Below are 53989 nucleotides of genomic sequence, written 5' to 3' on the forward strand. Positions count from 1 at the left end.
TCCATGTTTTTAATCTTACCCTTTCAGTTAACATTATTGACACGTGTTTTCACTGCCATCATTCTAAAGGGCAGCAGAAAAGCAGAAGTACCAAGGTTTATGTAAATGATCTTTTATCACTGAAGCTGTAGGTTGTCCAAAACTCCTTGCCATTAAAAACAATGTTATAATACAATACTGTTCACACAACATTTTTGTAAGCAGGGTCTTTTCCTGAGGAGGGTTTCCAGAAGTAGGGTTACTGGGTCTCAGTATGGATCTACTACCTGCAGACTGTAAACTTTTGTGGGGAGAAACATTTACAATTACACAGATCAGGAATGAACGACAAATCTACAGGCACAGCACCTGATCCTCCAAGTGCGTAACAGAGAACGTTTCTGGAGACCCTCCCTACTACATAGCAGGCACTGTGCTAGAAGGGCTTGGTGGAACATTATTCAAATTCCTATTACACGAACAAGTGTATGCCCAGGCCTGATTTATATGCTAGTGATATGTAATTTCACCTATCATCAAGTCTATTTGGGAGTCTGTGGAAGAACCAAAATATGGCAGTCGTGGGTCGTACAATCTAGTTATTCTTGGTGTTTACAGGGAAGGGTAGTATCACCTTGAATCTTTGTTACAAACTGTGAGCTTTTACATTTATAATACATTGAAGACAGCCCAGTGTTACTGTACGAAGACAAGTATCATGCAGAAACACCCTGATGTTATGCTTGGTAATACGCAGTTATTTCAGGGCGACTGCTGTGTCTGGCCGCCATGTGGATGTTTTGAGAGCTGATGTCAATCTATTGTTTATGTCCATTCCCTGGGAGGGGATGCATTTTTACCTCAGATTGAAGTATGCTTCTGCAAGCGCAAAGGCAACTGTCTAGTAGCCGGAGGGTGAGTCAACAGCTGTGAGGCCACCCACGCGTTAAGGACACAGCTCTCAGCTGTCTCTCCATTCGGAGCCCCAGTTGGTCCTGACCCCATACAAATTTGGTGTTCTCGCTTTGATGTTTATGAACCGATTGCATTTAAATGCAGGATAATGATTCAGGGGTTAGAGAAACTGTTATTTATACAAATGTGGTTAACACCTCATCATTTTAAACTGGCTGTGCTAATAATGCTCATTGTGCTCTTTGTTTTCGGGTTTTTTTGCCCAAATCTGCAATCTGAATTTGCTCTGGCAGGATGTGGCTGTGTGCTGGAATAGACTGGAGCTGCTGGGTGACTCCAGAGGGCTGTGACTGAAGGCACTTCTTCAGGGAACCCCCTAGCGTACGTGGTGGTGTCTGGTGTCTGTGGGTCTGGCAGTTCTCCAGCTGTCCTTGTTCACGTATCATAAATCTGTTCTTTTAGGGAATCGATAAGATTTAAAGTTGGATGTATTCCTTCTGAAAACTATAGATGATTACACTAAAAAAACGAAATGCTATTTGTTATTAACAGTGGCCTCATATTTAAGGACAATAGCTACCCGAGGAAATAATGTAATTACAAAGCAACTTAATTTATCTTCTCCAAAATACAAATAGTGAAAAAAGAAATAGACAATGACTTAATCAATAAAATTACACCAATATTTGTATACGCTTATATGGTATCCATAAAAGTTTATCAGAAGAACTCAAAGACATGATTTCAAAGCTTACTGATTCACTATCAGACTAAATATATGTTAATTTTACTCTCTTCATAGTTAGATAGACCACCACTAGCTACGTGCAGCTTTTAAAATTTAAAGTATTTAAAATTAAATAAAATTTAAAACTCTGTTCCTTTGTATCACTAGCCACACTGGAAATATTCGGTAGCCACTTGTGCTAGTGGAGATAGAACGTATCCAGCAACACAGACAATCGTATTGGACAATATTGACTTGGACACTGAAATTATAAGGAATTAGCTCAGTCCTACAACACACATCCTTGCTTACATCCTTGTTGTAAATGCTGCCTACAAAGAGCATTTGACAGACAGCTCAATACATACCCCTGCAATTGGAGGGGCCAGGGGAAAGGGGGAACAAGGTGAGCAGTGGACTAGTTATTCTTGACAAAAGAAAACATGTTCTGTAACTGTCTCTGAGGACACCTCTTCTGAGCACAATAGGTTCATCACACATCTAGATAAAAAGCCTGTAACTGTAACTCCCTAAAATTATGCTTAGTAGTAGCCTGGATGAAAAATATTCATGTGGTTCTCTAAGCTAGAAAGCACTCTTCAGAAAATCTAAAATTATTTAAGAAGCATTAGAAGATACCTTCCATCTATAAAATTCTGATTAGAGTTATTACAACATAGTATTTTGTTAAACATCAATCATGGTTGTAAATGTCTTTCATGGACTTCAAAGACCATCCTACTTCCAAATTTGTTCACAGGTCCTGTTGATTAATACATTTATCAAGCTTCAGAGAAGTTCACCCAGTGAAGAAGTTCACCAGGCCTACCTTGGCTGCAATAGTCACTAAGATTCATCTAGCCAGCTGGCCAAAATTCAGACTTCTGTTTCCTCGCTCCTGCAAATATCCGCAGGGCTTAACGGTCTACCTATGACTAACATACCAAATGGAGACAAACATCACATTAATCCTAAGAGATGCATTTAAGGAAAGAGCAGAATGAATTCTGCTTCCTTCGCTTAACTTTCTCATTTTAATTAAAGTCAAGAAGCAATGGTAAAGTTATTCCACATCTAAGTTAAAAATGCACAACTTGCTATTTTACATACTGCTATAGACTCTGTGTCTTCCCAAATTCATCTATTAATGCCCTAATCCCCAATGTAATGGTATTTGCAAGTAGAGCCCTTTGGAAGGTAATTAGGTCACAGGGGTGGAGCCCTTATGAAGGGGATTAGTGCCCTTATAAAAGTGACTGAGAAAAGATGATCTCTCTCCTCCCTGAGCAAGAACTCAGCTGTCTGCAAACCAGAAAGAGGGCTCTCACCAGACATCAAAACTGCTGGCACTCAGTTGAGACACTTATCATCCTATAGAACTATGAAAAAAGTCTGTTGTTTTAGCCACCCACTCTATGATATTCTGGTATGGCAACCTAGGCTAAGGCAGACAGACACAGATACATACACACTCTTCTTAAGAAATTACAAAGGTTGAAAAATATATCCACTAATTTTTCAAATGTTTATTATTTTTTAAAAACATTTATTTATTTGAGAGGGAAATGGAGAGAGAGTCTCCCAAGCAAGCCCTGCACTGAACGTGGAGCCCAAGGCAGGGCTCGATCTCATGACACCGAGAAACCAAGAGTCGGACACTCAACCAACTGTGCCATGAGGCACCCCTCATATGTTTATTTAAAAGTGAAATTCATGTTGCACATACATAGCAACATACTAAACACAATAATGGTACTCTAAAGTCATGAAAAAGCCCAAAGAAATAAAACTCTCATCCCATTTCACTTAGGACTCTTTTCAGCACATATATTCATAAAAATCTAAGATAAAAACAACAAAAAGGAAGTAAAGCTAAACAGGGAGCAAAAAAAATTATCCAAAGTTTGCAAAAGTATTGCCTCATTTATTTGACCTCTTCCTTTCTCTGCGACAGAAATACTTACGCTCTGTGGAGGTTTCCTTTACAGGCATTTTAGGCCTTACAATTTCTTTAACTTCTCAGCAATGCAATTTATATCTACAGTTTGCTTACGTTTCTGTTCACATTCCAACCTTGGGAAGTCTCTGCTATTATACGTTTAACTAGGACATCTTCAGGCATCTGTGGACTGTAACCAGATGGCTTTGTAATGAAATACTGTACTCTCACCACCTGAAGACCAGCACAGGTGGCAGAATTAGTTGGTGGTCACTGAATATTAGGTCTATTCATATATGCAAAACACGGTAATCAAAAGAGCCCTAAGATTTCCCAGAATATAAACATTCCCTTTCCACTCCCTTGTAAAACACACAAAATATTTTAAAGAACTTGGGACTTACCCTCTAATAACATTTCTGGAACCTCCTCCCGGGTCATTTTCAGCCCTGAATACTGAAGGTGAGCCTTCGGACCATTCCAACGGGCTTCCACGGTACGCTTTTCAATGCACAAAATAATATTTGATCTATGTAGAATTCTAAGTAACTTGAAAATAAATCCAGTACTCCGACTCCAAGCTAAAGTGCTAAACTACTAGGATGATTCTAAGTGTTTTCAGCCTAAAACACGTATTAATTTTGAATCTGAGAGCTCAATGCCTAAAAACAATTAATAACCAACAATAAACTATGCTAAATATTGACAACATTCCCACAGCCATCTAAATATCCACATAAGGGGATAAGATAATAGCTAGTTACTGGTTACCTGGTAACTATTTTCCATAGTCTTTCTAAACAAATAAAAATTATCTTTTTATTATTACAGTACTCTAACTAGTTAACAAAAATAAAATCCAAATATTGTTATATCAAGAAAAAGCAGGGAAGATCTAGAAATGTGGTTCTTTTTCTCTTCCCTAGTTAACTCAAAGACAATGTAGGAAGATGGAACAGATGCAGATCTATCTGGTTGACGTGAAAAGAATTTAAATGTTGTAGGTAAAATACTTAGGGTAGAGGTGCCAGAGCTAGAATATTTAAAACATTCATCTCAAGATAAATATTTCATTTCTAAAATAATAGGCTCATCCTTGGATTTATATTAAAATGTGATGGTATTTTGCTTATATATTGCATAGCTAAGATGCAACAATACTAAAACATACAAAATATCCCATTTTTATGACAGAAATTATTTCACGAACTTTGAATATGCTTTATAGCGTTCTAACATAAGTGATTTTTTTTTATATTGGCAAATCACCTTTATTTTAGAATAAATAATTTCTGAAAGAAGAATATCTGCCTATGTTCTCTTCCTTATTTTCTGTTAAAAAATCTTGCCCAATTTTTTTAAATTAAAAACTATGTGAGTTTATGTTTCAAAAATATTTTAGTAAATAAAAAGTTACCTACTCATTTCTATCATCCAAATGTACTATTCGGAAGAATTTTTGCAAAGCTTTAATATGACCCAGAATAAGATTAAGAGCAAGAAAGAAATATAATTTTTAATTCTGGGGAGAAAAAATTTTTAACTGCTGCAAAGAATTTTCTTTTTCAAAATCATGTATGTGTTAAGTGATAATGAAATATTCACCTGCGTTAAGTTATATCATGATAGTTAGCACTGTTAGTATTTGGAGGAATATTGGTTCGCATTTATTTATGTTACCTGGCAAAATGGTAGTTCTATAATTTAATAAAACACTTAAGTTCAGAAGTTGGGATAAATACAAAAATGCATCACTTGATATCTTAAGTGTACACCTTCCTTTATGAGAACAAGTACCAGGCCATGGACTCATTTAACCTTGGATAGGTAATACCTGTAACACTCAAATGGGCTTTACAATACAAACATCTCCTCTCCAGTGTAAGTTCGAGGGGAGGACGCAAGTATGTGTAGATGAGCAGTAGAAGGGAACTGCTTTTATGATGCGAAGATGGGAAAAGGAATGGATCCCTTTTTTAAAAGGAACAGATCAGTTATTAAACAATTCCTTTATAAACTTTAGATCTTAGACTCAGTCTCAGAGAAATTTTGGAATTATATTCAACAGTCTTACTTTCTTTTGGTTTAACATCTAGATACGAAGCCACCTAATTTAATCGTCTTTATGGGAGCGACAAGGAACCAAGTCTCCAAACAGAGGGAGCATTCCGACAAGACCACCTGCAGCCTAACTCTCCCATTTCCCTGGTCAGTCAAACCAAGCAGGAGAATTTAAGCTAATTCAAGGGTCAGGGAAAAGCTGGGGGAGGGGGCGAGTCTAAAACACGTCAAATATACTTTCTAAGAAATTATGCCTCACTGCATAAGTTAAACATGAGAATTTCCACCTCAGTAAATCTCTCATACAAAAATAACCTAACACTTATGTATGTTTTAGCATATAAAAGGACATAATAGAAAAGTAGAGATTTGGTGTGTTTCTTAAATCCTACATAGCACAAGTTCTAAAAATGAAATCATCATGCTGAATCAGAAATACTATCATGTTAAATTACACTACACAGGTTTCTCAATGGCTCACCAAACAAATACCATAAATTTCCCTCATGAAAGCACAAACACACAGAACCAGTAAAGTTGGAAAGCTGAAAAATATTAACTTCAGGGAGTTCATTTTAATTATGAAAAGCACTGCATTTCTAGAAACTGCTGATACTGGAACAAAATACCAATATCCATGACCAATACGTAAACTTATAATGAATGATCTGGGCAAAATGTGCATCTCGCTAGTTAAGCAGAAATACTCCTTTTTACATGTCTGAGAAACAAAACTTAAAATCATACAAGGTTTGAAAAAGTTAATTTAACAAAATTTTCACGAAAAAAGAAAACACCCAAGTTGGTAATAGTAAAAGTCTTTTGGCTTTCTTACAAATGATAGCTTCACAGCCGCGTAACTCTGAGAGCACAGAGCATTTCGCTAGGAAAAATACAGTGACCGTATGCTGTGTTTCCTCTACAGTCTTATGTATCCGAGTCGCTCCCAGACCCTGGCTCACTGGTTATCCGCATCATCACTCTCTTTGTCCCAGTCTTTCATGGATGCTCCCATCATGAAATCATCACGTAAGATTGTCCATCCAGGGCCCTCTTCTGACTTCACTTCAGTCTGAGGACAATTACAGAAACAAAATATCAAAAGGCAATTTAATCATAAGGAAATAAAAAAGCCCAAGCTACAAAACTAACTTATCAACACTTAGTTTCAGAACAGGAATGAAAACAAGACAAATTATAGTTAATTTATACACTGTGATATAAGCACAAATATGTAACAGAGCTATACGTTAATAAACTATTTTTAACCCCATAAAAATCATGGAAGCAAAAAAACCTTTTACTGGCAGGGGGAGAGAATATAGTAAAATCTAGGTTTGCTATCAATTTTTAAAATCTGGCAATCGAAACAGACTTAAATATTATTTAATGTTTATGGATGATTTATTAGAAAAATTCTGGCAAACTATTTTAAAACAAATAGAAATTTATCAAAGGCTTATCATACAAAATAAAAGAGAGAAAAGGAGACTAACTTGGTACTGTGTTAGGTTTTTATAGATGTTATCTCATTTAACATTTGATAAAAATGTGAACCAAATGTTCTTTATTCAGGTTATGATCTCACTGCCTGACCTAATCATGTAGTCAAAAGACTAATCACACGCTAAAATGATAAATAACTGAAGCAGGCAATAAACATAATAGGTAGTCAATTTTGCTTATTTATAGGATTTACATAAAACTATGACAGCCTAAGTACAACCCTGAATTTCATGGTACAACAGCACCACCTTGTGGTATTAATTAAGTAATACAACATACGCGACCTCAAGTTCTGGGATTTCTTTCCTTCATTCCACAAATGTGCTTCAAGCACTGTTCTTAGTGTTGGAAACACATCCATGAACGAAACAAAGTCCCTGTCTTCTGGGATCTAACAGTCTACACCTTTCTATTTAAACCATTCATAAAATAAACGTTGGAAAAAACTCCCTAAGTATGCAAGAACCCATGATATTTGGCTAGAAAATAGTGTTATCTTTACGAGAGCTATTAAACATAGAAAAAGCAATTTTTAAGAGAAAACGTATTAAAGACATTTCCTGGGTTACAAGAGATTACTTATCTAATTCTGCTGAAGCTACCTTTTCTTTTAAAAAACACAGCCTCAAAACAGCCATTCCATTTAGGAAAAAAAGGACACTATTACAAAACAGGAAAAATATCCTATTGGATTTACCCCTGTCTTCCTGGGATCAAAAAATCAAGCAAAGTTTGTACCTAAATGTAAAGACTAGAGAGTATACAAATTGAGCAAAGATTTCAGAATTGTCCTAAGTCAAACAGCATGCTCTGTGCTTTAATTTAACCAGCACAGAGAAAGAAAAAATATCGGTGTTTTTAGAAACCAACAGTAAAACAACTGCAAAGCTTCTCATGCCCACACTGATATGGGAGTGAGCAAGTAAGAAAGGAATGTGTAACTCTCCTCACAGAGCATGCTCACACCTTCCCATCCCTCATTTCTACAGTTCCAAACCTACCTTCCTAAAACTATTCTTGCTTCTGTTAGATTTAGTTTCCTAACTGGATAAAAGGCTATTTTTTTTTTTTAATTCAGCTCAAGTTTTCTTTGCCAACCTCCTCACCTTAAGTAAGAGAAAAAGCTATTTCCTTGAAGAGAACCACTTAGATGCAACCACAATCAAAACACCTCTCCCGCCATATTAATCATTCAAAATTTTCAAGTAAATTCTAAAAAGCGCCTGACTCCTGGTAGAGCCACATGCAAGTTACTGACTAGTAAAGACTTAACCCTGACACTGACGTTCGTGTTTACACAAGAGCAGGCACGATCTCTGTGGCAAGCTTCCACGTGCAGAGTTACACCCAACGCGCTGTCGACAGGCCCCCAACCAGCAGAAGGCAGACCTCTCGTAAGTGAGCTCAGTGCAGACTGTCTGTACGTGAGAGCGCCTCCTGACAGCCCACTTCGGCAGGACTGCGGGTTACTCCTCTACTAGGCAGCAGCATAAAAGCTGTTAGCACCCGAAAGAAAAGGAAGGAAGGAAGAAGAGTAGATCAGGGACAAGCCTTAAAACAGGTAGTTCAGAAAGAAAGAAAGAAAGAACCATAGTGGACCAACGGAAAGAACTTTTTAATTAAAATGTTGAAAGCAACTGCCCAGCATGCTTGTCTCGAAAGACAATTATGTAAACATGTATTTCAGGCAAAGAGAATAATCACGGTAAACTCAAAGCATCTCTCAACGGTCCAATGCGAAGAGTAACAATGAAGTAAAGCTTTGCTGGGGGACTTTGGTGGTACTGTTTTTGTTTTTTTCAGCAATTGATTGTCTATATCAATAATTTTCCAAGTGTGGTCCCCAGACAGGCAGCACTAGCACCAGTATCGCTTGTTAGAAAATGAAAATCTCAGGCCCCATTCCAGACCTCCTGAATCAGAAACACTGGGGGCTGGAGTCTGGCAGCCTCTTCTCGTAAGTCATCCAGTGCTTCTGACACTGGCTACAGTCTGAGAACCACCAGTCTATAAAAGAACAAATATGTCTTAGTTTCATTCTCTGCTACAAGACCTAGTACGTGTTATGGCTGAGAGAGAAAAGATTTTAGATTCTGGAAATCCAATGTGAGGACACCTCACTAGATGTTTTCTAAGTCGCCATCATCCAAGCTCTCACATTACAGTGCTATTTTTATACTGTGAGGCAAAAACATGGACAAAAACAAAACAATAGAAAACTTAGTACAAACAAGTATGGGTTAATGTATTTTAAAAAGCAGGTATTTTTTATAATATTTGTCCTGATGGCAGTGCAAGAAACACTCTGTTTTCAAGGCAACAGGATGACCCTTTACTTTCTATGCCTACACTTGCTAAAGTAATACACAGCCAAGAAAAAAGGCGGGGGTGGGGGGACGTCCACGTAAGGTGGCAGCTTGAACATACACAACTAGTCCTGCTCAACTGCAAGGCTCACTAAAACAACAGAAAAGTGCCTTGTTATTTTAAAGACATAATTCACAAGGAAAAGATCCTGAGAGACAACAGTAACAGCGTGGAAGTGAGATGGACCAGAAGACTGTCTTGTCAAAGCCAAGAAAGCGCACTCCTAAGACTGTAACTGTCAAGACATGACAAACCCAATTTACACGGCCGAATCTTCAAGAAACCGACCAACCAACCAACCAACCAAAGCCCCAGGAACTAGCATTTGCTGTGTACTTTGGGAATTGAGGGCAGGAATGGAAGGATCAAAATAAAGAGAACTGGGAGAACCTTATGTTGAGAAGCCTTGGGTGGAAGACTGAAGCTTTAACCTCCGGAGAGGTAACGGGCTAAGCGCCGATGAAGGCACAGGTGCAGTACCAGAAACAGAGGATTAAGTTATACCCCCTGCTCCCCGACAGTGAGTCTCAAACCTCTTCTCACTTTGGGCTCCCAAGAATACTGGGAGGCAGATCTTTCCCTTCGGGCAGGAAATCAGGAACACCCTAGAGAAAATCTGGCCAGTCGCTAATAAATAGCCCACGGAGAGAACACCACACGGAGGCTCCTGTCACACGCACAACATCCGCACGCTCACAACTTCATTGCCTCTTTGGGATTATTTGTTCTAAATCATGAACAGATGACTAAGGACTATCAGAAAGGAAAGAGAGGATAACAAACACAAACATTTAGAAAGCAGCTTGTAGGAAAACAGAACTGTTCAAAGAGAAGAAAATTTAGGGGAAAATACCATTAATATACTCGAAGAGTTAGGAGATGATAGTGTATCCACACAAGTGGATGCTATTTAAAAAGAAACTTTAAGAGAATAACAAGGAGCTTGAAATTAAAAACATGATGGCAGAAATAAAACATCAATACAAGGGTGAGAAGCTAAAGCGGTGAAAATCAGCCAGAAAATAGAGTAAAAAGAAACAAGTGATGGAAAATAGAAGTCATGTAACTGGAAGACCAGTCCAGGAGGTTCAACATTAAAATAACAATTATACAGAGAGAATACAAATATGGAGGGGAGGAAAACCAACGAAATACTTCAAGAAAATTTCCCAAAAGGACACACACTTCCAGAATAAAAAGGGCCCTCTGAATGTCCAAAACTCAAAAGAAAAACCGAGCCACATCAAGGACATTGTGTACAATTTCAGAATAATTAGGTACTGAAAGAATATCCTGTAAGCTTTCCGAAAGAGAACAAACAAGTCCATACTTAGAGATGATCGGAATTAAAACAGATACAGATTTTCCTATAAGCAGCCCTATAAGCAAGAAAGCACAAGACACATTCTTTCAAAATGCTGAAGAAATAATTCCCAACTTAAAATGCAATACTCAGATACACTGTTATTCAAGTATGAGGAGAGAACAGAGGTACTTTCAGACTTATAAGGTACCCAAAAGTTTACTTCTAATTAAGCCTATCTCAGGAAACTACTGAGAACATCCTCCACAAAAACAGAAGAGTAAACCAAGAAGACAAAGACACAGGATAGAAGAAGCAGGCAGTCCAACAGAGGAAAGAGAAGGGAAGTTCCAGAGTGAGAGTAAATGGTAACTGAGCATCGGGCACACAGACATCCTAGAACATGGCATGATACCTTAACCTGACAAAAACACTGAAGATATGCTTCTCCAAGGCAGTGGGAGTAAACCAAGGAAGAAGAAATGTGATCCAGTAAATATGAAATCCAATCCGGAAGAAATTCCAAGGATGGCAAAAAAGATAAGTCCCAGGATGACAACTGTGAAGCAGCCCAAGGGGACAAGCAGCCCGGAAAAAGGAGAATGGGGCAGTCTAGGAGAGAACAGCTCAAAAGTACATCACCTGAGGTACTTTGATTTTGAAAAACTACATAAACTAAGGAAGTTTGAAAAGCAAGGCGATTATTGACTTAAGGAAACCTTAAGAAAAAACAAACAGAAAGGAAACAAGTTAAGAATACAGAGAGGCATAAATGCCAATATAAGGAGCTAAAGGAGTAACAAGTGGTTGTCCTGGGGTAGGAGCCACAGAGAGTAGGCAGAATATGGCAGAAAACTATAATAATCCTTTTGGCAAAATGCAACCTCTTAAACCACATGGATAAGTAAAAATTAATTTAAATGGGGAGAAACAGGACCAAGTAATGAGAAAACAAACTATTCCTTGATTATTTCCACAAATTCTAAGTTTTGCAAGCCTCCTCTAAGATCTTCCCAAAAAATCTCCCCCAAGACACTCTTTCCGTTTTACTAACTATGATTCTGTTTCCCTTTCCAACTTATTGAAACAAAAAAAATGTTAAAAACATGAATTATGCTATGAAGTTATGTGCCAGTTTACATAATACTGCCTTATTTCTAATTCTCTTAAAATTCCTAGCCAGAAAGCAGCTATCTTCCTCATCTTATAGAAGAAACTAAGGCTCAAAGAAGTGAAGGAACTTGAACTCAAGTTCAGTTAATAAATGGCTGAGTCAACACTCAAGCGCAAATCCATGATTCCAAAGTCTAAGTTCTTTCTGTAATACTATACTGCTCTAAAACTTTGTAAGAACACTATTATTACTAAATCGCCTGTTATAACCTATAAATTATACAGTACAATGAGTACTAAAATACACTGAAAATGACTGAATATGTTTAAGATAATTTCTATAAAAGTCAGAACTTGTGGGGGACACGTGGATGGCTCAGTTGGTTAAGCATCTGCCTTCAGCTCAGGTCATGAATCTAGGGTCCGGGGCTCCCAAATCAGGCTCCCTGCTCACCTGCTTCATCCTGTCCCTCTGCTCCTGCTCCCTCTCACTCTCTCAAATAAATAAACAAAACCTTCAAAAATAAAGTCAGAACTTGGGAAAATTATATTGCACAACAGATTTACATAATATCAATTTACTGTATCTTTTCCATAAAGATGATTTATCATTAGGTATAAAAATTTTCTGAATACTTGGACCATCCACAAAGAAAAGGTCGATCAGAGATTAATAAGAAGGTGGCTGAGGGAAATTCCAAATGTGTCATTCACTGGAAACACTTGCCTAGGGTGATTCCTAAACAGATTTTGTTACATGTTAAGACATCATGAGAATTAGGGTTTTTTGTTTTGTTTGTAAAATGGAGGTAGTGGTAATCTGATGCATTACTTTTATAAAAGGAATGAAAACCAACAGAGTTCTGGATCTGAATCACAGCTGACTGTTGATTACCACACTGAAAATCAGAAAGCTCAGAGGTCCAGGTCTTCAAAAAAAATGAAAGATACTTCCCTTAACCTTGGTATAGATATACTACAAGATACAGGTAACCACACTACCCAGGTTAGGCACAGATAGGTGCTCTCATCAGGCGGAAGTGGTAGGAACGTTCAGCACAATCAAAACCGAGCAGGTTGTGCAGCCCTGCTGCAAAGCAGTAGGAACTCAGTGACCTCCAGCAACCTGCACAGTAACTCTCTGGGCCTACAGCAACCGAAAAGTAAAACTGATTAAATGCAAAAGCTTAATGAAAACCACATGATACAAGGAAACAAAATAGTCCCTACCCTCACTGGCCTGCTTTTATACAAATATTTAATCAAGATCATACAGAAGCAGTCTGTGTCAATTTTGAAGATGAAGACAACCCTTAAAAATGTTAATCAGCTTCCATTTCAAGGTTCAAACATACGCTGGCAGCTACTGAGAAGAAAACTGAAAACAGAGGTTTGGAATTATTCATTAGTCTAATACCAAATAATTAAGAGTTTAACCTCATTTCAATTCTGAAGGGGAAAATTAAAGTCAAATCCTAAAACAATAAACAGTATAATCACATCTATATTTAGCAATGAGCAATAGTTGTGATTTCATTGCTTTCCCTGAGAATGTTCAGTTTCCATTTTAATTTAGTTTCACCTAAATTAGAAAAGGTTCTTAACACATGGGTTAAATTCACCTTAATACCTTTATTGTTGCAAATTTTTTATAAAGCTATTTATAATTGTAGTTAGTAATCTCCCCTCCAGCTGATTAAAGCCTATCTGAAAGTTCTGCCAGAGAAATGAAGGATATATGGGAAATCCCGTTTTAAGAAGATTTATTCTGGTAGAAATCAACAGAAATGAAACACAGCCCCATATTTTTAGAATCTGAATAAGAACACCTATGGCTTTCTCATAATGCCAGACAATAAAGCATCCCACTAATCATAAAGGTTATTTATTTATTTATCTGAAAGAGAAAGCAGAGACAGAGAACACATGGGGTGCGGGAGGGGAGAGAAGATGCCTCTCTTCACTTTTCTGTAACTCTGAGTTTTTATTTTTATTTCTTTTTTAAAGATTTTATTTATTCATTTCAGAGCAAGCAAGAGAGAGTACAAGCAGGGGGTGGACGGGCAGAGGGAGAAGCAGGCTCCTCTCTTGGCAGGGAGCCCGATGCAGGACTCGATCCCTGAGCCGAAGTTAGATGCTTAACCAAATGAGCCACCCAGGCACCCCAAGGATTGAAAATTTAATCAGAAAGTGTTGAAATTTTCAAACTGGAATGTACAAGAGTTCTAGTGAGAACATACAGATTCAAGGTTATATGGAAGATCCTGTAATCAGTACAAACTCAACTTTCCTCTGATTCTCAAATCAGGGAATAAAATAAATAAAATATTAAAATAAATAAAATAAAATATTAAAAATCATTTTTATTTTTAATTTTTATTAATTTTAATATTTTATTTATTTATTTGACAGAGCAAGAGAGCACAAGCAAGCAGAGCAGCAGAGGGAGAGGGAGAAGCAGGCTCCCCACTGAGCAAGGAGCCCGATGCAGGGCTCAATCCCAGGACCCTGGGATCATGACCTGAGCTGAAGGCAGTCGCTTAACCAACCAAGCCACCCAGACGCCCTGATTCCCAAAGAATTCTTAATAAGCAATTCCTAATTGTTTTGATCAATCTGTGCCTTCTTCATTTCTTCACACACTTGTTTTAGTTCGTTGTAACTGTTTTACTTGGACAGCATTCTAGGCATTAAGCCCATTTGGGCTTTGTTTTTGTTAACTATTGTATAGTTTCCAGATTCTTGTACAGTTTACAAACTTAAATGGGTAACCTGTAAGATCCAAACAAGCAAGAAAAGTATTCAGTAGGCTATCCAAGGAAAAAAGACCAAGATGCTGAAATTATGTTACCTTTGGATGTAGTCCAAGCTCACGTTAAACGTAGACAGTTCTCTAAGAAAACCTAATTCCATGTAGCTTTCCGAGAATTCAGGCTTAATACTCCTAAAACTCTTCGGTGTTTTTTCCCCCATCTGCTGCACTATTTTTTTAATTTTAATTTCAACGCTGCCCTGGATTTTACCATGTACTCAATACATGCGATTGCTCAACGTGGTTCTCTCTGGCGGCTTCCATTCTAACTTGCTCTCTATATATTTAAATACACAGTTAAGTTTGAGGAAACATTTAAGCAACCCAGATGTTCCTCAGTGTTTATAATCTCTTAAGAACTCTTAATAAGTTAAAGTTGACTGAACTGCCTAAAAGACAAATGTAACACCTCAAGAAGCCTTTTGACAAAAGTGCTCTATTATTTTTAGACTCAATTAGGAACTTGAAACATTGAGAATACACTCTGCCAGTCAGACGCTTAAAGCATATCATTCTTCTTTTATCAACCTCGTTATATAGTATATAGATGAGAATTCAGACTTATAAACAACTTACTAGAGCTGTGAATCATCTAGAAAACAGACACTAATTTTTAATATCATAAATTTGTTAAAAAGCTTAAGTGAGAAAACATATGTAAAAGTTCTCTGTGAAACTATGAAATGTTACATAAACAAAACTTCTATCTAGTAAAAATATGCATGCTATTAGTCTACCTACGAAAATCAACAAAAAGATTTAAAAATAAATAGACTGTCCTCACTAGAGATCCCTGGAAAAAGGGTGAATCCAGCTCTGGGCCACAGAAAGTACAAGGTTAAGCCTGAGAGCTTGTGTCCCAGAAAGCAAGAAAGTACTTGAAGAAAAATGAGATCATGTCAAAAGGGCATAAGAAACTAGTTTGCATTGGTTCCTGTCCTCACATTTGCGAACTTAAGCGTTAAAAAAAAAGCATAACAAGGGATGCCTGGGTGGGTCAGTTGGTTAAGCCACTGCCTTCAGCTCAGGTCATGATCCCAGGATCCTGGGACCAAGTCCCACATCAGGCTCCTTGCTGAGCCTCTGCCTCTCTGCCTGCCACTCTGCCTGCTTTTGCGCGCTCACATGCTCTCTCTCTCTGTCTCCCTCTCTCTGATAAATAAATAAATAAAATCTTAAAAAAAAAAAAAAAGGCATAATGATTCTAAAATACCGAACAACTAGACATTCCTACATCCACGAAATTAAACAAAGACAAAAACAAAAAGGTGGGGGCGAGGGAGGAAGGTTAATTTGCCAGCACTGGAGATGACTGCTAAGTCAACTCCTTACTCTGAAAAGCGGTCATTAAAGGGAAAGTTACATTAACCCTGTGTTTTGGAACTTAAATTTAACCCTAGAAAAATAAATAGAAAATGAATGAGAAAAGCATCAGTTTGCAAATTCCAATAACTGTAACTGTTTTGGACAAGAATCATCAATTGATGCTAATGGGCAAAAGACAGATGGGGAAAAGTATATTTGCTCCTTTCAAATTATTCATCCCAGAAATTACTTTCTAACTGTAGAGGAGAAAACGCACCTTTAATAAAGAAACATTTATTACCACTTTCACCATATGAAAAACCCTCATCACTAATATGGGACTTTCTGATAATGTGTCTCCTGAAGTGAGAGCATACTATAGATACAGTGTCTAAGTATTACACCTATGAAACAGTTTATGCCACAAAAAAGTTTAACCTAAATCCTAACCTTGAGTCATAACCTTCCACTTACAGTGAAAGGGCACAGAGGAGCACGTTCATAGACATGACGAAACAATCAGACAGATTCAGAACTGGACTCATTCTTCAAGACAACTGGTTTAGTTATAAATGATCTTCTGAGCCGTAGGATATGTGAATTTTATCTCAATAAAGCTGTTTTAAAAAAAGAATTCCCAGGACAGTATGGGTATTAGCACCTTCAAATAATCACCCCCCAAAAAAACAAAAACTAGATGGAGATGAAGACAGGCAGACAACTCTATAAGACAAGCACAAGGACAAGTGTCAACAATTATCAAACCTAGGTGACAGAAACACTGGTCTTTCATACTTTCTCCGTTTGAAAATTCCCATAAAGTAACCGGGGTAAAAACAAGGATTCTAAAATTTCTATTAGGCAAGCAATGACTACATACAGGATGCATCTGATACCCAATAAATTTTAATTAAGTCCTTGATAAAAGAACAGAAAATCAATTCTAACAGTGAACTTATAAAGAATTCCTTAAATGAGTTCAATGAGTTTGTTTCATGATTCTGAAATGCTCTACTACAATAATATTTTATCTTAACAGTTTTGAGAAATGAGATTTTAAAATCCATCAGTCTCCACACGCTGCTACACCTCCAATGAAGGGGCTGCGAGACCCAGGCAGGCTCAGACTGCAAGCCCTCTCTCTCATCATTCTCCTTCCAGCCTCAGGGGGTGACACTGAGGCTCATTAGCCAGCCCCACTTCTTCTAGCTCATCTAGGTGAGAAAAGGGAGACCCAGTTTTCAGTTCTGCTTTTAATGAAGGACCTCAGAACTTTTTTTTTTTTTTTTTTGGACCTCAGAACTTTTTAAGGAGCAGGCACAAATGGCTGATTTTGGAGCAATGTGGACTGGGTTTTAATCCAGATTCCATCAATTACTATCAATGTGACCTGGGGCAAGTCACTTAATATTTCTGATTTGGGGTTTCTTACCTCAAAAATGAGAATTCTAGGGATGCCTGGGTGGCTCAGTTGCTAAGCATCTGCCTTCAGCTCGGGTCATGATCTCAGGGTCCTGGGATCAAGTCCCACATCAGGCTCCTTGCTCAATGGGGAGTCTTCTTCTCCCTCTCCCACTCCCCCTACTTGTGTTCCCTCTCTCGCTGTGTCTCCTCTATCTGGCAAATAAATAAAATCTTAAAAAAAAAATGAGAATTCTAGTACTTCTTAAAATGTAACTATATAAAAACACCTCTCAAAGTACCTGGCACAAAGCAAACAGTACCAAGGCCCTTCCTAGTCCTTCTACCACCATTCCCACTTCCTAATGCCCTGAATCATCACATATATGCACAGAATCCCCAACTAGGGATATCTGGAATCTTCTAATGATGTTTCTACACACTAGTCACAAAGATGAGTACATTCAAATACTATAGTATGAAAGCAACCATTTAGAAACCAAACTCTCCTTCGTAAGTAAAATCTTTAAAGTAACAGAGTGTAAGTATAGCTTAAAATGGGGAAGAGAAAGTGGGCAATCTCCAGGTCCCCAAAACCTAGGTTTATTATTATTTAACAATTTGCTTCAATAGACTAGAGGCACCTAAAATGAGAATTTTCCAAATCTAAACATAATTTTTATTAAATTATTGGATATTTTTTGGATTATCCAGTAATTCATAAAGAGTAACAAGGTTCTTTCCAAATTGGTTTCCAACTTTCATCTTTGACTACTATCTGTTAAGAAAAATAAGAACTAGGTGCGCCTGGGTGGCTCAGTGGGTTAAAGCCTCTGCCTTCGGCTCAGGTCATGATCCCGGGGTCCTGGGATCGAGCCCCGCATCGGGCTCTCTGCTCTGCGGGGAGCCTGCTTCCTCCTCTCTCTCTGCCTGCCTCTCTGCCTACTTGTGATCTCTGTCTGTCAAATAAATAAATAAAATCTTTAAAAAAAAATAAGAAAAATAAGAACTAAATATAAGGAACACAAAATGAAAGTACCTGCAAACATTTACATAGCACTGTGCCAAGCACTGTTCTAAGGACTCTAACTATACTAACTCCCTTGAGTCTTAGAGTTATCTCTATGAGGTGGTTATTGCTACCAGAATGATTATCTGAAACACTTAAGGAACTTGAGGCATCGTGTGGGTACGTAACCCATATGCAGTACATGGCAGAACAAGCGTTTTGACCCAGGCCATCTGGTTCCAGGCCGTGACCTCTGCTACTGTAGAATATCTCACACATCCCCCATCAACATTCTCATCTGCCTACAGCTCAAGCAAAAAACACCAACCAACTCATATTTGTGATTTTCAGCAAGAAACAATAAAATATTCTCTTGATTTGTGCAAATGCACCATCTAAGTGTAAGCATGTAGCATAAGACTGACCTTGCACAGGACAATTATTTTTAAAAAAAAGAAAAAAAAAGCCTGAACCTCACTGATGAGAATCCTATACACACATCCACTTCAGCAACTTCAAATAGAACATTTCTTCAAATAGGGCCAGGAGACACATGGCACCATCAGTAACTTTTATTTCAACAGTAACTAAAGATTTCTACAGAAGCCCCGTGATTAGTTCTTACACTTCCCCCATACCCGTATTTCCCCCATGTCAAAATGCTGCATGCACCACGTTCCAAACATAAGTTTGCTTTGATTACAACTGCTGTCCAAATCCAAAACCACGCGACATTAAAGCTAAACAGCCTATTTTAAAAGGAGTTGAGAAACGGGCTTTAAGCTGTTCCCATCAACAGCAGTGTGTACAATCATGCTCATTCTCATTTCAAACTTTGGAGTCTCTCTTTTGTCTAAACTCCAATCTATTGAGGCATTTTCAGTAAACAAACATTAAGCTGAATTATTTACAAAGTTAGAATTCCACACATTCCAGCCAGAGCTGCTTTTATGTGAGAGTAAAACACTGCTGCCGGGCAGCGCAGGGCAATTTAAGGACAGTGTCGTTCTCTACCCGCCTTGCCTGCCTTCCATTTCCCCAACACCAGTTAAAACCTAAATCCTGAAACCTGCCGGGGACCACCTAGGGAGCTGCGTGCAGAGTCCCTCCACTGTTTCGGGAGCAGGAACTCAGTAGGTCTCTGAACCCTACAGAATGCACAGTTTTCACAGGACAGAGCAGTGCAAAGCTAGGTTTAGTTACTAACATGCCAAAGAAGCCAGGTATTTCAAAAGTATTCCCACCACTAAATACCCAGCTATGGAGGAACTGTGATGGCCATTACTGTGTCCGAGAAACAAAGCCCCTAACTTACCTCTATGTTTGATATTTCAAGTGCTCATTATCACAAAAATCGGGGGTAGGGGGGAATATATACATACATATACACACACACACCCCCCTTTCTGCTCCAGCAACTTTTTCCCCTGGGGATTTTTCACTGAAATTTGTTGTCCAGCAATCACTAAAAAAATTACTTTCTAACAGAAACTAACTAACATTTTCCCTTACTACAAAATTATTATCATGGCTTCATTATAACCAAAGGTGAATGTGATACATGGCAATTTCAAATAAATGAAAACCATGCAAGTCTGTAATTCAAGAGTTTGAATAACATACAGTCAAAGCCTTCCTAACAGCAGCCAATATATACTCTTTTGAGATTCAGATTTAAAATGCATCATATGCATCATATTTCCTTCAGTCCCACCTTTAAGGAAATAGACACTTAAATTCCAAGAAGTTTGACTGGATTTAGTCAACTTTCAATAAAAGAGCAAAAGAACAACCACAACTTTGGAAAGTAAGGAAAAAAATAACGGCTCTACATTATTAAAATCTTGATTACTCAACATACCGGGAAAACATATCACTAGATTGGTACGTGTTCTGAACGGGGTAAGGAAAGAGCTATTCCTGAGGGATGAAAGTGAAATTTTTTGAGACCCTTTCTTACACAAAATATGAACTGTTGTTGCTTCCTTAAACACAGTGTTCTAAATACTATTTAATCTTTTTAAAAACCACTCAGGGTCAACGTCACGGAATCCGGCAATGTGCCTTCTTACATGCTGGTGCGTAGCTGGTATGGGCCTTCCATTTATTTGGTTTAGGAGTGGAGTGGAATTTACAGGTTCTGGATTATAGGATTCTCTCCAAATAACTGACAATTAATTTTTTAAACCTAGAAACATTTAATTATGTGAAAAACTCTCTAAAATACATGATGCATCTTCCCTGACGAGGTAAACAGGTAAATTGTTTTAGGGCCCCACAGAGACATTCAGGACTCCTGAGTGTCTGCAGCAAGGGCCTCGAATACACTCTTCCCTCCTGGTCACCCTCCCCTCTGTGTCCCGTCTCCTCCACTGACCAAGTGCCTCGCCCCACACCTGCTGTTTTTAACCCACTCCTTACTGTCATTCTCATTTCTGATTACAACTTCATCTCAGAAAAGTCTTCCTCTCTTGGGGGGAGGGAGGTGAAACAGGGGGTGGGGGTTCAGCAGTGCATTTGTAATGGGCACTGGGTGATGCAGAGACGTGCTGAATCACTACACTGTACACCCGAAGCTGATATCATACTTTACGTACACTATACTGGGATATAAAATAAAATAAGCCTTCATCCCCCAAACATGTTCCATCTTCTAAAGTTCAATTTTGTGAAAGCTGTCACCATTTCTGAATCTCCGAAGCTGTAAACCTCACAGTCATCACAATTCCCCTTCTCCTGAACCCTCTGAATTATGTTAGTTCCAAATCAAATCAATCTATACCTTAAAACTACCTCTCCAACCTGGTTCTTTTCCATCAATCCCCACCCACCACATCTTAGATCAGGTTTTCCCCTCTTGCTTATGGCAACAGCCTCCCACTAGTTGGTCTTCTGACATAGTCTTTCCATCCTTCAGCATTCTTTTCCTTAAAAATAACCAAATCTGATCAGGTCACTTACCTGATGAAAAATTACAACTGGCTCTCAAATGCCCAAGAAATAATGTCCAAACGCCTTACCAGAAGACCGAAGACTTAAAAATGTGATCCCAACCTACTTCTCCTCAGGTTCCCTTTTCCCAGCCTCCCACCAATCAGCAAACACCCGATATCCCAACCACTATAAAAGAAGGACCAGGAAAGGAAATTACAAAGGATGTGAAAAATTGAGAACTGGTAGGCTTTGTTCCCCTGTAGTAGTAGCACAATTACTGCCCGTCACTTTTCCTTGGATTACCACTAGTGAAAATGTCTACTCACTATGACCCCATTCTCTGACATTTATTTCATTTCTTTTAAATGTTTTCAAAGATTCTGTTTCAAATGGGCTAGTTTCAACAGCACTGAACACTCGTTCTAATTTATGACTTTCTTCATGAAATTCTTTAGCCTGAAGGTAAATATTTCAACAGAAATGCCACTCACTGGTGCTTCCTTTCCTGTTAGCATCAGAATTCACATTATAAAATGAAAATGCTTCTTTAGATACTCAAAGCAACTTTACCCAAAGACTGGGTTAGTCCAGCGAAGGAACTAGTACCTTCACTATGTTTGCTTCATGACTTTTTAAAACTAAAGCTAAGTGTCTCATACTCTCCTCAAGCACATTCCTCTTGAGAGTCGTGTTTTCGATGAACATCCTCCCATCATTTTTCCAACTTCGCTACCTTCTCCTCTCATAAGCAACATACTATCTGTACTACCTGGAACATTTGCTCAAACAATTTTCAAGTGGTTTCTCTTCTAGTTTCCACATGAAATATTTAGTGGACTGAGTCATTCCCAAGAACCAAACCTCTGCTGAACTTAACATTTAGTACTTTACCCAAAATTTCTACTTCTTTGGTTAAGAATCACTCTTTTCTTAGGCTTTCTCACTTCAAGCCTTTGATATGGCCCTATTTCACAAAGATACACATTAAAAAAAAAAAGTTAACTAAGTCTCTAATACTGATTTGACAAGATTTATTGTGACATGGCATGTCAGTGACTCGAGAAAACGGGCATTACTGAGAAGGAGATATTGGACAGTGAACTCACAAATAAGTGACTTACTTCCGCACATAAGTTTTGCAATATAAGGAATTTAAAAGAAAAAAATGTTAAATTTGTGAATGACGGATGTGTAATGTGTACATTTATTAAAGTGATGTACATCACTGTACAACTGACCTGATTTCCCATGATGAAAGAGATGTGCAACTGCTATTAAGAAAAAAAAAAAAAGTTAACCCTTACTTATGTAACAAAAGAAACAGCTCATTTTTTGATAGACAAAAATACTTAGAATACTACTTCCCCTAAGTTCTAGTGAGGGCTTTTTGATTTACAGACATTAGCTATTATCTCTTCTGATATGAGCCCATCAGGTACTTTTTTGCTTTTGTTTTACTTTGCATTATGTGGGTTCAGCTCCAAGAAATAAAGTATAGTAATTAATGATTCAAATGTAATTTAATGTATCAGTCTGACATCTTTTAAAATACCTACATCTTTTCAAAATCTCTTGCCTTAAAAATGATGTTTAAAAAGCGATTATACCTTTTTGGCCTCTAACGCTGGCTTTCCCAACTACTTTACGCCAGAGATCATGATTGCATACAATGAAATTAAGACAAAATACGTAAGAAAAGTACTAAGGGCAACAAGATTATCCAAGTCAGCAGAATCAGATTAAAAATACTCTGATAAACAGCTAATGATGTGAAAGGCAGTCTTTGGAACATATAAAAATTTTGCTCCAATCCAGGCACCAAAAGCCTTTGAAGATTATGGTTTTTAAGCGGAGGAAGCAGACTTTGAATAGCTGAAGTTGTAGCTCACAAAAATAGTAAATATAGAAATGTAAAATGAAATAAATCAAATGTAGATATGTAGGGCACAATATATATGACCCTAAAAACAAGACTTAGGAAATCACAGCTACGCAATGTGTAAAGGCATGATTTAGTAATTCTGCTTATCAGATTAAAAATAAATCAACACAGGGGCACCTGGGTGGCTCGGTGGGTTAAGCCTCTGCCTTCGGCTCAGGTCATGATCCCAGGGTCCTGGGATCGAGCCCCGCATCAGGCTCTCTGCTCAGCGGGGAGCCTGCTTCCCCCTCTCTCTCTGCCTGCCTCTCTACCTACTTGCAATCTCTGTCAAATAATAAATTAAATCTTTAAAAAAAAAAAAAATAAATAAATCAACACATTAGACAAATTTTCAAAAGATTATACACTCTCTTTTCTTCATTTTCTAAGAAACAATGTTAACCACAGATATGCCAGAACATGAATCTAAGTATCTAAAGATCCTTAAAGGATAGAGATGATCACAAAGCTGGTTTCCAAGATGATGCAAACACAGACAAATACAGGAGGGACGTATATCTCCTGTCAGTGGACATTTTCCTCTTCATAAGGCTAAAATTTTAGAAAAATGTTTACAAACAAGTAATTTTTAAATAATCCACTTTAAAACATTAAAAATGTCCACTTTCAAATATTTAAAGATTTATTGCTTGTGAAATACTTTATAATTAATTTAAGGCTCCCAATAATTCCATTAAAGCAACAGGAAGTTACAGTAAGATTAACCTTTTTGCTTTTAAAATAAAAAGTCAGTCTTCCAATTAAATAGCAGACATACATTTATCTCTAATTCTTATGGAAAGCCCACTATAAAAAGTATAAAAAGTTAGAAACAAACAAGGAAATAAATGAAAACTGGTTAGAGCTGTGATAACCAGTTAGAGAGAAGGAAAGCTAATGCTTAGGTGAGAGACTGGATCCGTGCTCAGGAACCGGAGGCAAGAGGGGAGGCAGACGTGAGCGGTGTGATAAAAATACAAGATTTCTGACAGTCTGTGTAAGAAGCAGAGTTTTCATTTCCCTTTCTGACTTATGGAGGCAGGTGACCGACCCTACCATGGACACGTAAATTAGTCTCTGAAGACATTAAACCCGAAAAGGCTTAAACCCAAGAACACTGATTAATATAAAGAGACGGCAGCGAAGAAGCCTACGTACTGACGCTGTTTGACTTGGGGCCACATCGCCCCAACCTCTGCCTCTGGGGTTACTTTGCCTCTTCCACTTCTGTCTGTCAAATCTCCTGTGCATCTCCTGTAAGGATACTTAACACGGGACTTAGAACTCACCCAGATAATCCGGGATACTCTCTTCACCTCAAGATCCTTAAGTTAATTATATCTGCAAAGACCCCTCCTCTAAATAAGGTACATTTTACAGGTTCTAGGAATTAAAACACAGACTTATCATTTTAGGGGCCACTGTCCCATCTACTACACATAATTCAGCCAACACATCAATTAAAAATTGAAGATATCCTACACCCTTTTCCAGAAAGCTACCGGTAAATGTGACCTTATCAAAATGAGAGTGAAAGCCAAGAGAAAATAAGACAGTCCTAGAAACAGAGGCCACTGCAAAGGAAAGAAGCAAAGGGAATTCCCTGGGCAGTGATAAAGCAAACTCCAGTGCACACCAGGGTAAAGAACAACCAGTCTAGATTATAGCAAGACGAACATGGAGGAAATAGGACTGAGAAGGGTTTTTTTTTTTTTTTTTTAAAAAAGAGGCAACTGTTACCTCTAGGAAAATAAAACCGTAAGGAAGCTAAGTTGAAGAATAAACCATTATCGTACCTACTTTGTTCAGGAGTAAATGATGTTCACATTGAATACTGATCTAGCTAAAAGCGTTAATATGCTACATCAGAAGGACACCGTATGGGAGGTATGGCAGCAAAGGAAAGAATGACAATTCTTTGTCCTCCATAAAAGGTATCTAATATTGACAAAAAAAATAGTCTAAATATTATTTAAGATACAGAGGTCAATACCACAACCAAGATCTAAGAATTGAAAATGGTTACCTTGGAAGGGAGCAAAGCAAGGGGCCAAGAGGGATGGGGAAGAGCACTGGCAATTTTTTTTAGTTACAGGTTCCCTTTTGAAACTGTGTTCCTATTGCTTTGAAAATAAAATTCATTTATCGCCAAGAAAGGGAAAGGTTCTCAGAAAAGGGTCTTGTTCAGGATCATAACATAGCTAAGAAACATCTATCAAAATGCCTTAAAACTTCTTGTATCCACAGGAGTATGGAAATTCTTAAAAAGGGGCTCTTAAAAATAAATTTCCAAGTTCTGAGTGTTCCCAGGAATAAAAAAACAAAAACAAAAACCAGACACAACCAAAAGCACTATGAATGTATGTTCATATAATGGATCCAACTTCTAGTTTATATTATTACAATCCTATCCAGCTTTCTTAATATAAAAGTACTGGCTCTTTTTTGTCTTTGAACATAAGACATTAATGTCACAACTACAAATAACAGGTAGAACAGGGTAAAGGAGATGAAGACATAGGAAGGTATTTCCAGACGGCTATCCTGATAGGAATCCACAGTTTACACGTGGATGAACTCTAATAGTAAAGATTTCATAGTATTAGGAATACAAGATACAAAAGCTGTGTTCTGACCCTTTAACCCCAGGAAAGGGACAATAAGAATTTCCCCAAAGCTCTTCTCCCCGATTGAGGAGGGAAGGGGCATGGAAAAGGTGCAATAGCAAGGGTGCTAGGAAGAGGTAAAATACAAGAAAAAAAGAAAATGTGATTTTCTACTTAACTAATATCCCTCTTTATCCATTTCATTAATCTATGTCTCATTTCTGAATCATGCTTCCGCACACGACTCCCACCTTTCCCTTCCCTCCTTCTCTTCGATGGCTCCAAAGTCCACCCATTCCAAATAACCTACATAGGTTTACTGATCAATGTCCTAAATGAGTATGACAGTTACATCAAATCCCCCCACCAAACAGGGCACCCACTTAATTCACCTCTGACTGTACCTCATGTAGCTAATGATAATGTGCAGTCTAGACATACTAATTTAGAATTTTTAAATTTTATTTACTTGAAGTCATCCATCTGAACTGTAAGATTTTAAAAGATAGGAGGATAGCACCAGGTACAACTAGGCAAGCATTTTTGATATTAGTAACTGACTCAATCACAAATACTATAGTACTTTAATATTATTCAGATGCAAAACCAAATCCAATAAAAAAAAGTAAGTCTGGTGGTTTTTCCATACATATGAAACCAAAGTGAAAGCAACATTTTTAAAAGAAATGTGCCAAGATATTGTTAATATGGGATAAGAAGCTCTAGAAACAAATTACTTTTAGAGCAAACCCACTTTAATTTGACAGTGAAGTAGGAAAAAAAAAAGAAGTCAAAGGAAAATGTAAATGGTAAGAAAAAAAAGGCAACAATGGCACTGGAAAGAACCCTTCATGTATTTTCATAACTCATGAAAAAAATAATACCAAAGCAAAAACAAATGCCTCTATTAAAAGTCGTTCTGAAATGAACAGAAAAAAGAAAAATGGTAAGTCTGTCTTTCTCCATCTTCCTATTAACTCTCTCACGCAATGCTGCTGCATCGTTTTCTAACTTTCAGAGGAAAATGTCCCTTGTGAGAACACAGCAGGTTAGATTTTTTTTAACTAAAAAGTAATCATCCCCAAACACAGTATTCATGTGTTTATAATTAAATCTGACACGTTAAAACAGCAGCACCAGTGAGCATCAGTATTATGTAAATATTAAAAAATAATTTGCAGGGGCTCCTGGGTGGCTCAGTCGGTTAAGCATCTGCCTTTGGCTCAGGCCATGATCCCAGGGATCAAGCCCCGCATCGGGCTCCCTGCTTAGCTCGTTTCTCCCTCTCCTCCTTGCTGGTGCTCCCTCTAGCTATCTCTGTCACCATCTCTGTCTCTCTCTTTCTCAAATAAAATCTTTGAAAAAAAATTAAATAAATAAATAAATAAATAAATAAAACCAATTTGGGTCCTTTAATATGCGAGAGAGACAGAGTTAAAGAGCTTAGAAAACTTTTGTCAAATTTAGGCAAAACTGGCAACTTAAAGAACTTGAAAAGTACCTCAGCTCTAGGTTAGCATGAAATTCCTATATGCTCTTCTTCCCAGAGTTTCAACTGGCAAACCAAAGACAAAACACTTACAATGGAGACTCCCGATTGAAGCACTTTTTGTTGGCAATAGAAATTAAGCCATCAAACACACCAGTACTTTAATTAAAAAACAAAACAAAACAGAACAGCCCTTCTGCGAGTAAAGCAGATTTCAGAACCTTTCACCTGGTACCTACTGGGGTCCACAGGTCAACAGGGCTGGAGAAGCAAAGTTATCATGCCAAAGATCGTGAACAGTATTTATACTCTTCATCCTCCAACTAGTCAAACATCACCAAGCAGCCTCAGTGCAAAGACGACCTTCCACTGTGTTCCCCAAAGCTCTGAACCTTCCTATTTTAGAAGTTAAATGCCATCACAATTACCTCTGTGGGCGAAGTTGCAAAGTGAAGCTGTATCCCTCACTCAGGCTTCTATTCTCCAAAATGCACAAGAAACAGGATTTCAGGTAGGAGAGACCTGGTATCTCTCATAGACTGACCTGAATCCACTGGTCCCTGAGTTCTAAGAGCAGCGGTATGTACGTCACCTCTAACTGGCAACTTCCATACTGAATAAATTATCATCAAACTTAAGAATACTAACTTTTAAATTTTAACTAAATTTTAAATTTGCTTTTTCACCCCAAAACTTTATTTTAAGAACTAAAAGTCTGATGCACTGAGTCCTATATAAATGCTTTACCTGTTTGGCTTTCAAGTTCTTCCCAGTCGAAGTTTTCTCACTTGTACTTGCATCCATCCCTCTCAGAACACTGATGAAATCTTTCTTGGAAACAGTCGATATCAACTTAGCACGTTTTCTAATAGAACTTCCAGCTTCTTTAACCTTTTCATCAACGTTTTTTTGGTGTTTCTGAACAGCGTTAAATAACTGTACCACACCCCTACAGAACATAAAACGAACAGAATAACATAGTTAAGTCACAGTTACACTAGAATACAAACTGTGAGGATAAGAACAATGTGTTTTTACTGCTTAGGAAAGAGGCAAGCATTTAATAGGCATTCAAATGAAAAGAGCTGAATCTAAAAAATGAACATACATTTCAATGAAATAATACAAATTTCTGAATAGAAAATAAATATATATGGACTGATGTGATTTTTCTTTTCAGTTTCCATCTTTCTAAATCAACTTGTGTACAATTATAACTAAAAATTACTTCTAATGCAAGTATCTATCCCTCAAAATATAGTATTACATAATAATTACATCACGAAGTAATGGAGAGAGAACAGCCTCTATAGTTAGCTGTCTCACCACCTGACACTACAAATAGGTTTTCCAGATTTCAATTTCATCTATAAATGGAAAAAATAATACTCAAGTAGCTTAAAGAGAATTCAGTTATATTATCTGCAACTCTTATGATAAAAAACTAATTTTTAAAAATTTTATTTATTTATTTATTTATTTAAGAGAGAGGGAGAGCACGCACACATGCAGGGGGAACAGCAGACAGAGGGAGAAGCAGGCTCCCCACTGAGCAGGGAGCCTGATGTGGGATGCCATCCCAGGACTCTGGGATCACGATCGAAGCCAGAGGCAGACGCTTAACCAAGTGAGCCACCTAGGCACCCTGATACAAAACTAATTTTAAAGTCCTATTTTAAAATGAAATACTTATTTAAATACTTTTAAATAAGTTTAAACTTATTTTAAACTTTATAGTTAAGTTCATTCCAAGAAGGATTCTGAAGACCAAGACCTGTAGTGTCCATTACAGTAGCCATGAGCCACATGGAGCTGGTGAGCCATGCAATGAGGCTGGCTTGTCCAAACTGCAATATGCTCCAGGCTTAAAATATGACTGAATTTTTAAGACTTAATACGAAAAAAGAGAATTTTAATATCTCACTGAAAACTTTTACATTGATTACATGATAAAATAAAAAATAATCTGAATATTCTGGGTCAATAAAATACATTAGTACTATTTATTTATTTATTTATTTATTTATTTTTACGGTATTCAATGGGGCTACAAAAAAGTTTTACATTATGTATGTGGCTCCCATTATAATTCTACCGGACAATACTGATTCAAACCATTACCATCCTTTCGAGTTCCACAATTTTGTCACCAGGAGAGGCACTCTGTCATGGACCCGGAGTATACCCAAGCGTTCCTGCTAGGTTTTTCAAGGATGTGAGGCCCTGACTGTTCTTTACACCGGGCATTTCTGAGAGTTGAGTTTGTAGGGTGCAACCTTGAGAGATGAGGTAACGTCTCCCCCCAGACAAAGAGCAGGCTTGTTACCATTCACCATACAAGCAGTGGATTCCCAAGTCGAGTGTTCTTCTGTAACATAACCCACTGCACGCTCATGCATCCTCACAGGGCACCTGTGTTACCAAGGAGGGACAAAGGGAACCAGTGGAAATGTGATGCTCTGGCTACTGCTCTGCCAAGAGTAATAAAGTCCTTTGTCTCTGACCCAAAAGTCTCTTGTCTTCTGGCAGTATCCAGGAGACTAACAGGTTAGCTTATTAGCTTGTAAGGAGGGTAAAATTCCATACCCTTCAGAGCAGGGCTGGGGCCAAAGTGAGGAAAGGGAGGTGCATGTTATTAATTTAATTCCCAGAGAAATCCTGCAGGGTAGATGTAATATTCTACTGTTTTTATAGGTAAATAAAATGAGGTAAAAATTAGGTAGCATGCCCAAGGACACAGGTAATAAGTCAGTGCTGGGATTTGAACCTAGCAGTCTGGCTCTATCTATGTCACTCTAGAACACCTATGTGGATTAAAAAATGACTCAACAATATAGGTAACTAGAAAATCAAAAATAATTCCACTAAGTAGAACTACTATATTTTTCAAGTAGCAGCTCAAATGTTCTCTCCTCTGTGAAATCTTCCCCAACTTCCCTGACAATCTCCTGCTGTAAGTTCCCAACACACAGGACATGCCTCTAGTCTCAAAGAGACTGTAATTCCTATGAGTAGGCAAGGGCCACCTGGCAGCCACCAGATTCTATTTATCTTTGGACATGGAGGACATCAATAAATGTTTGGTGCCAATGATAAAAGAAAATGCAGAGTGAAAGGACAGCATAAAGCTATTGTAATACATAATTGGTTATGCCCTAAGTATAATGTAAGATAACAAAAATAATCACCGATAGCCATAAATTCAGATAACCATCGTAAGAGAAATGCATGTCTAATTGCACTGTTCTCCTGACTACAGAAACAGTATGATTTGCAATAGGTTCAGACCAAATATACACTGAGGATGTTATATGCTTGCCTCATGAGACCTGTAAAATCTTTCGTTGAATTCAGGATTAAATAGGCAGGTTTTGATATAAATCACTTGGCTGAGAAGGCAGAGCTTAAGGACCAGGTCGAGTCAGAAATGGATCATTATCAAAGCTTTCATATACTTACTTTTCAAAGGGCAGAACAGTCTTACCTTGTTGCAATTCTCTGAAGATTTCTCTCTGTTTCTTTGTCTTTGACAACATCTGGCTTTACTCTGCACATCATTTCCCATTCCCGCTTCTTATCAAGCTGTGTTATAAATATTGTTATGTGAAAGAATATTAGGCATTTTTGAAAGTGCAGCATACTTTGATATGATACTCTGTGAAAGGACAAAGGTAATAAATCATTCTGGCTTAGTGTGTCACAGGAACTGAAAAAACCCCACACTTTTAGGGGTTCAGCTCAGGGGGCCTGTGGTTAGCACTCAGCATGTCATGTGAGAAGCACAAAGTGAGTTTCTGTCAGGCTCTCTGACAGCAGGGGCCTGGACAGCTGCCAGGATACTGAGGCAAGAAGGACAAGGTAGGATGTGAGAGAGCCACGTGCTGACCTGCTGCCACCGGATCATCAGACGTAAGCATCAGGAAGACCCCAAACTATGGTCTTTGATAATCACAAGTTTAAATACTGTTTATTTTTTCAGAAACTGTCTTTCTCAGCAGACAGAATAATTAAAAATTTGCACCAGCTTTTAAAATAATAGCATTGTATCCAGCAGTACTCTGGTCCCAGGCACCTGACTTGACACACCAATACACTGCACTGGTATATACTGCTGTCTCAGGCCAACATATCACCTACAATCAAATATACAGAATGTAATGAACTGATCACCAGGAAGTCAGTAAGCATCAAAGGCAGTAACAAGAATCCATGGGGGAAAAAATCTCCTTTTATCTATTGTTTTCCTGCATCCATCTAACCTCTTATTTTTGTATTAATGAAAATGTCTAATCGTAGTTAAGTCAAAATGTGCTCACCATAGATTAGCCTGATTTCTTTCTAAAAAGAATAGATTCCTCCCCAAATAAGATAATTTACTTTAACTGTTATGAAATTCACTATCAGATTATGGCAGAAATCTAGAAATCTTACTTTTAAGTTTAAAACAGTTAATTCTTAATTATTTGTAGGACCCAAGGCATGCACAATCCCAAAATAATTTTTAATTGTTCAAAGTGTAATTTTATACTTATGATTAGAAATAAGTACTAGATATTCCAGAAAACTGATAATATTCAACAGTAAAAAACAATGATAATCTGCACAGACTCTACTCAGAAATACATAAGACTGTGCCCTTTTTTTGGTACCAATGTGTGTTTTCATCCATGATGTGAACAGTATCATCTCCAGCACTCAAAGGACTGGCCTAGAGTTGAGTTAGAGACTCATTTTTTTCTTGACTTCAAAATGTTCTTACTTTCACTAGAACACTGGGACTAGAGGTAATTAAGGATTCTAATATTTGTAAAGCTTCCTTTAGCTTTTGCCAGATAGTAACAATTTAAGTTTTCAGTTGAAAAGCTATCAATAAGATTTAGAGACAAAATTTATCGTAAAGTAAAAAGAATATTGAAGAGCACAGTATGCTCTGTTTCTAAAAGCAACACTTAAGAAGTTCCATCTTTATACAGCTTTTGCAGAGTACTAGTATTTGGAACAAAGAAAATAATTCACCTTGAAACAAGATAAGGGGATGATGAACTTAAAATGAAATATATGCCAATCTAAATCTATTTTTCTTTCATTTCATTTTTCTTTCATTTTACCTATAAAGTACCTCTTGGAAATTAATACTTTTATATTGCCAGTATGATCGCAGAAAGTTATTTTTCTTATATTAAAAAATAGTATTTATTTCACTAAGTATTTTAGACATAGAATTACTTCATTGAGTACAAGGGATTTAAAAACCTTACTCTTTTTCTTTATTCTTATAATACACAACAACAAACTGAAGTTCAACTTTCGGCCTTGAGTCAACAGACTGTCCTAGTCTAACTTCTGTAAGTGATTTAACAAAAGGTATAATGAATTCGAGTTTATCTAGCAGTGAAACAGTCCATTTCTGGAACTGCAACCAATCCTTGACAAGGACACCTTCACAGATTCATATTACAAAACAGGGTTTTAGCAAAAAGTAACTGTTGGTTCAGAGTCTAATAATGTTGGCATACGGACAGCTATACGGAATGAAATATTTAGACCCAGGAGTCACTGCCACATGCATAATTTATTTGACTTTAAAAGGTCAAGTTTCTCAGGAGTTTAATTTCTATTTCTTTGCTTAGATGATTAAAAAATGAACATGCTCAATGGAATAATTTAGACTGGGTTTCTGTACAAAAGTTTGGTTATTCACCCCTATGTAAAAAGCAGGTTAAAGGGGTGCCTAGGTGGCTCAGTGGGTTAAAGCGTCTGCCTTAGGCTCAGGTCATGATCCCAGGGTTCTGGGATCGAGCCCCACATCCCACATCAGGCTCCCTGCTCAGCAGGGAGCCTGCTTCCTCCTCTCTCTCTCTGCCTGCTTGTGATCTCTGTCAAATAAATAAAATCTTCAAAAAAAAAAAAAAAAAAAGCAAGTTAAAAAACCGGACTGTTAATTGGACCAACAGTGCCAGGAACAAGTTGGTACAGATAGGAACTAGACTAGACTAGGCAAACAATCTAATCTACAAAGCAACTGGTAAGACACACCTGTTTTCTCTTCTCTAGTCTCTCTTGCTTTAACTTTTCTTTTTCCTTTTCCAGCTCTCTGTTTTTGACCAGAATAGTGGGTTTACTTTTAGGAGTTTTCTTGTTAAGAATTTTAGCCATGGCATCCGCCCAGCCCATGTTAGTTCCAACACTAGCTTCGGCTGCATGTTCACGTCCACTGCCGTAGGGTTCAACTTCATCTTCATTGTCTGCTTCCACTGCTTCATCATCTGAAGAAAAGTGATCCTTTTCTGATCCACAACTTCCTACAGAACCTAAGAGCAGAAACAAAATAACACTGGAGGAATAGGTTGTCAAGGCCATGCCAGACCCCCAGCTCTCCATCTGTCTCCATCTGCGCAAGAGAGGACTCTGTAAGCCCCAAAGCGGCAGTTATAGCAGCGAGCAAAAGGACCCTCCGTCCGACTGCCATCAGCCCCCAAAGACCTGGCTCCACCACGCTGGGCTTCAGCACCCAGGACCCAGGCAGCAGAAACAAATCCAAAAGCCCACACCACCTTCTACTGTCTCCTACTGCAGATGCCGACATGGGAGCAGTGTAGGGTGTGTTCAAGTCCATGGGCCTTACTTGTGTCACTGAACTACTTAAACAGACTAATGAAAATTATTTTTAAAACGATTAACAAAAAACTTTAATCCATCAAGATGATGGAACAATGTTTCTATGGTACAGAGAAGTTAGATTAACCTCTCTGGGGATCTGACCCAGATATTTAAAATTCTGAATTTAGTGTGTAAGAAAGCCTAAAATACAAAACAAAACAAAACAGAACAAAACAAAACAACCAGCCTCCTTTCATAGAATTTGCATATAACATTATAAAATTAGATGTTTAACATTTCCAAAAAATGATCTAATAAAGTAATATCTGCCCAAGATACTGAAGATTCAATTGCACTGCTGGGTGACCAAGTGGCAGTTATCAAGTTCTGAGCTGTAGACACAAAAGTGTACTGTTGGAATTGTATCCTGCACAACCTCCAAAAGAAGCATATACAGGTTATTTGCCAGCTAGTTCATCTTATAAGGTTCAAAGAGCTGGGATCAGCAGCTTGGCAGAAGTAAGAGTCTAGTTGGTGGCCTTACTTGAAAACTAACTCATTGAGAAGCTTTTATAGTTTACGCTTTGTGCCTTTCTCAACTTCTGAAGTTCACTGAACTTTTCTAACAAGAGCACAAGCAGCCAGCACAGTCTGCAGACACCTCTATGATCTACAGCCTTCTGGACAGCTTCTGTTTTCTGTTCTTCAGAAGCCAATGGAGCTTACTAGGAAACACTTCAAAAGAGAAAATCATCCAATAGCTTAGTAACTCAGAATGTTCCTTAATAAGCAGAAGAGGAGCAAACAAAGCATTGCATTTCAGAAGTCTGCACTGGGTCCATGTGCGCATTCAAAGCCGAGCATCATAAGAACTACTCCATCTACCTGAGAAGTCGGATTGTCTTTTGTTGTTACTTCAAAATAACGTGCCTACTCCTCAGCTCTAAGGACCCCTTTCTTCTTTAAGTCATTTCAAGAAAATGCGCATATTCTGATTTCAGATAACATCTTAGCCTTTTTTCCCCTTAATTCAGCTTATTGCCATGACCAAACTGAAAGGAGCTGAATGAACAGGGGCCAGTTAATGTCTGAGTGATCCTCTCTCATCTCGACCGTAAGCCATGAAGTAAGAGAGAACTGCCAGAAAGGTCCCACTTAGCTAGTCATTATAACACCTACAATTTTGCTATTACTTTTGCACAATGCCTTTACCTAAGTGTTGGGAATTCATGAAATGCAAAAGATGTAAAAATAAATACTTAATACATTTAAGATAAAAATTTATAACCTTTGAAAACAGCAAATAAAAATATAAACAAAACATTTTACAGATGTAGAAAAAAATGAACCTTAAACAAGTAAGGAAAAGTATCTTCAAAGTGTTATCAAAAAGTAAAGGAAATAATAAAGGAACTTATTAATAATTTCACTGCCCTAATGTGCTGCACATTTCTTTTCTTTTTTTTTTTTTTTTTAAGATTTTATTTATTTATTTGTCAGAGAGAGAGGGAGCACAAGCAGGGGGAACAGCAGGCAGAGGGAGAGGCAAGCGGAGAGAGAAGCAGGCTCCCCACCTAGCAAGGAGCCTGATGCGGGACTCGATCCCAGGACCCCAGGACCATGACCCAAGCCAAAGGCAGACGCCCAACTGACTGAGCCACCCAGACGTCCCTGCACATTTCTCAATAAAGAGAAAAAAATTTTAAATAGAGACTCATTTGCCACATATTTAATTTGAAGCCTTCTCTACATCCTGCACGCTGGGTAAATTTAAGAAATCTGAGGACATGGGATTCTAGGCTTTGACAAGCACATACAGGTGATTTAAGAACTTTATTATTTACGAAGTATTTTTAAAAGTATCTAGATTTTGCCAAACAAAAGCTGTTAGCACCATCATTCAATTCAATGAAACTAAGTGTCTACTTATACACCAGATTTCAGAGTCCCACAATTTTTCCCTAAGAAGCATCTCCTGGGACCACTGTTCCTAGAAAGTACACTGAGAAGCAAAGTTTGGAGAATGTAATTATCTGAAAAATAAAGATGTTAATATTATACATGTTTTATTCCTCAGAGCCAGTAGCATTTCACAGGTATTAATAATAAAATACACAATTATCTGACAAGTGCTTCTTCTAATAAGAATTTATTTAAACGTAAAGAGGCAGAAAGGGCTTAAATGTCTGTGTGAATGAAGAAGATTTGGGTGATTAAAAACAGAAGGTTTTACCAGCCCCCGGTAACATGTCAAAACTACAATACTGACATCTAGTGTTTTGTCCTGATGCATTCGCACACAGACGGCAACAATCTGACCTTCTCAGTTGCACCGCAAAGGCTGCCACAAGACTTTAGGACTGTAGGAGCTACCCCAATTCTCTGCTTACAAACTTTGGCTCTTTTTCTTGGTATGTTTCTTATCCAGATTGACTACCACAGTATGCCTATTATAGGCACACAATAAATCCGTGAAAAGCCTTGTAACACCATTTTATACAACATGTATAAACCAATTTAACAAATTAAAAAAGAATCCACTAAATTGATCATTTTTATTTGATTTATTTTTTTTTAAAGAAGTGCTAGCTCAGAGGTATCTGGCATTCACTACAAATGGAAATGATCATGTTTTATATAAATTAAAAAAATGCCAATGTAATAAGGTCCTCCAGCATACTAAAAACCAGGATTTACTCCTAGGATACCAAAGATAAAACAAATCAGAAAGCAGAACTGGTTCTTAAAATTTTACTGTATCCTATGAAGATGAGATTTAAAAAAAATTTTCGACTAACTGATCTTTAACAACCTAAGTTAAGTGCATATATCTAGGGGCACCAGATAAGTAAAAAATTCCTTTGAAGCCTTCTGTTATCTTTAACATTAAACCCTAAGTTTGCATTCTATTTTTAGAATCTGGAAATTAAGGAAGGGCTACAAAGAACACTTACTGGAAGCAATAACTAAAGGTTACAATGTAACTTTCCGCATTTATGGAAATGTTCTATTATCAAAGTTGCCTACTAGCCACTGGGCATCAGAGGCTACTGAGTACTTCAAATGCAGCCAGTAAGGGCGCCTAGGTGGCTCAGTGGGTTAAAGTCTCTGCCTTCGGCTCAGGTCATGACCCCAGGGTCCTGGGATCGAGCCCCACATGGGGCTCTCTGTTCCGCGGGGAGCCTGCTTCCTCCTCTCTCTCTCTGCCTGCCTCTCTGCCTACTTGTGATCTCTGTCAAGTAAATAAATAAAATCTTTAAAAAAAAATGCAGCCAGTACAACCGAGGAACTTGATTTTTCATTTTGATTACTTTAAATTTAAAAAGCTCCACGTGAGGGCACGTGGGTGGCTCAGGCAGTTAAATGGCTGACTCTTGATCTCAGGGTCTTGAGTTCTAGCCCCACAGAGGGCTTCACGCTGCTTGCGGAGCCTACTTACCAAAAAAAAAAAAAAAAAAGCCACAGGCAGCTAGTGGCTACCAGCTACCACACTGGCAGGGCAGGGTTAAACTTCCAAGGTTCTGAGGTAGACACAGGCATTTCCCAACTCCCACTGCCTTTTCTCCAAACTTCCAGCTCCCTTTCAAATTTACCATCTGTCCCTGGTCCCAGATATGGTTAGCTGTTGGCTAGAAAGTGGGATAAAGTTTTAAGAAGACTCACAGCCCTTCAATATTTACTGCACACTCATGAATGATGGTGAAGGGGAAAACAAAAAATCTAAGTCTAGGTTTCTCTCCTTGAAGAGGTCATATGTTTAACAGGATAGATCAATCAGTTAATCAATCACAAAATTGGTTTTACAATATGCAAAATTCTAAGTACTCTTCTTTAGAAAAAAAAAAGGCAGCGAAGAAAGGGTGACTGGGGTTATTTTTTAATATTTATATTAAAGTTGCTTCCTAGGTAAAGCAAGGGTTTCAATGACAAGAGACAGGAGGAGGCCAAAGAAGTAAGATTCTACAACCCAGGTGAACTGAAAAAGGCAGGGGGTATGATCACTAAATCAAGAACAAAAACTCCCTAGATCTGACTGAGTCAACGCCCTGCACAAAAATTAAAATTACGATAATCATCTTATCATGGGCATTCCAGGTCGAATAAACCAGTATGTCCAAAGGCATGGGAATGTGAAAGAAGGTGAGATGTTTATGAAATGACAAGAAGTTCAGACTGGCTGAAACTGGATCTAGAAACTGGATAGTAAGAACTGAGTCTAAAAAGCTGGCTGGTTTATAAAAAAGCTGGTCTGATTTGCGACCCAAGAAACAAAATATGCACATTAACCCTCAAATTAAAACCAAGTGGTTTAAAATTACAACACTATAGGTGTGTGTTTTAGTAAGAGGCCAAATTGCTAGTGCTTTTCTCTCTTGGTACTTACCTTAGGCCCTTACTTTTAAAAAGTTTCTCTATTGGATTAAGGTTTTTCTTTTAAAATACAAATACCATCTGGGAGCATTAATGTTATTGGTTAACATTTAACTTACTTCACACCTTTAGAATTACTCTAAATCAAACAGAATTCCTCATAAAAGCTAGTAGTAGTAAAAAGTATGAACACAGAAGTCAGGCTGCCTGAATTCAATCTCACCCCCAGATACAAAACCCCCATCTGTAAAAATAGCAATAAAATAGTATTGACTTCATTGTGGTTTTGTGATACTTAAATGAGTTAATATATATTAAAGTTCTTAAAAGAATGCCTAGCCCATAGTAAAGATTTAAGTGCTGATTACCTACTACACACAGAGACACACACGATAAGAATTTTAATGTGGTTGTGGAAGAGAAATGAACAAGGAAGGAATAAGTCTGGTAGCTGGAATCTACAAGATGTGGGAGGTGCTGGATGGGAAGCTTCAGATGACCAGCTAGTTACAGCACAAGGGTGAAGAGCTCAGAATATAAAACCAGACAGATGTGGCATTAGGTCCTAGCCTACTACTTTCCAACAGTATTAACTTGGGTGAGTTACCTTACTCTGCTTTGTCTCAGTTTCCTTGTAGCAAAATAGGCATGAAAAAGTTATCTACCTCACTGGGTTGTTACCATGATTAAATCAGGTAACACATGAAAAGCACTTAACACAGACCTGGTACATGGCAGACATGAAATAAATAATGGAGAGTAACCAGTGGACAGACAAGAACGCTGAGAACCTGGAAGACAGACCAAAAGACTAAAAGACTAAAAGAGACTAAAAGACTAAAAGACTAAAGAAAGATGCCAAAAAAAGAGTGGGTAAAAGAGATTTCACTTCCACTGTAACTATGTCTGTGGTCCAGGCTAGAGCCTATAGCGCACATGCCCGGGAATCAAGTGCAGGCAGGCTACCTTGGACTTGACTTTAGAAGTCGTCGATGTCACTGCACTAGAACTTGTTTTTCTTTTGTAAAGTAAGCTCTACATCCAGTGTGGGGCTTAAATACATGACCCCAAGATCAAGGTGCCACGCTCTACCGACCGAGCCAGCGAGGTGCCCCATGTCCCACAACTTCTCAAAGTACTCTAAAATTTGACAGTACTAACTAGCTAACATGCATCCAGAGCAAGCTACTGTTTAAAACACTCTTCAGGCACCATCATTTAATCCTCACAACACTCCATGGGTTGCTCTTATTGTTCTACCTACACAGGTGACAATTCTAAAGGTTAGAAAAGTCAAAAAGAAAGTCAGTCCAAAGTCACAAAGTTAACAGAGCAGAGCAATAGCGCTGTTTGGCTTCTGAGGCACTAGAAAGCTTTGACTCAAAGCTTCAACTTAGACTAACATGGACTGAATGAATGTAGAAAATATTCATTAAATAGTTAAAGAAAGTATGAATTAAAGAAAAGAAATCTCTCTGTAAGCCTCAGTGAACCAAAACAGCCCATTCCTCATCTCCATTCTGATTTTGCCTAACAATGCACATTGCCCTAGTTATCATTTTTTCTGCTCAAGCCACGTGATCTTTCCTGCCCATTACTACTAAATTTAGAGTATTGTGGGGGGTCTGGGTGGCACAGTAGGTTGAATGTCCAAGTCTTGGTTTCAGGTGAGGTTGTGATTTCACGGTTTTAAGATGGAGCCTCAGGTCAGGCTCCGCACTCAGTGCAGAATGTGCTCGAGATTCTCTCGCCCTCTGCCCCTCCTGCTTGTGCTCTCTTTCTCTCTCTCTTAAATAAATGTATCTTTTTTTTAGAAGATCTTATTTATTTATTTGACAGACAGAGATGACAAGTAGGCAGAGAGGCAGGCACAGAGAGAGGAGGAAGCAGGTTCCCCGCTGAGCAGAGAGCCCAATATGGGGCTCGCTCCCAGGGCCCTGTCTTTTTTTTAAAAGATTTTATTTGACACAGAAAGAGCGCCCAAGCACAAGCAAGGGCAGCAGCAGAAGCAGGCTCCCTGCTGAGCAGAGAGCCCAACATGAGGCTTGATCCCAGAACCTTGGGATCACGACCTAAGCCAAAGTCAGACACTTAACTGACTAAGCCACACAGGCACCCCTAAATAAATACATCTTTAAAAAAATAAAAATAAAAAATAAATTTAGAATATTCAAAACTGATGTTTTAAATTTTTTCTAAAAGGCATTTAGTTTTGAAAAAAATGAAGTCATCCCAACTTTTCATAAAAATAATCGAAATAAAAAAGTGCTGCTCTGAAACAAATTAAAAGATGTGATTACATGTGCCATCTAGACAAGCCAAAGCACAGAGCCTGAAAGTAGTCTCCTTCCTGAGTCTGTCCTATAAAGTGCTAAACCATTCAAGTGCCTATGATATATTTCATTTCTTAGACATGTTCCTTTGCTATTTTAAGTAACTTAAATGATGAAAGAGGCCATAAGCTACGGTTTGATGAAAAGCACATTTATCTGCTGGGTTATTATATCTAAAATACAGCATTGTAGTTTATCAAAAATGAAGCAATAGCTCCTAGGACCTTCTAAACTGGATTGTTATCAAGTCTTACGTTAGAAGCATATGCCCATTTTTCATGTGTGTGAACAGAACAATTCAGAAAACATGAAATTATCATTCTTCTCTACCAGTTTATAGTCCTACAGCCACGTGCTATGAGGGAAGGGTTGATCACATCATGGCACTGGATAATGACCAAGGCTTTTTCCACCTGGGCTGATTTACTGACTACAGAAGATTATTTTTTTTACAAGATTTTTACAAGATTACAAGCTTAAGTATAAAGTTAGCATTGTGTCTAAACCTTCAAGGCTGCATCAATTCAATAAATCTGAGTAATTCAAGGATAACTCAGAGGTAGAGGTTATCAACTTCTTCTCCACAATACTTGATACCATCAACCAGTTTTTCCTTCCTCACCTGAGTTGATTTACTGACTAGGGAGGCTATGTGCGCTTGTATGTGTTTTAGGAATACAAACTTTAGGGGCACCTGGGTGGCTCAGTCTGTTCAATGTCTGCCTTCAGCTCAGGTTATGCACCATCCCAGGGTCCTGGGATCAAGCCCCACATCGGGCTCTCTGCACATTGGGGAGCCTGCTTCTCCCTCTCCCTGCCACACCTGCTGCTTGCACGTGCTCTCTCTCTCTCTCTGTCAAATAAATGAACAAAATCTTAAGAACCAACTATATACTGTATCAAAACCTGCAACAAGTTATCAATTCAATAAATCTGAGCAGTTCAATATTGACTCAGATAGGGGTGTCATCATCCCCCTTCATAATGCCCGATATTTATCTGTTAAATGCTGACTGTAGCATTTTACCTTCCACATATCTCTGATTTGTGATCACTTGCGATATTACTATGACCAAATTTCAAACCCTACTGAAGAGTATTAGAATTTACTAAAAATTCAGTCTGAACCATTTCACTATCATGTAAGTTTACATTATATATAAGTTCTGTTAATTTTACCCTCAACAATACCTTAGTACATGAGAAAAATGTAAAAATCACATTAAAAGCAGTTTCCAATTTATTCAATGATTAAATGGACATCGAGTACTATACCATGTATCAAGTTCTACACCAAATTCTGATACAGCTGTTAGTAAAGCTGACAAAGTTTTTCTTAATAGAACTAGGAAATTTCTTTCTTTAAAAATTCATTTATTTGTCAGAGAGAGAAAGAGAGCTCATAAGCAGGGGGAGTGGAAGTCAGAGAAGCAGGCTCCCTGCTGACCTAGGGGCCCGATGTGGGGTTTTATCCCAGGACCCTGGGATCATGACTTGACTCGAAGGCAGACACAACCGACTGAACCAACCAGGCATCCTAAGAACTAGGAAATTTCTGTGAAGTCTGACAAACAGTACTTGAGAGTCTTACCCTCATAAAAGCATCATTTTCTATCTTTCTTATATAATGTGTCAAAATAAATTAAAGCAAGGTGGAAAAGTTCAAACAATGCATGGGTTTAACCTGTGTTTTCTATGAAATGTAAGTAGTATTTTGCTGAAAGAATTTGCTCTCAAATGTTCATATGATAAGGTACATCCCTATCAATTTTTAGGATCCAATTAAAATTCAAAGAGAAGCCTCTGATTCAATTTCCTGATAAAACGAGCCAGTACACTTCACTGTAATAATAAGCCTATAATTTGCACACTGATTCATTGATGTGTTTGAACCAGATTTAATAATCTTCTGCCTTTATAGTTTCTCAGCATCCGTTCTCTGAAATTTTCTGAAAACTTATTAGTTCTGCCAAGGCCACGTGTACACAAATTCTGAACTACAAAAGCTGTTTCCGCTGGTCACCTTTCCAGAAATAACTGATTTCATAAGAGGAAAATAGTAGATTCTGATATTAAATAACAAATTCTGAATTAAACAAAAGGAGGATGTCCCATCTTATAACCAATGGACCTACATTATTGAATTAATTAAATAAGAGGCCCTTTATAATTTATCTGTCACAGAGGTACAGTCTAAATCCTGAAGGAAAACGTGGATAGAGACAACTAAGTCAAAACCTAAAGGATACAGATAAGAAAGTAAAGAGAAAAAGTGTAGGAATCAAGAGTACAGGTGCTACAGCCAATCTTCAATAATGGCTGCATCATTTATCAACTTGCTGATCAGCATATGTATTGGGTGAGCAAGTCATAACCGTTTTGGACCTCAGCTTCCCATAAGTAAAATGAGAATAACAGCATCTATCTCATAGGGCTGTTGTCAGAATTAAAAAAAAAACGGCACACATATGAATGAGGAACTTAGAACAGTACACAGAACATACAAAAGCTCAAAAGATATAGCTATTATTATCCAATTCCTCTAACAGTAGAGCACATCCAAAATTTCTGGTGCTATGAGTTTTTTTTGTAAGTTGGTTAATTGGAAAACTGCATGTTTTCCTTCTGAAAAACATTTCAAGTGGAGCCCTCTGTCTCTTCACAGGCCTGTACTGGTGCCAGCTCTACCACAGTTTCGCCACTGCCCACCAATGGTTCTGGCACTCTCTGTCAACTGCCATACAGTCAGCAGTGGTATTTATAAACATGTGTCCCTCTCTTCCTTAAAAGTTCTCAACTGTTCCCTACTGCCTACAGATGGAGAAGCCAATCTCCTTCATATGGCACACAAGACTCTTTACAATCTGCCTTTATCCTCTGTTCCAGTTTCACTTCGATAACTTCTTTGGAAGTTAGAGCCACAGCAGACAATTCGTTGTGTCCTAAACAGCCCGTGCACTTTAAGAGACTGCATGCCACTGTATGTGCTTTTCCCTGTATGTCTGAGAAAACTGTCTTCTCCACCCCCAAACAAAAAATTATTCACCCCTCCAAGCCCTAGATAAAATGCCACCTCATTCATTTATTCAGCAAGAAAATTTACTCAATACTCATTACTAAATTTACTCAATACTAAAAACTAAAAAGGAAGGCCCTATGAAAGTAAGTAAGACATAGTTCCAGCATTTGGGAAATCTATAAGGAGAAAGACACGTTAAAATAAAATAATAACATAGCATACTATGAGTAATACGCATAAGACAGAAGAAAGCGATGCCTAAGCTGGGTTCTACAGGATATGGATTTCTGTTTCCATTCTTACCATTTTAACTGGACCATGACTGTAATAATTACTTTTACAGCCATGCAAGCATTTGAAAAATAATCTAGGCAGTGAAGCCAGCACGTGATGAAACCCTGGTGTGGGAGCCCGTTGGATGTGTTAAATCCCAAGGATATCAATGTGGCTAGATTACGGTTAGTAGTTAGTAGGGGGCAGAGCAGAAAAGTATGAGACCAAAAAACGACCTGAGCTACATCATACAGTGTAAGGATTCTGGATGTTATTCTGAGATGGGAAGCCACTGGACCATCTTGAGCAGGTAACTCTCATATGATCTGAGGTACTCATATGATTTAAGCTATGATCACAAAGTATCTTTCCTTCCTTTAACAAGCGTCTCTGAGAGATCAACTGATACTTTTATTCCACTTTAACTACATCCTCTTCTTTCATTTATTGCTATCAGGTCTCTAACTCCCAGGGGCACGCACCTACCACACAAGAAAAGTCAAGTACACCACCCATCTTTTGGCCTTTTGCTCCTCGTTCCCTAAGAAACCTTTCCCATCCTTGTCATTTTAAATAACCCCCCACCTCATTCTGCTTTGTATCATTGTAACCTTTTTGCTGTTGTCAGCAGCACCAGTTTCATCCCTTTTAATCAGTAACAGTAACAGTGAAAAATGCCTAGTAAAAGAATGTAGAAGTTCAAAGCGTCCCCTCCCTAAACACCACGTCCAACCATTCTCACCGGGCCAAAGTCGCATCTTCGATGACCCCCGAGATGAAACTAGCCCCCAAGTCCATCGCATTCCCTACTTTCGCGAATTCAACCCGGCCTTTCTTTTCAGCAGCCAAAGCTTAACCCTAGTCGGTTACCTCCACTGTCGGCAGCGTCTTTGCCCTCATCTTCCAACTCCGAAGCTACTGCCCTGGCTACCATTTTCATCTTCTTCTTCTTGAGCGAATTTTTCAGCTTTTTCCCTGCACTCACACGTGAGCCCCCCACGGCCGCGGCCATGTTTCCTCTCCGGAAGCGCCCGTAAGAGTTGCGACCGGTGCTCACAAAAGGACCTCGGCCTTTAGTTCCGGCGACACAAGGTTCCGGGGCGGGGCCATCTAAGCCCGGAGTTCCGGGGCTGGAGCCTCAGACTGTGAATTGGAGGGAGGTCTGAGTGGTCCGAGTCTTTACCAGAGTCCGCTCCAGGGCCGGGGAGATCCGTGAATGTTTGTTCTCAGATGACTCCTCTTCTTCCAGCTCGCCCTTGCCCTTGGACCGCTGCCGCAACCCGGAGCGGTCCCCTTCGATTGTCTCCCTCCGGCCGCTTCCTTCCCGCGCCGCCTTCCTGGATGTGGGTTTCGGGAGCTCCTGCAGCCGGGAGGCCGGGAAGGCGGGCGCTGCTGCGTCTGTAATGACCACACGGGAATGTCATCCTCTCTCCCCAAGCACCAAAGTACCAAAGAGTCACAACGTCACCCGCAAGATCTTTCTCAAACACTTGATCACGTAAACGCCCTCTGAGGAACCCTTTCCTGGCTTCCAATCGCAGAACGAAGAGAGCGTCGCTTTCTTCCGCTGGGTCCCGGGTGGAACGCGCCCAGCCCCGCGGGCCTCGCAGGCTCCGGCCGCGCCGGGCCGACCTGGGGTGCGGATCTCGGGCGTCCACGCGGTGCTCCTGCCCCCAGGGCAGCTTCTCTCCGAGGCAACCCTTCGGGCAGCTACCGCAGTCTGGCCCTACCATTTTCCTCCTAAATTGTTGACTCCTTCAAAGTAGGACCAGATCTCCTTCATCGTTCCACCCCTAAGGCTGGCAAAGCTGGTCCGGAGTAGGAGATATATATATATATATATATATATATATATATATATATATATATATATATATGGAAGGAGGGAATTAATGAATGACAATAAACTATTGACGAACTTAGTAAGTCAGGCTCATAATACAGCCAACCTTTACATCATGTTCTGTCGGCCGGACGAATTCTAAAGGCTTTCCTTAAGCTTGATGTTTTCCTGGTAGAATGTTTCTTGGTTTTTAATAACCTCAAATCTGTAAGAGAATACAAATTTCTCAATCCCATACATTCCAGCTGCTGTTTTTTTTTGGGGGGGGGATTATATTTACATAAGCCAAACTCAGTACATTTTAAAACAAAATAACTGGTTTTTAACAGTGCAGGAAAAGTTATGTTCCAAATACAATCGGTAAAGATCAAATTCCATCTTTTGAAAAGTGCAATTCTTGTCAGCGCAAGAAGTATGTCTGGGGATGCCCATCAGGCATTGCAGGGGCCGGGATTCTCCCAGTCCTGCTCAGTGTCGATCTTCCCTCGCCACTTAGTGTAGAACCTGTGCCCTGCTGACTTTCCTACTTAACCTTTGTTTTGGCCTAGTGTTCTACACTGAGTTCAAAAACAAAATTGGGAAAGCATTGAAGAAAACTGTAAAGAAGAAACAAATGTTAGAGAGAAAAATGATGACAGTGGCAAGGAGGCTCTCTGGCATAGAAGGTACCATTTGTTAATATTATTGAAGATCAGGAGTGGTGTTCTGAGCATTTTACATCTTAATATGATGGCTTATTTTGGAGAGTCTGGGTGGCTTAGTCCGTTAAGTGTAGGACTCTTGGTAGCGACTCAGATCATGACCTCAGGGTGGTGAGATTCAGCCCAGGCTCAGGCTCTTCTTGGGATACTTTATCTTTCCCTCTGTCACTCCCCCACTCCACCTCCTTCTCCCTCTTTAAAAAAAAAAAAAAAAATGATGGCTTATTCATAAGTAGACAGTTACTATGTTTAGCTGTAATTTAAGAAATTGCTGGAAAGGTAGAATTGGTTGATTATCATTCATTCATTTTTTTTCTTTTTAAAAATAGGTTCCAGATTTTCATGCAGGAATCTGATTTTCAGAAAGGGATTGCTACTGTTAAGTGGGAAATTCCTGTGTTGATGCACTTAATCTTCACAGTAGGCCAGTGTGGTGGGTACTATTGTTCCTATCATAAAGATGAGGAAGCTGAGGCACACCAGAGATGGAGTACTTGGTCAAGGTCACAGCCAGCAAGTGGCAGAATCATCTTCAAACCTAAGTAGTTTGCTCCAGGGTCTGTTCAACCGCGGAGCTATATTGCCCACTCGGACTGTTGCCCTTGACATTTAACACATATGTGCTGAGAACAGACGATGGAAATTTCTGGCAAGCACTGGAATACATAAATGAGAAAAAAAGAAATCTATGCCCTTACAATGAACTAAGATAATTGAAAGTTTTGCAAATAGAATGTCCAGGAATGGTGGAAATAACCAAAGTCACCTAGATATTTACATGAGCATTTGTTTTTAAGAGTGGGAGGGACGAGGGGCAGAGGGAGAGAGAGAGAGGGAGAGAGAGAATCCTAAGCAGGCTCCATGTTCAGCATGAAGCCCAATATGGGGCTGGATCTCACGACCCTGAGATCATGACCTGAGCTGAAATCAAGACTCCGATGCTTAAGTGACTGAGCCACCCAGGTGCCCCTATACGAGCATTTGTATAAACACACCCATGATAGCTGTCAGCTTATAACCTCTCAGTGCCACATTCACCCTTTTTGGCTGCTCTGTGAAAAAATGGGTGGATCCTTTAAATGACCTTCTTTTGCCTACCAACAGGTTGTTAAGCTTTGTCAGTAGAGGGCACTAGAATGACATTGTAAGAAGGAGCAGCCGGCTTCCTGCTTCTAGTGTGCGTCTTCCTAGAGACTCCTGCCATAGCTTCTCTGGCCCTAAACTCCTCTAGCACAGGTAGCCTCTGCTTTCTGCAATGCACAGTGCTCAGTAGCACCCAGTGGCCAGCAGCTCTCCCTGACCAACCCCATTATGCAGTCTCATAGCAGAGCACTTCTAGCAGGCAGGCTTTTCATTTCTGACCAGCCCAACCCTTGTTACTGCAATGCTCAGTTGTAGTTGACCACTCTTTATCTTAAACTTTCCTGTTCAAATTTCTAAGTCATTTCCATCTCCTGATTGGTCCCGACTGATACAGAGCTAGAATGAGTGAAGTGATGAAAATATTGTCAGCACCCACATACAGTCCCTGCCTACCTACAGCACTATTAGAAAGTTCCTTGGAGGATTATTCAATTCTGGAAGAATGAGGGGAACTAAAACAAGGATTCCTTGTTAAAACACCAATATTTGTAGGAGGATAACAAATACAATAATTTCTTCTGGATGGTTTGTTGCAGCTTGACTGATGTGAGTACATTGAAGAACTCTAAACTAATGGATATGGAACAGATAAGAGGTCAGGGTCATTGTACAGTACATCTAGAGGAAGGGTGCTGCTTTCTGGCAAGGTCTGAATGCAAAAATGATTAGACAGGCACTCTGGAAAGAGATTCTGGTTAAGTGATAGTGCATGGGTTCTCTGCATGGGAAAAAATCCATGAAGGGAGACTGTAAAGAGAAAGAGGATATCTCAATGAATATCAGAGTTGCCAGTTGGGAAGGCATAAGAAAGAGGGATCAGGGTAAAGTTATAAGAAGAGCAGTGGTGGGATAAATTTCCCTAGAGAAGAGATTGTCACCGGTGTTAAATTCTATTGGGGTCTCAGAGGAAAAGAAATCACAAGCATTTAGTGATGTGTCACTTTAATGAGAGATATAAATGAAAACTTTTAATAGCTGAAATGATATACCATACTCCTAAAAGAGAGATCAAGTATTCTGAAGTTATTTATTCATGCCAACCAAAATCCCATTGGAATTAACTTTGGGAGAGGTGAGGCAGAGACTGATGTCTAGATAAAATAATTCTTTTTTTTTTAAAGACATATTTATTTATTTGAGAGTGAGGGAGTGGGGGAAGACAGAGGGAGAGAATCTCAAGCAGACTCCCCACTGAGCACGGACCCTGGGGGGCTGAGACAGCACAATATTAGTGTTTTAACAATTTACAGAGAAAATAAAGAAGCTCATATCTTACACTAAAATGAAGTCCAGAATTAAATATTGAAACACAATGTAGAAAAAGAGAAAAAATATCTGACTTATCGGGATTGTAGAAACAACTCAACCAACTTTAAAAATCAGTGAGGGTGAGTTCTGAAAACAATTCGTACCTCACATTATATACAAAATGGACTCAAAGTGAAATAGACCAACATTACAACCACAAAGTTTCTATCAGAAAGCAGAGGATCAAACCATTGTGAAAAAGCTACATACAGTATGATTCTAACTTCATGATATTCTGGAAAAGACAAAACTATGAAGACAGTGGTCTCCAGGATTTGGGAAATGGGCATGGTGGAGGGAGATGAATAGAACACAGGAGATTTTTAAGGCAGTGAGAATACTCTGTCTGATGTCATAAAGATGGATACATGTCATTATATATTTACCCAAATCCATACACTGTATAACATCAAAAATGAAGAGCTGTAATGTGAACTATGGCTTTTGGGTGATTTTATGTGTCCAAGTAGTTCATCAGTTGTAACAAATGTAGCATTCTATTGCCAACAAGTTGAGAAGAGAGGAGGCTTACATGTGTGGGAAATGGGGTTTAAAGGGACTCTCTGTACATTCTCCTCAGGTTTGCTGTGAACCCAAAACTGCTCTAAAAATAAAGTCAATTTGAAAGAAAAGAAAAGAAAAAGAGAAGAAAGAAAGGAATGACGGAAAGAAGGAAGGAAGGAAGGAAGGAGGTGGCAAGCCACACACTTGGAGAAAATATTTTAAAAAACATATGTCTGATAAAGGGTTGTGCCCAGAATACATAAAGAACTCTCAAAATTCCGTCTTAAAAAAAAAAAAACAGTTTTTAAAATAGGAAAAGATTTAAACTGACACTTCATCAAAGAAGATACACCAATAATAAATGAACACATGAGGTGTTCAGCATCATGAGTCACTAAAGAAATGTAAATTAAAGCCCCAATGAACACATACCTTTCAGAGTGACTAACATTAAGAAGACTGACCATACCAAATATTGGTGACAATGAGGAGCGACTGGAAATCTCATACACTGCTTAGGAGAATGTAAAATGATCAACCACTTGGAAAACAAGTTGGCAGTTTCTTAACCTTTAATAATGTCATTGAGCTACTAAATCACCAGAGGCAAAAACCCACAGTGTGGACTGAATTGTGTTCCCCCAAAGTTCTTAGATTGAAGCCCTACCTGCAATGTGACTGTGTTTGGAGATGGGGGCTTCAAAGAGATAATTTAAGTTAAACGAGATCGTATGGGTGGGTCTCAATCCAATAGGAATGGTGTTTTTAAAAGATGAGGAGGAGACACCAGGGAGCCCTGTACATGGAGAAAAGGCCATGTGAGGACACACGAGAAGGTGGTCAGCTATAAGCCAAAGAGAGAGGCCTCAGGAGAAACCAACCTTGTAGCCTTCAGAACAGTGAGAAAATAAATGTATGTTGTCTAAGCCACCCAATTTGTGGTATTTTGTCATGACAGACTTAGAAAACTAGTACTGCCATCCTATATCTGTCCTTCCTATGACTATTAGTAACATAACTTAGACCATCATTTTGGTCAGTTTGTAATAAGTCAGGTTTTCTGTTCCTTGCTTCCAAAAATCTTTTTTTTTAAATGTTTTTTGTTTTTTTTTTAAGATTTTATTTATTTGACAGAGATCACAAGTAGGCAGAGAGGCAGACAGAGAGAGAGAAAGGGAAGCAGGCTCCCCGCCGAGCAGAGAGCCCGATGCGGGACTCGATCCCAGGACCCTGAGGTCATGACCTGAGCCGAAGACAGTGGCTTAACCCACTGAGCCACCCAGGCAGCCCAAAAATCTTTGCACTCAATACACTATGTGACTTTGGTCAGCTTGCTTTACCTTTAAAAAGGTAAAGGTATTTCAGTATTCTCAGACTTCCAGATGACAGGGCTGGACTAAATAAACTTAAAAAATCTTTTCAGCCTACATTTCTAGGCTATCGTGGAAGAAATTTCCAAGTAGACTTTGTTTTCCCAAATTATTCCCCCTTGAGTGGAAATCCATAATTCAAGATTAAAATGCAAAGATATCTAATAGCATTAATAATCTAAAATTAGTGCTAATAATATAATGTGGTTTTTTCCCTTAACTCTGCTATTTTTTTCAAGTAGTAACAGAACGGAGAGAATATAAAGATGAGCATAAATTTTTGTGGGTTGACAGGTTATGAACACAGCTAAGTGGGTAACCTTCCTTTGTGGGAAACGAGGACTCACAGATTGTAGATCCCTGTGAATGTATGGTGTTCTCTGTCTCCTCTGGATATTGACCCTTAGGACAGAAGAAATTACTAGTAATAATCTGTCATGTGAGTCTTAAGACTTTTGAAATCCATTAGAGAGCAAGTAACTAGAACTCCATTTTCTCACAGACCAGGGAATTTTGCTCTCTTAAGGAAATGTGAAACTACCTCCAAAGTTCAAGTATTCTATCCTTTTGTTCATACAGCTGCTTCTGAATCTTGCAATCTTTATTTTTAAGGAGACATGTTTTTGAATCCTTGGGAACATCCTTAAAAAGACAACAGCTATCCTCTTTATCTTTACTTCCTCTAGCACTGAACTTCTGCTTATGATATAATTAAGACCCAGGCAGTAGCCTCGTTATTCCTAACCAGACTGAGGCAATGTTTGATTGCCTCTTTAGAAACATCCCTGTAAACAAGAAAGGGACAAATTACATCATCTGGTTGGTGTTAAACAACAGAACATGTGAGTACTGGCAGGAGTAACACGGTTTATTTCATTTGAACAAATTACTCTTGAATTCCTGGTCTCAGAGCCTGCATTAGTGAGACAGGGACTATCATGTATCAAGGAGACATATTCCACCTTGCATAAAACCTTTCCATTAAAAATTCACCTCCCCATGGAAGTTAACAGTCTCCTAGGCAGTATTCATCAACAGTGACAAGATTTGCCCAGCATTTCTGAATGATCAAGCAAACACAAGAGAAAAGGGAGCCACTTTGATCCTTCTAGACTTTTAGATTCTCATTTCTGCTAAGAAACTGTGTCCTGATTGTATACAAGGAACTTCTTTCTCATTGTGACAGTTGAACCTGGCCTAGGTGTCCCTAGTAGACCCGTGACACAGCTGAAAGAGGCCTTAAGAGCTGGACCTTTTTCTTTCATCCTTCCAAAGCTGAACAGCCACATCATCTAAGAGAGGTGACTATTTGTGCAAAGGTAAAGTCCCAGGGTTAAGGCTTCCTCGACATGTCATTTTATTCATCAAAATTTTAATGAGCCCTTACGATGTGCCATGTTGTGCATTAGGCACTAGGGATTCCTAATGAGATGGACAAGACCCTTGTTCTTATGATGCTTACCTTCTATGTGAAGGAAACATAAGTAATAATCAAATGAAAAATAAAATAAATAGCTGTAGCTAGTGATAAGTGTCAGGAAGATAATAAAACGTGGTAATGTAATAGAGAATGGTTTGGAATAAGGGGATGACTAAAGTGGGACGGGATAAATTTGAGCTGAGAGATGAATGGTGTCATTGAGATGGCCTTGTGACAATCTGGGGGAAATATTTTCTAAGGAAGGCAGCAAGCTCCTTCGAGAAACAGAAGCCAGCCGGAGTTGAGCATAGTGAGCAGGAGAAGTGTGGCACATGCTGAAGTAACAGGGGTAAGAAGGGGCCAGATTAAGCATATCCATGTAGGTCAGGCAAACATTCAACTTTATCCCAAGAGAAATGAGGAGCCATGGTACAATTTTTTAAAGAAAGATTTTATTATTCATTTGAGAGAGAGAGATCATGAGCAGGGGAAGGGCAGAAACGGAGAGACAAAAAGACTTCCCACTGAGTGGGGAGCCCCATATGGGGCTCAATCCTGGGATCCTGAGATCATGACCTGAGCCAAAGCAAATGTTTAACCAATGGAGCCACCCAGGTCCCCCATCATGGTACCATTCTGACACCGCAATAATAGGATCTGAGCTCATTTCTCAATGAGCATTTTAGTTCTTTTGGAGGAAACTGTCAGGGTCAGAGTATAAATGCTCATACCAGTTAGGAGATTACTGTAAATTTTATGTGAGAGATCATGGTGGCTTAGAATAGGGTGGAAATAAGCTTAAATGACATATTAAGAATATCCCTATGACCCTACTATTGCACTACTGGGTATTTACCCCAAAGATACAGATGTAGTGAAAAGAAGGGCCATCTGTACCCCAATGTTTATAGCAGCAATGGCCACGGTCGCCAAACTGTGGAAAGAACCAAGATGCCCTTCAACGGACGAACGGATAAGGAAGATGTGGTCCATATACACTATGGAGTATTATGCCTCCATCAGAAAGGATGAATACCCAACTTTTGTAGCAACATGGACGGGACTGTTGAGAGATTATGCTGAGTGAAATAAGTCAAGCAGAGAGAGTCAATTATCATATGGTTTCACTTTATTTGTGGAGCATAACAAATAACATGGGGACAAGGAGAGATGGAGAGAAGAAGGGAGTTGAGGGAAATTGGAAGGGGAGGTGAACCATGAGAGACGATGGACTCTGAAAAACAACCTGAGGGTTTTGAAGGGGCGGGGGGGTGGGAGGTGGGGGGAGCCAGGTGGTGGGTATTAAGGAGGGCACGTATTGCATGGAGCACTGGTTGTGGTGCAAAAACAATGAATTCTGTTACGCTGAAAAGAAATAAAAATAAATAAAGAAAGAAAGAAAGAAAGAAAGAATATATTTTAGATGTGCAAGCATACAGTTGATGGATTGGATGAACCCACGAAGTAAAGGAATAAAATATTTTGCCTAGATTTTTTTACTCAACAGCTAGGTGGATGATAATGCCATTTGCTAACATGGGAAAGGCTGGGGAAGACCAGCTTTGTGGGAAAGATTGTTTCTATTTGGACTCGTCAGGTTTAAGATCTTGACGTCTAGGTAAAAATGTTGACTAAGTAGCTGGATCTCAAGAGAGAGGCCAGGGCTTGAGATTTGGGTTATAAAATTTGACAGCAACATCTTAGTGATTTTTAATGC

At 38.7% G+C, this 53989-nt stretch overlaps 1 protein-coding gene across 1 annotated transcript; it reads right to left on the reverse strand.

Moving 5' to 3' along the window:
• Positions 1 to 3289: 3289 nt before the first annotated feature.
• RRP15 (ribosomal RNA processing 15 homolog) lies at positions 3290 to 45012 on the reverse strand. The gene is made up of 5 exons (XM_080824412.1): positions 44854 to 45012; positions 33424 to 33698; positions 30872 to 30969; positions 28135 to 28336; positions 3290 to 6693 (listed from the first exon to the last, which is right to left on the reverse strand). Exons 1-5 carry the CDS (start codon positions 44993 to 44995, stop codon positions 6580 to 6582), a joined length of 831 nt encoding a protein of 276 aa, XP_080680538.1. The 5' UTR covers positions 44996 to 45012; the 3' UTR covers positions 3290 to 6579.
• Positions 45013 to 53989: the final 8977 nt, after the last annotated feature.

Source organism: Martes martes, assembly GCF_963455335.1.
Source record: "Martes martes genome assembly, chromosome: 15".
Taxonomy (NCBI): Eukaryota; Metazoa; Chordata; class Mammalia; order Carnivora; family Mustelidae; genus Martes; species Martes martes.

Bases quoted from the DNA above. Each gene is read 5' to 3' on its own strand.
- RRP15 (XM_080824412.1), bottom strand. From the start codon at position 44,995: ATGGCCGCGGCCGTGGGGGGCTCACGTGTGAGTGCAGGGAAAAAGCTG. The intron at 33,699-44,853 runs GTAACCGACTAG...TTCTGCTCTTAG, and splicing joins AGACGCTGCCGACAGTGGAG to GTTCTGTAGGAAGTTGTGGA. The intron at 30,970-33,423 runs GTGTGTCTTACC...TTTATAACACAG, and splicing joins GACTAGAGAAGAGAAAACAG to CTTGATAAGAAGCGGGAATG.